The 66,788-nt window shown below is 39.4% G+C and overlaps 1 protein-coding gene and 1 non-coding gene across 3 annotated transcripts; both read left to right on the top strand.

The window, feature by feature from the left end:
• The first annotated feature begins 17,168 nt into the window (after positions 1–17,168).
• Positions 17,169–58,579, top strand: hmg20b.S (high mobility group 20B S homeolog). Of its 2 annotated transcripts, XM_041574054.1 has the most exons (10): positions 17,169–17,333; positions 23,729–23,783; positions 24,410–24,515; positions 26,000–26,203; positions 28,507–28,627; positions 31,036–31,088; positions 31,399–31,477; positions 37,672–37,887; positions 52,896–53,028; positions 57,097–58,579. In XM_041574054.1, the coding sequence occupies exons 2-10, from the start codon at positions 23,749–23,751 to the stop codon at positions 57,107–57,109; spliced, it is 960 nt and encodes a 319-aa protein (XP_041429988.1). In that variant the 5' UTR covers positions 17,169–17,333; positions 23,729–23,748; the 3' UTR covers positions 57,110–58,579.
• On the top strand, positions 44,351–44,455 carry LOC121399609. Its single transcript, XR_005965211.1, has one exon. It is a non-coding gene; the product is annotated as a U6 spliceosomal RNA (small nuclear RNA).
• Positions 58,580–66,788: the final 8,209 nt, after the last annotated feature.

Here is a 66,788-nt window from a genome sequence, read left to right as displayed (position 1 = left end):
TAAATTTGAAAAAGGGCCACAATTGGCCCCCGGGCCGCACTTTGGACATGCCTGTACAAAATGCTAACCATGAATTGTCACATGACAATGAAAACTAGGTAAACAGCAGATGGTAATATAAATAATAGATTACTTGTGCCATGTGGTGTGTTTAAGAGACGGTGGTCACTTAGAGATTTATGTTTGCCAAGAGATGTGTAGGGAAGATAGCTTTGGTTTTTTTACAGATCTGTGTTGACTTTTGTTGACTACAGGCACACAGTGCAGCTGTTATGGGGGAGAGAAAAGTAGTAAACAATACATGGGCTACACCAATCATGGGTGATTCTGGGTCTGCTGCGGTCTGAGGCAGTCAGAGTGGGTCAAAGGTGGGCAGCGTCATTAGTGCAGCAAGCTCTCTGCACTAGCGGAGCTGAATTTCCTGATTTAAAGTTACAAGGCGTCTTTTGGCCGCCCCTTGTAACTGGCCTCTCACTGCCACCTTAGGCAAGGTTCTCACTTTGCCTCATGGCAGGAGCGGCCCTGACACCAATGGCAACACCTGCATGACATAGGCAAGTTAATTGTTGATGCAGATGTCCTCATGTAAATGAAACTGAAGAAGATCTGCTCCTGTTCCTAATAGAAAAGGTGGTAATTTAAGGGCAAGGATTTTGTTTTTACTTGAATGTTAACTATACTAACAGTGCTACCATTACATTTAAAGGAACATTATACAATGAATAAATCGCCTTTCCTAAAAATCAGTACAAATGTTTTTTCTGTTAAATTCATTCTCTCTATTATTTTAATTTAAAATAAGCCCCCCAGTATTTTTCAAATTCTTTTGCACTGAAAATGCACTAATTGAAATGTTTTTCTTCCCTAAGCTGCAGCATTTGAAAACCTCATTATCAGAGGGCTTCTAAGGCTATGGACACGCATGTGTTTGCGGCGTAAATATGCTAGCAGTTTCTACCTAACGTAGCGTATGTACACTGTGCCGAAAACAATTCACATATCGGCACGTGTGTCCATAGCCTTAGTAAACAGATCTTTAAATTATCAGCTTCTCAGCAGAACCAGGAAGTGAAACTAGTTTAATTTTCTTTTGTAATGGCAAAAATAACAAAAACCCATAGATCTTTCTTAGCAAAAAGTGTTAAGCACAAGCCGTACTCATGCAGCTTGTGTTCAAAACAAGTGTATACTGTCCCTTAAATGGATGCTAGTTTTTACATTTTCTGTGTGTCTCCGATTGTTGAGAACCCAATAAAAACTTACTGTATTTGATTAGGGATTTAACAAATCCTCTATTTTGGGATTTGTCCGAATCCTAAATCCTTCATGAAGGATTCAGGTGAATCCCAAACTAAATGGCTAAGGAAGGTCTAAAGTGAACAAAATGCTACACACATGGAAAACATGTTGCAATTTACTTGTTTGTGTGACCAAAAGATGTGTTTTTAGGATTCGGTTTGGCCAGGCACTTGTTTTCAGACGAGTTTGAAATAGGCTCTGATTTGGCTGAACTGAATCTGGTATCTGGTTCATATATTTGATCCAGTGTTCTCTAACACTACACAGAATTTACTAAAGTGTAAATAAAAACAAAATGAATAAATAAAACATTTGTGTAATAATTACAATAATCTTATCTCATTGAAAGATACAACATTGCAGAAAGGGACACCTTTCATATCATTACTTAAATACACAGATTGGGATTTTAGGTTCTCCGTTAATAATACAGAAAAATGGTATCACCTTAAAATTGTAATTTAAATTATTACAGTTCTCAATATATTTCCTTGGGACAGATCACCCAACATTTTTTTTTGGGCTGCCTGGCTCCGCTTCAGTCTGCACCTTACACTCTGAACAATATTTACAGAAGCCTTTAGCAGTGCAGGCTGTATATGCAGAAGCACACACTCCTACCAACTAATGTATAAACTCTTCTATTGGCACATTGAGAAAGCAGTTAATTTTATTTTTGGCACTCTATCCCCTCCCCCCTCAATTTTTTTCTGCTATGGAGAGCATTGTACTAGAAAGGAAGAAGTAGGCATTTAAAAAGTACAAGTCTGCAAGGTCAGGAAAACTTTTTGCATAATATATTGTAAAGCAGCTATCAACTTTAAAGGAATTGTTCAGTATAAAAATAAAAACTGGGTAAATGGATAGGCTGTGCAAAAAAATGTTTTGAGAAAAGCTCAAAATATGGGAATTTTTGGAATTTGTTTTAGTATTGCAACAAGATACTGCTGATTGATGATTGGTGTGAGATGGATCAAAGATGGATCAAAGCATAATGCTGATCACCAGTGATGAGGTCTTCAGTTCAACATCTAAATTAATTTGGAATAATGACTCTATGCTGCGAATATTTTAATACAATATTCTTTAACAACACAGAATGAAGTTTTTCCTTCAATTTGCCAGATGTTCCCTTTGCTCCCTGTCCAACTTACATAGGCTTGCTGCACTTGTGAGCTCTGTGCGCAAGAAATAATAAATGCCAGCCGTCATTCTCCTCCTCTAGTTTTATTTATGACCATTTTCCCTTCTGTACTGCATTTACTGCTTATTTGCAGATTCTTGTATACTCTATAACAGAGCACTTCAGGTCTCCAGACTATTACTACCTCAACCTCCATGTGAACTAGTGTGTGCTTATTTGCACTATTCACAGTGTACTATGTATTTAATTTCCTTTTGGTTAAAAGGACATATTTTATTAATCTTTTATAAATGGTAAGTGTCAAGAACTCATTAAATATAATTTATATCTGCTGCTTATTGTTGTAAACACCACAAAAATGTATATTTAAAAATATGAAATGGAAATGAGTGTGCCATAAGAGAAACAATTTATACCCTATTTTAAAGTACATTTTAGTTTTTCTTTATGGTCCATCTGTATGAATATTAAGAAGGTTTTAACTATTGCCATGTTTACATTTTAAGTGGGAGCATCTATAATGCTTGCTTGGACAGAGGCTTTTCCTGTTGATGGTTACAAACACAAATTACCTCGGTTCGTTGTAATTATCATTTTATGGATAAGTTCAGTGCAGGCAAGCAATAAGCAACTTTCATTGAAATGTAAAATGCAAAAGAAATGTATTTTTGCCTTAAATACATTGAATAGCTATTTTATTTCTTCCTGCTGACACAAAAAGCATCCTGATACTGATAATTACAGCTTCCAAACTCCTTTGATTTTCTAGTGGTACCACTGTTCACTCGATACCAGGAAGTGAATCATTTGTTTTCAGGTATAGGTATGGTCTCCCTTATCTAGAAGCCTGATGTGCGAAACTTCCAAGTTATGGAAAGGTTCTGTCTCATTTTTCAATTTTTCTTTTTGCAATAATAATAAAATAGTACCTTGATAGTAAGTAAGGGCATACATTCATGTTGGTGGAAGAACAATCCTATTGCGATTACTTAACAGTTAAATGTATTGACTTCAGGTGGTGATTTAAATGGCAGAATAGGGTGTTGTGGCTACTGCAGTTAGTAATGGTATGCAGAATGTGCTTGGCAGTTACTGGCGTTGTTCATGCATTTTACATTGTATTTGCTGAGAACAAAAAAATGCATAAATTCCTCTGTATTCTGTAGAGACATTACAGTATACTGTCACAGGAAAACATATTTTTTTCAAAATGTATCAATTAATAGTGCTGAAATCCATTTTTCAAAAGAGTAAACAGATTTTGTTATATTCAATTTTGAAATCTCACATGGGGCTAGACATATTGTCAGTTTCCCAGCTGCCCCCAGTCATGTGACTTTGATAAACTTCAATCACTCTTTACTGCTGTACTGCAAGTTGGAGTGATATCACCCCCTCCATTCCCCCCCAGCAGAACAATGGGAAGGTAACCAGATAGCAGCTCCCTAACACAAGATAACAGCTCCCTGGTAGATATAAGAACAGCACTTAAAGGAACAGTAGTTACAAAAAATGTAAGTGTTTTAAAGTAATGAAAATATCATGTACTGTTGCCCTGCACTGGTAAAACTGATCTGTTTGCTTCTACACAGCATCTTATTTATATAAACAATAGTAGTGTTTCTTAAGCCAACACAGCAGTTTTACCAGTACAGGGCAACACTGCATTATATTTTCATTACTTTAAAGGAGAAGGAAAGCTACGGAGGCATTTTATTGCCAATAGATTAGCTGCAATAGTGCAAGCTAGAATGCTATATTTATTCTGTAGAATGTTTTACCATACCTGAGTAAAAAGCTCTAGAAACTCTCTGTTTGTTTAGAATAGGAGCTGCAGTATTAACATGGTGTGACATCACTTCCTGCCTGAGTCTCTCCCTGCTTTGGGCTCAGATTACAGTAGAGAAGGGAGGGGTGGGGGGAGAGGAGCAAACTGAGCATGCTCTTGCCCAGGGCAATGAGGTTTAAGCTGAAAACAGGAAGTCTGATACAGAAGCCCATGTGTACACAATAGAAGGAAAGAAATGCTGTGTTTCTTTTGACAGGGGACTCAGAGCAACATTACTTTGGGGGTTTACTGGTATATTTATATAGACCTTTCTGATAAGGCTTACTTAGTTTTAACCTTTCCTTCTCCTTTAAAACACTTTTATTTTTTGATGTTACTGTTCCTTTAATAGTAAAAGCCAAGTCCCACTGAGACTGACTCAGTTACATTAAGTAGGAGAAATAACAGCCTGCCAGAAAATAATTCCATCCTATAGTGCAGGCACACGTCACATGACTGGGGCAACTGGGAAACTGACAAAATGTCTAGCCCCATGTCTGATTAGAAAATTGAATATAAAAAAATCTGTTTGCTCTATTGAGAAATGAATTTCAGTGCAGAATTCTGCTGGAGCAACACTATTAACTGATGTGTTTTGGAAAAAAAGTTGTTTTTCCATGACAGTATCCCTTTAACTTTTGGGAATAAAGCTGGCCATACATCAACTGATAATAGCTGCTGACCTGTTTGTAGGTTATTGGCAAAAAAATCAGAGATCATATGTGCTAATTTCTTTGTGTTCTCTTGAGATCTTCACGCACCATTTTGGGGCTTTCTCAAATGCTCTCACATTTGTAATGCAGGATACAAGTATACTGTATAAATGTGTAGAGGTGCAAGCCCCTTCCACATTATTAAGTGACATCACATGATGCTTACAGGAACTGTTCAGTGTAAAAATATAAACTGGGTAAATAGATAGGCTGTGCAAAATAAAAAATGTTTCCAATATAGTTAGTTAGCCAAAAATGTATAAAGGCTGGAGTGACTGGATGTCTCACATAATAGCCAGAACACTACTTCCTGCTTTTCAGCTCTCTAACTCTGAGTTAGTCAGTGACTTTAAGGGGGGCCACATTGGACAGAACAGTTCATTGAGTTTGCAATTGATCCTCAGCATTCAGCTCAGATTCAAAAGCAACAGTTATGACCCATGTGCCCCCCCCCTCAAGTCACTGATTGGTTACTGATAACCCCCCAAGTATCATATTGGCACAAATGTATTGGCAAACCAGTTTCCTGCCCAACCCATATGTAACTGTAAATACCCTTAATTATGTGATTAAATAAGATGAATTCAATTTTTTTTATATATATTAATAAATTAGAGCAAATCTACTATTAGGCAGGCTTGAAGATCCATTTCGGTAATTGGCTTATTGATGCAGGCCTCCCTTGACAGGTCTCCATAGGCCCACATTATGATTCAATTTCGGTCTTGTCTAATTCTAATAAATAGTGTCTTCAAACAGTGTTTTCTTCAAAATCCATTTAATATTTGTCCTATACATTTTTGTAAAACTATACCCCCAGAATGAATGTTTAACCAACAGTTTATATTATATTAAGTGGCATATTAAAAAATCTTACCAAACTGGAATATATACAGTATAGTCCGTATATATTGCCTTGAGCCACAATTTTCTGTATGCTTACTCAGAGATCACCCAAACAGAAATCATTCAGCTCTAACTGTAACAGGAAGAAATGTTGAAATAGGCAGGACTTTGTCCATTTATAAGCCCTTGTTTTGTGTGCGCTGTGATCCCAGGAGTGGATTCTAAGTAGTAAGGATTACCCAACGGTACATACTACCAAAAAGTATAATTTTATGAAAATTGTTTATTTAGATGAAGCTGGGTTTTACATATGAGCCGCTGTATGCAATATATTTTTATACAGTATGTACCTACATTGTTTGGGGGGTACAACTCTCGTTTAAGAGAGCGCTTGTATTAAGTAATACTTGGCAGAGTGCCACTTACAGGCCACAGAGTGACGAAAGAAAGAAAAGTTTCACCCCAAAAATGACGCCCATAGACTCTAATGGGTGAAAAAAATTTTGCTTAAAATTTTTTAGCTGTTTCGTGAATTTTTGGCAAAACGGGTCTGATTTGCCCATCACTACACAGAGTGCTGTACATATAACACAGCAATAAGCCTGTTTTTTCCAGGATTGAGGGCAATTCCCTGCTGTATACCCACATAATCCAAATCTGCTTCCACCACCCCCTGCCAAATATCCAATTTACTAACCTCATCCACAGGTGCCATAAAACATCTTGGCACCATGTGCAAGAAGTACTCCACCAGCCTTTAAATGATCTCTACCATAAATATTCAGATTGGGAAAAAAGAATGTGCAAAAAATTCTAACTCATTGACATATGTGGTCCGCTACATACACGTTATTCCAGAATGTAATATATAAAATACTGTATCTCTGCACTGCGAAGTGCAACCAAAATCAGCTTGCTAGTTGTATGAATACACATTGATATGGTGTAAATCTGCTATTTACAGGGCATTTATATCTTTTAAAACTAATAATCAAACCTAGTGGCATGATATCCTAATCCTTTTATATAATAAAAAGTGATGTGCATGGAAAATCGCTTATATGAAGATTTCTGAGCAGTGTTAGTATTTGCTGGCAATCTTTAGATTCTACCAATTTCCAGAGGACCTGTTTCCTCTGGCATTTCCAGAGATGCCATAGACAGTCACTATTTATTGAGCCTGAAATGCCAGGACCCATTCTGAATCCCAATTGAGACCTGCGTACTGCAACATTATGGGGTCAGGCTAAACTGGGCTGACATACAAATGCAGACTCCAAAGACTCCATGTACCCTTTACCCATCAGCACTCCTACTGTAGACAGCCTTACCAATAAACCAGCCTAAAGTTTGTTTCTGAATAGCAGAAATTATCCAGGACTTCAAACTTGTCACCAGGGTTCACCATCTTGGAAAATGTCTGCAACACTAACATGCTTAGTGGTCTCGGAGCAGCTGCTGAGAAGCTAAATTTAGGGGTCATCGCAAATTATCAAGCAGAAAATGAGTTTTGTCTGTAATAGACGCTGATGCTACAGGGCTGATTATTAAATTCCGATGCTAATTGCACTCGTTTCTGTTCTGCCATGTAGTAATTATCTGTATTAATTACGAAATAAATATATATATATATATTTATATGTAGAAGCAGGATTATCACGTTTGGTTAGTAGTGATAATATGGTTGTTTATACCACAAAAAGAAGCATTTTATCCAATGTTTCGGTACCACATGGGGACCTTTTTCAAGGATAGATGTGATATATTATTACTTCTAATACAATTTTGGCTCACAGTGTTAGGTCCCATATATATTCTTTGCCCCATTTGAAAAAAGGTTGAGGAACAGATCCTTGTCTGTGTACCAAACAACTGATAATGCAACAGCCCAGCATTTGTGACAACTTTAGCTTACAAATTTCAGTTGAAGTAATAGTTGTTTAACTTAAAGGGGTTGTTCTCATTTAAGTTATCTTTTAGTATGATGTGGAGAGTGATGAATGTGAGTGGGCCTGAATAGAAAGATGAGTAATAAAAAGGAGCATTTGCTTTTTAGATGGAATCAGCAACGCCCATTTGAAAGCTACAATGAGTCAGGAGAAAATGGCAAATAACTATAAAACTATAAAAAATAAATAAGAAAAACAATTGAAAAGTTGCTTTGAACATTACCTTAAAGATGAACCACCCCTTTAAAGGAGAAGGAAAGGCTAAAAACTAAGTAAACCTTATCAGAAAGGTCTATATAAATACACCAATAAACCCTCAAAGTAATGCTGCTCTGTCAAAAGAAACAGCATTTCTTGCCTTCTATTTGTATACGTGGGCTTCTGTTTCAGACTTCCTGTTTTCAGCATAAACCTCCAGGGCTAGGGCTTGAGCATGCTCAGTTGGCTTCTCTCTCCCATTCCCCTTCCTGCTGTAATCTGAGCCCAGAGCTATGAGTGAGCAGACTGAGTGAGAAACTCAGGCAGGAAGTGATATCACACCAAGCTAATATGTCAGCTGCTATCCTAAAGAAACAGAGATATCTTCTAGAGCTGTTTACTCAGGTATGGTAAAACATTCTGCAGAATAAATATAGTGTTATAGCTTGCACTATTGTGTATCTATTGGCAATAAACTGCTTCAGCAGCTTTCCTTCTCCTTTAAACCCTTTACACAAAATCATAATATTTTTTGTGAGCAATTTTTTTTCAGTTATTTTTTCCCCCTTGCATTATTTTATTTATGTGTCAGGCCTCAAGGAAAATCTTTTTTGTTCTTTACAGAAGTCAAAGCTGAAATCATTGGAGGGAAAATAGAATTTATTGAAGCTTATGTAAGTCTCACATTTGCTGCCCTGGAAATACTGTATAACATTGTGACTTACTGTGTTAGTTTAAAAAATGTGTTTCTGTAAGTCTCCGACATCTTCTGTTGGCTGTAGTGCCATAAAGCTGAAAAGGACAGAACATGATTTTACTAATAATGTTGGTGAGTAGAAGACAGAGCTATATGTTTATCAGAACTCCCTGCCACATATTAACTTTCAGGTATGGATACCTCCGAGCATCTGAAAAATGTAAAGAGGGACAAAATGATCTGAAGTGCTATGCACTGCATTTGTTTTGACCCTGTCCATTTTGTCACAACATTCCCAACTACCATGTCCATTTTACAAAATTTAGTAAGTTATGAAAGTTTGAACACATTTCTGGACATTTTAGGGCCTTTTTTAATGTGTTATAACAGTTTGCCCATGAAGCTGGAATTGCCCTAAGCTGCTAGACTCCCAAGTAACTTGCTTATCTTAACAATACAATTGTATCTTTGGTTATCTTAAATTGTTACAAATGTATTAAAGTGCAGATGCTGAGTGTTCTGGGCTCAGTCAAAAAGCCTCTTAGTTTAATTAAGTTTCAGAAACTTATTATCTTTTTCTGGTGTCAGTGCAAGAGATCAAAATCAACAAATTTTTTGAGGGGCAAAGATGGAAAAAAAAGTACATTCACCTCAGAAAACCATATATTTTCGGACAGTAAACATTGCCCTGAATCCAACTTGGGTTTGCATGTCTTTCTACTCCAAAGCACCAAGCTGCAAACCTTTCCTATATTTGGCGATATTGGTGACATTTAGTAAAATCACCTCAAGTCTTCCAACTTGCAGCATCTTATCTCCCACATACTATTATGCACCAAGATAAAACACCCTTAATATGAACACATGGGGTCCAATGAACAGTTTGATACCCAATATACATAGGTTTATCGAAGTACATGGCATGTTCAGACCCTAAAATCTCCCTTGTGCATACTTATTTGATGACTTACATTTACACAAATTTAAAAACACTGCCAGTTTTATGTGGGAAAAAAGCTACAAAAATTATAGTGACCCCTGAAATCCATATACCGAAAATCCTTACAGAAACTTTCGCTTCAGAAATCGATCGGGCGATTCATTGCGCATTGCTCAATTTCTCCTCCCTGCCTTTCATATAGGAGATAGCCAGGGAGGAGAAATCGAGCGATGAACGATGGATCGTCGCCTTTTCTGAAGAGGCGCACAAGCGGAGTTTCGGTAAGTTATTTCTTAATAAAGACTTTGCGATTTGAAAGTTGAAAATTTGTCTTCATGTTTTTTTCGATGCATTGTAATGAATTTTTAAAAAAAAAAAAAAATTTGATGTAACTAGTCCTTTAACAACCACCCTCCACTAGTCCTTTAACAACCACCCTCCTGTAGCCAGTCATTAGGTACCAATACTAAGTATTAATGCCAGGAGTCTACTGAACAGTTTGAAGCCCGTTGTGTATACGTTTACCTAAGTATGTTGCATGTAGGGGTCCCAGAATAAAAACAGTGTATGCCAAACTGCAGACACGTGGTTGTGTCAGCCATTGATGATTGCTTCACACAATATATGATGGGTGAAAGTTAGAGTTCACTATTTGATAAATACACTTCTAAAAATTCCTGGAATGAATAAAAAGTGGTTGAGTTTTTCTTTGGTGAGTTCTAATTTTACACTTTGATAAATCTGCCCCTTAGGCTTCAAGTATTCAGAGACGATAAGCACAGTGCATTTGTCTTTGAAATACAGCAAATGTTAATGATATTTAAGCAGTGCAGCATTAATGAAGAACTAAAGAAACTTCAAAAAACATCAAAAAAATGTGAAAAAAAATCGTTAGTATACATCGAAAAATAAACACCAAGACAAATTAAACTTTAAAATTGCAAAGCCTTTATTAAAAAACAACTTACCGCAACTCAACTCCTGTTCAGAAAAGGCGACAGGGATACGGTCCATCCTGCGGCTCTCTATTTCTTCTCCCTGGCACTAACAGCATATGAAGCGAGGTATGCATATGCTGCATCAGGGACATATATTGTACAGATCACCCTGGCCTTCAAGTGCACTAGAATCTGGCCTCACAGCGTGGCACAGTGGCCCCTACCCACATCCCGTGGCCAGGGCCCAACAGAGTGTCATAATTGAAGGCGGAAGGCTTCAACCTACTATCAACCTTCTATCCCTGACCAGCAAGCAGAGCTCCACGGAGGGACACCTGGGTTGTGCATTTTGCGGAGGCTACGAGGAATCGTAGGAAGGCCAGATTCCAGTGCACTTGAAGGCCGGGGTGATCTGTACAATATAGCGGTCTGATGCAGCAGCTTCACATGCTGTCAGTAGATGTTAAGGAAATCTTACCTGGCATCCCAAGATGGCGGCGTTCCCCATGTGCTTCCTCCTGGTCGAAGTTCTGTGACATCACGCCAGCATCAGAAGACATGCCGGCGACCAATCCGATTGGCTGCCGGTGCCGAAGCATCAGCGTCAGAATGGACGTCAGCGTCAAAACGCCTGCGTGAGGACGCCAGCGTCATGACGTCACTGCATCCATTTTTGGCGCCAAAGGAGGCCTATAAAAGACGCTGAAGCACTGCAGACTGTGCCCTACTATAGGTTCTTCCTTGTGAGTTCCTGGATGCGCTTCCTGTGATTACTATTCTTGATCCTGTGTATTGACCCTTGCTTGTTTCCGTTTACTGAACCTTTGCTGCCTGAACCGACCATATTGCATGGACTTGACTACTCTTCTTCTAAACTCTTGCCTATACTTCGAACTATTGGACTGGTGCTTCCTCCTAGGTCCGCTACTCCTGGCTGAGCCTTCGGGCCCCTTATAGTAGAATATGAGAGATAGCCAGGGAGAAGAAATAGAGCGCCGCAGAATGGATCGCCGCCCTGTCGCCTTTTCTGAACAGGAGCAGAAGTGGAGTTTCGGTATGCTGTTTCTTAAAAAAGACTTTGCAATTTTAAAGTTTCATTTGTCTTGGTGTTTATTTTTTGATGTATACTAACAAATTTTTTTTTTTTGATGTTACTGGTCCTATAAATTCCCATATACCTGCCACATACATACATACAGTATATACATACATACATATACTTATTTGCCAATACCTGTTACCTAAACACATATGCCCATATATGTTACACAGATAGCAATAAAGCATATAAACCATATAAACCTTAGGGACCCATTTACTTAGCTCGAGTGAAGAAATAGAGGAAAAATTGTTTGAATTTTGAATGGTCGAATATGGCTACTTCGACCATCGAATGGGCTACTTCGACCTTCGACTACGACCTTTGAACGATTCAAACTAAAAATCGTTCGACTATTCGACCATTCGATAGTCGAAGTACTGTCTCTTTAAAAAATTCTTCGACCCCCTAGTTCGCCACCTAAAACCTACCAAGGCCAATGTTAGCCTATGGGGAAGGTCCCCATAGGCTTCCTAACAATTTTCTGATCGAAGGAATATCCTTCGATCAATGGATTAAAATCCTTCGAATTGTTCGATTCGAAGGATTTAATCGTTCGATCGAATGATTATTCCTTTGATCGTTCAATCGTAGGAATAGTGGTAAATCCTTCAACTTCGATATTCGAAGTCGAAGGATTTTACTTCGATGGTTGAATATCGAGGGTTAATTAACCCTCGATATTCTACCCTAGGTAAATGTGCCCCTTAGTGTTACACACAGCCGCTCCTCTGGTGAAATTGGATCCCTCATCAATGTATGGGCACGACACAGGCCTGGCTTTAAAATGGTCAGCAGCTCATCAAAATGGTCAGCAGCTCATGAAAAACGTTTGGAATTTTTCTGCATAGCTGCGAAGTTCACAGTATAATACCTGAAACTGTCCATTCTTTAACCACTGATTTGTGATGGGATGTAATCAATATTTTCTAGCAGCAGCTCTTTCTTGTCTTTCTTTCTGTAGCAAATAATAATAGAGGTATATAAGGAAAAAAATAAAACAGCCAAATCACTATTTGTTATTTTCCAAGAACCACAAGGACAAGACACTGAGAAAACATGCTGAGACAATACAAGACAATATTTCCGCTTTTTAACCCATGATGCATTGTGGTATGCCCCGCAGGCGGAGAGTACTGCAATGCACATTGCACTGAATTTTCAGAACTGAAAATCGCCTGGAATCTTCACTTGCAAAATGACGAAATGACTTGTCACCGTGATTCGCTTTTTTTAAAAATGTGGGCAACAAATCTTCCCAAGTGTCTCTACCCTAAAGGCCATTGTGATATTAGAAACACTAGTTACTAATATAGCACAGATGCTGCTGAGAAATGTATCAACTAATATAGAAAATTGTAACAGTTTAGAATCTGGATTAATTAAAATTTTGGAAAAACTGTCAAAAAGAAAAAATGGAAAGCAACTGATAAAATTTTTATTTTATTTCTGGTGAACAACTAGATGAAAACACATAAACTATAATCAACCCCCTTTAAGAGATGCATCGGGCCATAATATAGGGGTGACTTTTTAGAACGCATAATAAAGGTGTTCTGGATGTAAAGGCAAAACAATAAAATCCAATTTTTACTTTCTTTAATGAAAAAGAAATCTATCTCCAATCTACTTCAATTAAAAAATGTATACCGTTTTTATAAGAAACCTGATTGTATGCAGTGAAATTCCCCCTACTTGCTCTGTCTGCTGCGGATAGGAAACTTCAGATGATCCCTAACTGCTCTGCAGGGAAACTAATCATACTTTCAAAACGGCAAAGGGGAGGCCCCCCACCTTACTTCCCAGAACAGGAGCAGCTTTGTTTGTTTCCCTGTACAGCAGCCGGCGACCATGTAGAGATTTGTATCCATAGAACAGTGCAGTCTGCATATTCTGTTTATTAATCAGTCTTGCTGTATCGGCTTCTATGGCAGAAATTATTTGACTTGTGCTGTTTTGATAATTTATGAAGATCCTTAAGCTTAACCTCCCAACAGAAGCCCACGCCACACTGAGCATGTGCGTAGTTTTGGTCTTGCAAAGATGTTTAACAAAGTTACAAGATGGTGATGGTGGCCAATTTTGAAGCATAAATAATTTCTTTTATTAGGCTTCTGGTGCAGTAAATTTATGTTTATATTTAGTATACAAAATACAGCATTTATAACATTATTCTATTTTAGACTTTAGTTCCTCTTTAAGGGGTTCATTTTTTCCCAGCCTATAAAAGTAAGAGGTTATTTATTTTAATCATTTTATTGTTACAGGTTTACCAAAGTAATTGTGGACATTTGGCATTTCTTTTGGCAGCTGTTAGAATTGATACAATATTTGCCAAAAATGCAGCTGAGAAATGTATGCTATAATTGTATCAATTTAATGTAGCAAATTGTAAGGGTAGAACTCTGCGGCAAATTTACAGATTTTACGGATGCAATCAGCTTCTACGTGCGACATTTGTATTACTTACATTAGATTCGACGTATCCGATGTGACGCCTGTGATTAGTCTCATTGCGTCAGAACGGATGGTATCACTAGTAAAATTGCCTGTGGAGTTCTACCCTAACAGTTCAGAATGCTCCTGGATCACTGAGCTGCCAGACTGAAACATTAGAAGCAGGAACATTAAACTTACATTTTGGGAAAACGGTAAAACATAAAAGATGGAAAGCAATTGAAAAAAATCTTTGTTTATGGTGACCAATCTGAAAACAACTGAACTGAAAAAATGTTTGGAAGGTGAACAACCCCTTTAATTTCATCAAGTCTAAGGGCTCTTACTCATGAGCGCTTTTACCTGCCCTCCCCTGCGTTCTGTTTTTCGGCGTTCAGCCGCAGGGGAGCGCAGGAGTAGACGCATTTCATTATTTCAAATGGGGCTGTACTCACACAGGCGCGTGTAGGCGCCGAACGCAGGAAAAATGCAGCATGTTGCGTCTCAACCTGCGTTCGGCGCCTACATGCGCCTGTGTGAGTACAGCCCCATTTGAAATAATGAAATGCGTCTATTCCTGCGCTCCCCTGCGGCTGAACGCCGAAAAACGGAACGCAGGGGAGCGCAGGTAAAAACGCTCATGTGTAAGAGCCCTAAAGCAGCTTTCCTGAGTTTGATTAGTGGCAGCTGTTAGAATTGATACAATATTTGCTAATATTCCACAGATGCAGCTGAGAAATGTATCAACTAATTGTATCAATTAAATGTAGCAAATTGTAAGGGTAGAACTCCACGGACGATTTTACGGATGCAATCGGCTTCTACGTGCGACATTCGTATTACTTACACTAGATTCGTTGCATCTAACGTGATGCCTGCGATTAATCTCATCGCGTCGGAACGGAAGGTATCACAGGTAAAATCGAGTTCTACCCTAACAGTTCAGAATGCTCCTGGATCACTGAGCTGTCAGACTAAAACATTAGAGGCAGGAAAATTAAACTTTTTTTTTTTTTTTTTAATAGGTAACTTTTTATTATTATTTTCAAGTAAAAAGGGTAGGATAAGAAGAAAGAAGGGGGGGGGGGAGTACAGCAGAGTCCATTGATTCAGAACATTGTTTACATTATATAAACATCCAAAATAATGTTGTTCTCATCAGTGGCGTAACTAGATATTACTGGGCCCCACAGCAGATTATTTCTCAGGCCCCCAGGTTGACCAGTTTTACCAATATTTATTTAAATTGTATATCAATTAGGACCTCATGTCTCCCCTATCCCTTCTGGGCCCCCCTGCAGCTGCAGGGTCTGCTTCATATATAGTTACACCCCTGGTTCTCATCTCAAGGCAATGTTAACAGGTGCACATCAGTCCAAGGGTCCCAAATTTTGCCAAATTTATCAGGACAGCCTCGGACTTCATAAGTTATTTTAATCAAAGGGAGCATTCGATTAACATATTGTACCCATTAACCTTTTTTTGGGGGGGAGAGGAGCAATCCATTTCATGATTATTGTTTTCTTAGCATAGTAAAGAAGGGACCTGTAGCTAGAAAGTGTTGTAGATGGGAGTTCCCCATAGGGGGGAGTGCTGGGGATCTGATAGGGGGTCAGAACGGATGGTATCACTGGTAAAATCGCCTGTGGAGGTCTACCCTAACAGTTCAGAATGCTCTTGGATCACTGAGCTGCCAGACTGAAACATTACAAGCAGGAACATTAAACTTTAAACCTACATTTTGGAAAAACGGTAAAAAAGAAAAGATGGAAAGCAATTGAAAAAAGTCTTTGTTTATGGAGAACAATCTGAAAACAACTTAACCAAAAAAAGTGTTTGGAAGGTGAACAACCCCTTTTTCATCCAGTGTTCTCCAAAATAAGTCCATAAGTCTGTCCATAAACTGTTAAATCTGGCCCATGTTTACACAAGAAAAAAAAGCCTAAAAACTATTTTTTACCATATCCATTGGCTTGATCTAACTATTTAGTGAAATAGGGGAAATCCCTGCCACTTTAATTTTATCCAGTCTAAAGCAGCTCAGGGGGTCGCAAACTCTTTAACCCTTTTAAATTTATAAATTTAGTCGATACAATTGTTATCTTAAGCCCTGCTGAGCAGAATTCCTGAGTTTGATTAGTGGCGGCTGTAAAATAAAATGGTAGTCAGACAGATAAGCAGGAGAGCAGGGGGCTAGGCTAAAGCTCCCCATAGACGCTACGATTCTTCTTGCCGAACGACCGATTTTAGGGAAGCCCGACCAATCCTTCGAAATTATCGTGCAGTTAGTGGTATTCGAACGATCGTACATGTTGCGATTTTTTGGCCGACATCTGTCGGGAAATTGATCGGCCAGGTCAAAAAATCTTTGTCGGTCCCAGTGCAATCTATCTATGTTTGCAGGGCCAAGCAGGCAGCTCCCCTTTGTTTTCCTGGCAAATTGGTCTTTTTAGTTGATGGTAAATGCGTACGATCGTTCTGAGAAGATCGTGGTCTCACGATCAGGATCTGATCTTTTAAAAATCTCAACATCTATGGCCAGCTTTAGTGAACAGTTCCAAACCATTGAAAATCATGACAAGTCTGCATATTTTTTAATTGATGTATAATGCAAAGTTGCTTAAAATTATGTTTACTTTTCAAAAAGTTATGTTTGTGTGGAGTTCCCCTTTAAACCCCTGGCAACCCATGTATTATTCTAATACTATATGGGCCCCTGGCAACCAATGTTTTGTTTTTTTAATATTCTAGGGCCCCCTGACTACCAATGTTACGTTTTAATTTGTAAAAGTGGCCATGGCCACCAATGTGTGGGCCTTGGGACCAAAATTTTATTGTACAGGCCTCGATTTCTGACTGCAGCACCGGTGCGTGGGGAACAAGGGCGGGGCTCAGACATTTTCGTCATACAGCCCTGTGATTTCTGATGACCAAAAAGTACCATATAAGTATTAAAAATGGTGCCAGCCAGACTACCGCACGATACTAGCAGCTTATCCTTACGTGTCACTGCTATACTATATACATATTCCGCCACTCCCCAAAAAGGCTACGTATAGCGACATTACCTATGTGTGATGTGATGACACAGTCTCGCGAGATGAGATTTATGACGTCTGGAATTGCTGTCCGGACGGAGTCAAGGAGCTAGGCGTTAAAAGCACTGCGGGACTTTTAAATAGCGATTCGGGACTTCTTGCTGTATTAACAAAAGAGGGACTGACTCAGGAAAAGGACTGTTGGGCGGTATGCCGCTAGTGCTTCTATTTGTTGACAAACATATCTGCCTTGAGTGCTTAGTACGGTAGAGCTCTATTTGTTATGGATTCCTTGAGCAAACCTGAGCCGGTATATGAGCTGTATTGGGTGATTGTACAGAAGTACTCATGCGTTGGCTGAGGGCTGTGCAAACGAATCTATAGTACATAGAGTACAGATTGTGATATGGTTCTCCCATAAAAAATAGATTTACAGGATGATGTACAATTCCCTGGCTAGGGCTAAAACACCCTATTTTTTAAAGGGGTAGTTCACTGTTAGTTTTTCGTATGTTGTAGAATGACAGATTTTTGGCAGCTATTCAGTTAGTCTTCATTTTTTATTTCTTATAGTTTTTAATTATTTTTCTTAGCACTCTTTCCTGCTTTCAAAATGGGGTTGCTGACCCATGTAGCCAAAAACTATTGCTCTGCAAGGCTACCATTTTAGTGTTTTTGCTATTCCTTGTTGTTATATTCCAGTCTCTCATTCCAACCACAGCATGGTTGCTATGGTAATTTGAACCCTAGCAACCAGATACCTGCTTAAATTCTTAACTGAAGAGTTGCTAAACAAAAAGATAAACCATTTAAAACAGCAGTAAGTAAAAAGTAATAGCCAATTGCAAATTGTCTCTCTACACGTCCTACTAAAAGTTTATTTTAAGCTGAGCAGCCCCGTTAATTATTAAAATGTCCCTGGATGATCCAATTGTATTAGAACATGTGTCTGTTTGCATCGCTGTTTTAATTCATGTGACGCAATGCTGCAGTTAATAACTCTACGTCTCTTTCTGCCTCTGTTGGTATTGGTCAATACAGACTAATGTAACAGTGTAGCACATTATTTGCAAGTGGTTGCACTTATTCCATGATCGACATTTAATGCCTATAACTCCAAAGTTTCTTGTGTGTAGTTATGTTCTTACTGTAGATTTTGCAATATACTGTAGCATAAGAGGCCATTAAAATTATAGGCACTAGTTTAAAATCTTCTTTGTTCTATGATTATGCTTTCTACATATGTTTTGTGTTCTGTATGACTTTGATTATTATTATTAACATGTATTTATATAGCGCCAACATATTGCGTAGCACTGTAAAGTAAATGTGATTATACAACTAAATCACATGAATTATATACATAGAACATATGGAGTTACATACATCACAATCAATACCGGTACAAAAGGTGAGGAAGGCCCTATGCAAAAGAGCATACACTCTAAAGGGAAGGGAGTAATACACAAGGTGTGGGAGTGGGCAGGATCGAATTAAGTGGGTGAGAAGTGTGGTACTGTATGTGGTGTTGCATTTGGTAGTTAAGCAGAGTGAGGGTAGGCTTCTCGAAAGAAGTGCGTTTTAAGAGATTTCTTGAAAGCAGAAAGGTTGGGAGAAAGTCGGACAGACCCTGGGAGAGAGTTCCAGAGGAGGGGTGCAGCCCTTGCAAAGTCTTGAATGCGAGCATGTGAGGAGGTAATGAAAAAAGAGTTGAGTAGCAGGCCAGTAGAGGAGCGTAGTAAGCGGTTGGGTGACTTTATAGAGATGAGTTCAGAGATGTAGGGTGGGGCAGAGTTATGAAGTGCTTTGAACGTAAGGGTCATTAGTTTGAATTTGATTCTGAAAGGTAGTGGAAGCCAGTGCAGGGATTGACAGAATGGCATGGCAGAGGAGGAGCGATAGCTGAGGTGTATGAGCTTTGCAGCAGTGTTTATTATGGACTGGAGTGGTGACAGTCTCTGGAGGGGAAGGCCAATTAAAAGAGAGTTACAGTAGTCTAGGCGTGATATGACGAGAGAGTGAATAAGAATTTTGGCAGCATCTTGGGTGGTAAATGATCGTATTTTGGATATGTTCCTTAGATGGAAGTGACTGGATATGAGGAGTAAATGACAGGGCAGAATCTAGTATAACGCCACGGCACCGGGCCTGGGGAGAGGGGGTGATAGCGGAATTGTTAGCCATGATGGATATTTCCGGGATGTTACTGCTGTTAGTTGAAGGAAAGAGAACCATTTCAGTTTTAGAGAGGTTTAATTTAAGGTAGCGTTGTGACATCTAGGTAGAGATAGCAGACAGGCAGGAGGAGATGCGAGTTAGGAGTTCTGGGTTGAGATCAGTAGATGAGAGATAGATCTGAGTATCATCAGCAAAGAGGTGGTAGTGGAAACCATACGAGTTGATTAATTTGCCAAGGGAGGAAGTATAGAGGGAGAATAGTAATGGTCCCAGGACAGAGCCTTGGGGAACCCCAACAGAAAGAGGTAGGGGAGAAGATGCTACTCCGTTGTAGGAATGTAATTCTCCTACCGCACACCTGTAGTTCACCACTCCTGCAAGCTGGTGGTGCGTTCCTTCCGTTGACCCGGCCGGGTCCCTTAGCAACCAATGTGTAAAAGAAAACGGATCCGCACACACACCGATTAGTGCAGTCGGGGATTATCCCCTTTTATTCAGCCACCAAACATCCATTTTCTTTTACACTCCGTTGTAGGAGACACTGAAGGAACGATTGGGGATGTAAAAAGAGAACCAGGACAGGACTGTGTCACGAAGGCCAAGCGAATGAAGGGACTGGAGGAGGAGAGTGTGATCTACAGTGTCAAATGCAGCTGAGAGATCAAGCAGTATTAGTAGTGAGAAATGATTGTTGGCTTTAGAGGTTAAAAGGTCATTAGTTAGTCGATTCAGGGCAGTTTCAGTTGAGTGTTGTGGCTTAAAACCAGATTGTAGGGGGTCCAGCAGGATCAAGAGAGGGTTTTTTTCAGAATGGGTGACAAGAGCATTTTTTAGTTTTGAAGGAAACAGTCCAGTTGAGAGCGAAAGATTAAATAGGTGAGTTAAGGCTTTGATTAGACAACGATTGGTATTGCAGAGAAGTTTTGAGGGAATTGGATCAAGCGGGCAGGTGGTAAGGTGAGAAGAGGTATAACTTTTCACAAAGTTATACCATGAGTACAATTGTAGCAGAGAAATTTGTGATCTCCTAGTTTCCTGGCACCCCAAAAAACAATTTTTTGGGGTTTTGTAATTACATAACCGTAGCAGTAATATTTGGGCACATTCGTGAAATGATCTGCCACTTGCTCTATACTGCTGCTTGTGTGCTGAAGGTGTTAGTAATAGACACTTACTGGCACATAGTGATGTGCCACTCTCACATACTTCTTTAGTTTACAGTACTGGCACGTCAGTACGTCTATTGCACCTTCAGCCCTAAAAAATTATGTGAAGTGGCGCGTCACTATGTGCTGGTACGTGTCTATTGCTAACACCTTCAGCACACAAGCAGCAGTATAGACCAAGTGCCAGATCATTTCACTAATGTGCCCAAATATTACTGCTACGGCTACATGATTCCTGATCGCACTGTGCTGGCGGGCCGCATCATTATTAATTTCATGATGGAGGCTGAGGGCCATTGTAAATTTGAAAACAGGCTGCATTTGGCCCCCAGGCCTGACTTTGGACATGCCTGACATAGAGCATATGACCATGTGTATATATGTTTTGTGTGGTAGTAGTTTTCCTAACAACCTTAGTGGAAAATTGTCACCCATTTATATTTGTGGTTGTATTAGTGTTTTTTCACACTGAATATATACTGAATATATATAGATTCTGATATCAGAATATGCTGGAATGATTTTCCTGTGATATGCCAATAGTTTTCATCCCAGTGTGTCAATGTTATATCACCAGATCAGTTGCTTTAGTAGGAGTTATTGAGACTTGCTGCAGAGGTATGAGCAGCTCGCCTCAAAATCTGTATGAAAATCTTAGAAACCAACAGAACACACCTGTGTCAAAGCACCTCCCCTTTGGCTTGGTGCATAACATTTATTTATAAAATAAATCCTGCTGAAAAAAGCAGAATCCCAAACTGAATCCTGGATTTGTGTCAGGAGAGGTACCCTGACACAAGGGTGTTCTGTTTGTTTCTATTGATTGAAGATTTCACGTTACACACAAGGTGCACTCCTAGCATACCAAGTACTTGGGCTTGCCTGTAAGTTTTTAAAATCTGCATGTGTACAAGTTAACAAGTTAGATGGAGTGTAATGATACATGGCAGACATTTTACACAGCTTCATAAATAAGTTCCTACAGTACATCTGGTCCTGTCTAGAGAGAGAATTCTGTCTATATATTAGCTACAATCTGTAATACAAATTGAGCTGTTAATTTATTTGCACAATTCTAAAGGTTTACACATGTATATATCCAATTTCTGCCAGTATATTGCACATTTCAAATGTTTACATATGTTTACATTGATTTAGTGAGATTAAGAGAAATAATTAATATCCTGTTACTGAAGGCTGACATTTTCTGTTACCTGCCTCTAAGTCTAGTTTTGATTTCAGGGGATTATTAACTTGATTTACAGTTACTTCTAAACTGTGTGTTTATGCATATGAGCTACAATTTTAGTTGCCTCTGTGCAAAATATTATACAAACACAAATGCTAAATTGAGAAGTTATTTTTATTATTTATTATACATTTCATTATAAACATAAATATGTATGTAACATTTTAATTTGTGATATCACTATCCCTTTTCTCATACTTACCAACATTTTCGATCACTTTCTTTTTGGATAAATGCATTTTCATATTATACTGTAGGTATGAATCCTGTTATCCAGAATGCTTGGGACCTGGGGTATTGCGGATCAGGGGTCTTTCCATAATTTGGATTACCATAGTTTAATTCTACTGAAATGTATTTAAAGGAGAATTCAACTGTTTATCAAAAAAACCCTACCCCCACCCAAAGTAGACCTCCCCCTCCTCCCCCCCAGCCTAGCTACCCCCTGGGGAAATGCCCCTAACTTTATACTTACCCCTCGGCGCAGATTTAGGCATTGGAGTTCACCGCAGCCATCTTTCGGATCTTCGTGTCTTCTTCCGGTGCTTCGGCAATTTCCATCCATTTCGGCGCGTGTTGTCACAAACCGGTAAATTGCTCCAACTGTGCATGCGCTACTTTGCTGGTCTCCCACTCAGCTTACTGAAGACCCTGAAGATGGCTGCAGTGAACTCAGATGCCTGAATCTGCACCGAGGGGTAAGTATAAAGTTAGGGGCATTTCCCCTGGGGGGCAGCTAGGCTGGGGGGTAGGAGGGAGGGGGGTCTACGTTGGGGGGGTAGGTTTTTTTTGGAAAAAAGTTGAATTTTCCTTTGAATACATTTTTAGTAGAGTTAAGGTATGGTAATTCAAATTATGGATAAGTAAATATTTTTCAGTCTTAGTCAAACATAGATAACTATTCTAATATCCCCTGACATGTAAATATTTTCCTTGACTTACCGTATATACTCGCGTATAAGCCGAGTTTTTCAGCACCCAAAATGTGCTGAAAACTCAAACTCGGCTTATACGCGGGTCATACCTCTGCTCTTCCCTCTGTCCTTCCCTCTGTCACCTCTGCCCCAGCCGGACTGCCTGTGACTGCCTGTGTCGCCGCCCGGAGCAGGTCCAGGAGCTCCGGGCGGCGCGTCCTTCCCTGCCGGCGTTCGCTTTCAAAATGGCGGCGCCCATGGCCGCCACGTGGGTAGCGGCGCCGGCCGCTACCCACGTGGCGGCCATGGGCGCCGCCATTTTGAAAGCGAACGCCGGCAGGGAAGGACGCGCCGCCCGGAGCTCCTGGACCTGCTCCGGGCGGCGACACAGGCAGTCCGGCTGGGGCAGAGGTGACAGAGGGAAGAGCAGAGGTGACAGAGGGAAGGACAGAGGGAAGAGCAGAGGTGACAGAGGGAAGGACAGAGGGAAGAGCAGAGGTGACAGAGGGAAGGACAGAGGGAAGAGCAGCCAGGGTGGGGAGAGCGACAGATGGGGGGGGAAGTGGCAGAGGGAAGCAAACATGAAATAGGGGTGGCAGAGGGAAGCAAACATGAAATCCGGTCGGCGACACAGTCAGTCACAGACAGTAACAGGTACCTGCCCAGTGTCCCCCAATTGTTGCGGCTGGGTCACATTCACATTTTGAAATCTGACATGGGGCCCCTAGGCTTATACACGAGTCAATACATTTTTCCAGTTTTCTTAGGTAAATTAGGTACCTCGGCTTATACACGGGTCGGCTTATACACGAGTATATACGGTAAATAAAAAAAAATTATAGAATTTCATTAAACCTGCAAGTGGGACAAACCTGCTTTTGAAAAACTGTATTGTAGATTGAGTACTAACTAGACCTATTTTCTCTTCAGTACTATTGTTCTTACTGTGACTTCTGTTCATATAGATGTTGACCTAAGGGTTGATTTATCTCTGGTGAACTATTCATTAGAAGACCTCTTTCATCTAGTTTAGTTTGTTTTTTTTGATGCTAGCTTTTATCATATTTGTTCCTGTTTTTTTTTTCTTTCCCGACAGAAAAATAAAACTTACAGATCATGTCTCAACCGACGAAACATTTACATGGGATTTTGTGAGTACAGCAGATTGTTATAAACACACATCTTGTGCCAGATTTATTAAAAATAAAATTCAAATTCTCAAGAAATGTGTACTGTAGAATGGGGAAATTATTTGAAAATCTTATTGATGGATAAATATTTTTTGAAAAGTTTTTATAATTTTGGGAAAGGCTTTCGTGATAGTGCAGATTTTTACTAGGAAAAATTATTTGACCTTAAATCTTCCCTTTTTCTTTTCGCTTGTTATCCATATCTATAATATTCATAATCTAGAGCAGTGACCCCAACCAGTAGCCCGTGAGAAACATGTTGCTCACCAACCCCTTGGATGTTGCTCTCAGTGGCCTCAAAGCAGTTGCTTACTTTTTAATTCCTGGTTTTTAGGCAAGTTTTGGTTTCATAAAAACCAGTTGTACTGCCAAACAGGGCCTCTTGTAGGCTGCCAGTCCACATAGGGGCTTCCAAATAGCCAATCACAGCCCTTATTTGGCATCCCCAGGGACTTTTTTCATGCTTGTGTTGCTCCCCAACTCTTTTTGCATTTGAATGTGGCTCACAGGTAAAAAAGTTGGGGGCCCCTGATCTAGAGTACACTTCTGCTTATCACAGATGTTCATGAGATGTTTTTTAAATATAGGCACCCTGTAACAAAAGCTCAAGGTGGGAATTTTCTCGTGGCTGTAAAACAGGAAAAAGCAGAAGTCCAAAGAGCTGGTGATAAGAGCACTGGGGGTGAAGAAGAGGTTTGTTGCAAGTTATCTGGTTATATATTTTAGATCCTGTAAGATGGCTTTCTTTTTAACTACTGAATTCATTTAAATAAAGCGTTTTGATTCTGTCACCTAAACTATCACAGACATTTCCTTGTTTGGTTAACAGTACACACGGGACTGCAGGAGCTGTCACAGCAACACAGCACGGTCTCTTCAGAGCCCAGTGCAGTGAACTGACAGTGAAGCAGTAGGCAGGTTTGGCCTTCTATAACTGCAGTGACACTTTGATTGCTGCATGATCTGCCAGAAACATTTTGCTCTTGGTGCAACCTTTGTATGGTTACATTTTTTACAAGACATTAGATCCCCATTAACAAATGTGTGACCCTCTATAATGTCTTTCTGGAATGCACCCACTTTGTGGAGAAACTTCATAAGCTGCAGAGTGTCTAGCCATTGAAAAGCCACTGTGGGACATAACACACCTCATTTAAAGGGTAACTGGCACCCCACATAAAAAGCTGTATAACAAACGTCCTTTGCAAATTAAAGGGACAGTAACATCAAAAATGAAAGTGTTTGAAAGTAATAAAAATATAATGCAGTGGTGTGTTTGCTTCAGAAACACTACTTATAGTTTATATAAATAAGCTGCTGTGTAGCAATAGGGACAGCCATTCAAATGAGAAAAGGCTCAGGTTATACAGCAGATAAGCTCTGTAGAACATAATGTTATCTGTTATCCACTATTTAACCTGTGCCATACAGCCTTTTTTCAATTTTCAATATTGCTACACAGCAGCTTGTTTTATATAAACTATATAAACACATCAGTTTTACCAGTGCAGGGCAACACTACATTATTTTCATTACGTTAAAACACTTTCATTTTTTGGTGTTATTGTTACTTTAAACATTAATCCCCAAATCTTTTTTTTGTTTTTTTTTAGTTAAAACACCCATACCTGTTATAAGTGTATTAAATAATCTGGAGATAGGGCAGTCATTTATTTTCACTTTCAATTCTGCAATTCCTGCAGAATGTCACTGCTCCCCTCACATCCCCCTAACTCCTCACAGTCCATAATTGTGTAGCCTTTGAATTGGCATGGGCATTAGTTCCCCCAATTTGGTGCTAAACAAGATTTTAGGGCGATATAAAACTTGCATTAATAACAATGTACACAAAAATGGCAACTAACTGCTTCCTGTGATTGTGAATTCCAAGTCTGAAGGGGACAAAATGTAAATAATTTATATAGTGTTATTAATGTTTATTTCGTACAACTAACTTAAAAGTAAAGGATTTGGAACTCTTTCTTAGGGCGAAGGTTCCCTTAAAACATAGCCATGAACCACATGTACACTTTTTTGGATTTTTTGTCAGCCAATATTCACTAGGTGTAGAAACGTAATGTTTTGTGTATTGTATTAATTGGCTATCCTTTTGCTGTACCACTTTTCTGTGACAGACAAGAGTCTTGAGAATTTATTTTATTTGTTCATTACTGCAGCCTGTAAAGAAACGGGGATGGCCAAAAGGAAAAAAAAGAAAAAAGATCCTGCCCAATGGCCCCAAAGCTCCAGTGACAGGTTATGTTCGTTTTTTAAATGAGAGACGAGAGCAGATTCGAGCACAGCATCCAGATCTTCCTTTCCCTGAGATTACAAAGATGCTTGGAGCAGAGTGGAGCACACTGCCACCACATGAAAAGCAGGTATGTGTTTAGCAGAGAAATTCGAAAGCAGTTCTTGCCTTGTAAAGTCTGTAATGTTGGCCGAAATATTTTTCTTTAATGTGCATAGTTTTCATTTTTAAAAAAGTCCTTTGCTCAAAGTATAGTTGGTACTCAGACAGGGCAGTTTTAACCATTGCTTGTTTTCCCTGACAACAGTGTCAATCAAACACCACATCCCCCCCAGATATCATGCTCCCCACAGGCAACAGAATGCCTAAAATTATCTTTGAGTTGCTCCCTAACCACTTCTGCATTTTTACACAACAAAGTGTGGAGCTACACTAAGCTAATATCAGCACAAAAATGCATTCATCACAGTGATATGCACTCGGTGTAGCTCCACACAGGCTGATGCTGGGTCTCTCAATGGAGCAGACAGAAGCGTATTGCAGAAGATACGCTTTTCTCCATCTGCGTACCAAATGCAGGCAGAGGAAAGCAGAAGATACACATTGTGCACCCTTAGCCTAAAGAGTATGGCATACTAAAGGGATTTGTCACCTGCAGAAAATATGTGATACCAAAAATACCTTTTCATCTGTGTCACAGGTGATAAAACATATGAATCGCATAAATGCCAAGTAAGAGCAGAATAAGGCAATTTACAGCAATTACGAGATTTACAGTGATTACTCTGAAAATGCAATCACCAATACATAGGTACTTCAGATTTGTCACTTGCAGGCAGCACAGATTTCCTGCAAATGACAAAATCTTCCCCTGTGCTATCAGCCTAAATTGAATGGGAGGGGGGGTGGGAGTGCGACATAACCAGCTTTGCCCATTTACCAGTTGCTAAAATACAGGACAGTTTCTAGCCTACAATGTGCCCAAATCAGTGCAATGGAAACATGGAGCTCCTAGGGAGCTTTTAGGCTACTGGGGGGGTAAGCATGGTTTTGCACTGCATCATTAGAGAGAGACTGAAGTTAATCAGAGCACAAGGCAGAGGGCATTTGGAAAAGTAAGAAAATGTCACTTTAAATTTCAAAATAAGATATTGAAGGGGAACGCCGCCTTCCAAATAAAAATTTGATAAAGAGGCCCACATAACACAGAAACCCTTAATATAGTTAACTGTTTCTTCAAAAAGTATGAATACCTGACATTTTCTATGCTGAAATTCAGCTGTTTAACAGTTCTTCTCTTTTGGCATCATTTGAAATCCTGAGGGACTACATAACCCACAATGCATTGAACTGTGATGTTCCGTTGTGTGCAGGGAATTGTGGGGTTTGGAAGATGCAGGCTGAGGACAGATGGCTGCTGATACAAAGTAACAGTAGTCAGACAGATCATCAGGATAGCATGGACTAGGTTTAGGGAACTGTTCCAAACCATTCAAAATCATGACAAGTCTGCATATTTTTTAATTGATGTATATTGCAAAGTTGCTTGAAATTTACATCTCAAAAAGCTCAAGTTATATTTGTGTGGCGTTCCCCTATAAAAAAAAATAGTTTGCTATTAAGAAGCGGTGTTAACTAATGCATTTTTAAAAAAATGTGTTTTCCTGAAAGATTTCCTTTAAATAGAATAAGGAGCCCTACCCATCCACCCTGTGTTTTAAGCTTACAGTTAAGGATGATTTATTTAATACAGTATATACAGTTTACCACTATTTTGAATGGATCCTATGTGTCTCTTTGTACCTTCCCCTAGCTTTTACCTCTCACCCAATGTGTGCTCTCCTGAAGTTCACTTCCGGGTATCAAAAAAATTCCATTTGTGCAGAATATAGCCATACATTCATAAGAACTTCAGAACTCCCCAAGAAATTACCAGTGTTCTGCTCTGCCTTGTTCACCCAGCACTGCTCAGACAAACATAAATCACATAACTGAAATAAACTCTGCTACCCTCACCCCTCTGCCAAATGTACTGTAAATGCTGGCTAGGTTGGCATACTCTGAAAATTGTTACACTTGAAAGACTGCAGAAACTGACTTGCGATTTTAGTCAGACTCAGACCATAGAGTAGAGTGAGGATGTAGGCTCTCTGCACACAATTTGGTACCCAATCCCCTATTTGGTAATGATGTACACATACTGAAATGGGATTTACTTATAAAAACAACTGAAATAATTATGTTGCTATATTATAGCCCTAATGCTTTTCTTCTAAGGGCTTAGAAGAGATACTGAAGAGGAACAAACGTTGACAGACTATAATTAACTTGATCCTTAAGTGCTATTAACGTAAGATTTTGTTTTTGTTAACATAGATTATTATTTTTGGATTAAAAGAATCCTTCACTATATTTCTCCCTATTATTTTTCAGAGATACTTAGATGAGGCTGAGAGGGATAAGCAGCAGTATATGAAAGAGCTTCGAGAATACCAGCAATCAGAGTCATACAAGATGTGTGCAGAAAAGATCCAAGAGAAAAAAATTAAAAAAGGTAAGTAGATTTAAATCTGTTATACCACTTAATTATCTAGTATGTAATCCACTAGTTGGCCAGATGTTAAGCCAAAGGCACACCCAATGGCATATTCGCATTCCTCTACCTGCGTTTTGTACATAGGCTGAGGAAAGCTACTTCCTTTAGTGCCATTGACAAGCATGGTGTTGACCTATGTGGAGCTACATTGAGCACATATCGGCGTGAAAATGCATTCTTCTGTATTTCCGTGCTGATCTTTGCTCCATGTAGCTCCATGTAGACACCATGCCTGCCAATTAATAACCTGTGAGCCTGTGTACAAAATGGAGGTAAGAAAAGCAGATGATCTGCTGTGTGCCCATGCCCTTAAACTTTTTTTTCATGCAACACAGTTAACTCTCCAGACTATGAGAGCTGCTAATTAAAAAGCTAAATAATTAAAAAAACACAAACAAAAAATTAAAACCAAATTGTCTCAGAATATCAGTCTTTACATCATGCTAAAATTAACTCAAAATGTGAACTTCCATTTTAAAATAAGTAAATAATGAAAAAAAATAGATAATATAATTTTGGCATCTATACACATAATCTGCCTGCTTAATACATTCTTCAGATACAAAAAAGGGGGTTGTGGGTGCACTCCTAAGGCTAAATTATAATGTACAGTACAATGGAAGTGCTACTGACCTGGCCAATTAATCAATGCACATTCCCTGGTCCCGGCTAAGTAATTCAATAAATATGCAAGTGCATGTATTTTAAAATACAGTTTTTTTTGCTACAAAGTTATGATCATAAAATTGATAAACCACCATACCACCTTACGGTAAACCCCACACGGTGGTCTCTAACTTGTTTACCTCTGGTCATAGTATAAAAGGTCTTTTACCTCTCTGCTTAATAGCATTACTTGGAGTAAATGTCTCCTGTGCCTTGGTTTCAACCTGAATCCTCCCCCGCCACCTGCTTTTGCGGCTTTTAAGAGAGAGACTGCCCAAACCAACGGCCATTTTTAAAAAAAATGTGATAATGGAAAGAAAATGAAGACAAAGTAAAATTATATGTATAGGTGCACGCTTGTGTATGTATGTGAATGTAGATATGAGTATAGATGTGAACAAGAAATAAAAGGGAAAGTTAAATGAGGAGTGTGATAGGTGTAATATGTGTCAGTTAGTGCAAAACGGTAATCTAGTGACAGGTGCAGCAAATATGATAAGTGTCTTATGAACGTTGGTTTCAATCTGGGCTAGATCCTCCCCCCGCCACTAGCTTTTGCGGCTTTTAAGAGAGAGAGATTGCCCAAACCAAGACCCATTTTTTTTTAAAAAAAATATAGGACCACCATTAGTTTAATGGGGTGGGCAGGGTCGGACTGGGGGGCCCGGGGCCCACCGGGACTGCTGTCCAGGGGCCCCCCTCCGACCCTCCGACCCCCGCCCCCCTACTAAAACGTCGGTCCAGCAACAGGCGCATGCGCAAGAACGGCGTTCGGCGCGGACACTCGGCGCGCATCGCCCGAAAAAAAAAAAAATTTTGCCGATTGGAAATATCTATAAGGGTTCTGGCCCGGCGGGGGCCCACGAGGGTCGGGGCCCACCGGGTTTTTTCCCGGTATCCCGCCGGGCCAGTCCGACACTGGGGGTGGGTATGAGGGTGCTACAAACCACACGAAGCTCAGCCACAGCTTCTGGCTACATTTCAAATACAAAAAAGGGGGGTTGTGGGTGCACTCCTAAGGCTAAATTATAATATGTTTAAGTACAATGGAAGTGCTACTGACTTGGCTAATTAATCATCATTAATCTTTGGTGTGGTCAGTCTCTCTCTCTTTAAAGCCGCATAAGCAGGTGGCGGGGGAGGATTTAGCCCACAGGTTGAAACCAAGATTCAGAGACATTTACTCCAAGTAATGCTATTAAGCAGAGAGGTAAAAGACCTTTTATATTATGACCAGAGGTAATCAAGTTAAGGACCACCATGTGGGGTTTACCTTGACGTGGTATAGTGGCTTAACAATTTTATGATCATAACTTTGTAACAAAAAAACCCCTGTTTTTTTTAAAATACATGCACTTGCATATATATATTGAATTACTTAGACGGGACATGGGAATGTGCATTGATTAACTGGCCAGGTCAATAGCACTTCCATTGTACTTAAACATATTATAATTTAGCCTGAGGAGTGCACCCACAACCCCCCTTTTTTGTAATAGATTCTTCAGGACTGATTCCTCATGATGGTAAAATTTTACAGGGAAAAAAAGTAAACTTTTGATAGCTTTTAACTGAGTGACAGAGGAAGTAATATTCACATTTATCAGTTTTTTTTAAAGAAAATTGTTGGCTAGCATCAGATGATTATTTTAGAGGTGAGTTTGGGGATGCTTCAGTCAGCATGTTTTTTTAATCCACAGAAGAAACCAGCGTGGCAGCTGTCAGTACCTTGTTAAATGGACACACACAGAAAGTGGGTATAATAACAATTTTGTGTCTGTCTGCTTCATTTATTTTTTAGTTTTACATTCTTGGTTATTTTGTTAAGTTTCTCAAAAATGATATCGCCCAAGATTTCTGATACACGTTGCAGTAGAAACATACTTTCATATTTTTGTATGCATGTTTTCATCACCTTCACATTTTTATGTGGATTATTGTGTATACCAATAATTTGCATGAATATGTCTACCTATTGTTTCACATAGGTGATTTATGTTACATGATTTTTCACCTAAAATTATATTCTCATATAATATGTTGATTTTTGCCTCATGCCACAGACTGGTGATTCCCAGGCTGATGGATTTTCAACTTTTGATGTGACTATATTTACAGAAGAGTTTCTGGATCAGAACAAAGGTTTGTAGTCTTCTCAAAAAAAACATTCTTTCATTAACAAAAAAAAAATAAAAAAATACAAGATTAGGAGGATTTCTCCTTAGGCTATATGTCCCCTTAAGTCTTTTCTGTAAATGCATTCTTGACTGCAACATCTTTCTGTGCCTTTATAGTAGCATGGCAAATGTGGAACAATATTTTAATTTAAATACCAATGGGAAAATGCAATAAAAGTTGCTAAGAGAAAAACTATTTGCACAAATAAGAATAAAAATTCACATTTTGCAATGTAATATTCTTCCTCAAACTATTATTGAATTGTGAATTTTAATTGCGTATTGCGCACTTTTAAGGAATGCTTGAAGGTGTCGTAATCTTTTGGCGCAAACAACTTTTCAGTGAGAACTTTTATTATATTCACTGCTCCGTGGCGCAAACTATAAAAATTGGAAGAGGTCACTAAAGAGGTTGCTATATTAAATTCGAAGAAAGGTGAATTTGTTTACGCAAAAGCATAATTTTATGCATTGTGTATATTTTTTCCTTTACCGACTTTTATTACATTACCCCATATGTGGCTGATGTAATACCAATCGTCTGTTTTGAGCCATTTGATGTATGATATGGTAGCTTATTAATTAAGTGTTTTCTTTCAGCTGTGTGTGTTTTTTCCACAATCATGTTTTTCCAAAATATACAAAGCTTTACAGGTTTTGGTTGTTGAGCACCAAATTTCCAACATGTTACTTGTATAGCTCTGGACAGCTGACAGCAGCAATTATTTTGACATTTGATGCCATTTTTAAAAAAATGTATTTGCATATCATTAAAGGATTGATTATTCAGCCTAATGTTTTGTGGAGGGTTCAGTATTCGGGCAAATGTGATAATTATGGGATCAGTGCAGCCCTAGTGTTTATTTCTGTTTTAAAATTAATTTGGCATGTACAGCATCCCAAACCTAGGTGGAATGAATATTTAATTTCTCACACAGATTTTTATCGGACGTAGACAGGAGGTCAGGTGGGTTGAATTTTATGGGGAACAATTTGCTAACAGATGACTGAAATACACTTTTTTTCTTTTATTAGTAACCTTATTATAATCTAAGGGGGCAAAATGTTTGCCCACATAGAGGCTTTGAATCCACTCCAACAATGCCATTTCATTCAATGTACAAATGTAATTGGTGTTAAAGGGGATGGAAAGCCTAGGCAGGTATTGTGGCATGGCAGTGAACTAACAGGGTCAAGAAAATAAGTGATCTGTATTACTACATAATTTTAATATTTAAAGTAGAATATGCAACATTGTTTTCGCTGGAATTGTCAAATTTTTCATCTTTTTAACTAATACAAAAAGTCTTAAGTATTTAATTGAGGTTTAATTAGTGGTGCTTGCGAAGCAAAGCATCACTACTGTTATCTTGCAAACTTATTTTTTAGTGGTGCTTGCGAAGCAAAGCATCACTACTGTTATCTTGCAAACTTATTTTTATTCTTCTTCCGTATGAAAGTTTGGCGCGTAACTAGTCCCGCACCGTTTGTCCTAGACCCATGAATGAGGTGTCAAATCGTGCGGCTTAATCGGGAATGGGGTGGTATGACTTTTCTAAGGGGTGGGTGGTTAATTGCCCCTTGCGGGGGCAATTAACCACCCCGAAAAGTCCCATAGATTAACATTGAGGCCAACTTTTGACGGATTCTAGCGCAGAGAGGGAATCTTGTAGAAACGTTAAATTTACCACATTTGAAGAGGTTTGCGACCTGTGTCAGATGATACCCCACACGAGGGTATAAGTTTTACCCCCGGGGCAGGAGAGGTCCCCAAATTTGCCCCATTGACTTATAATGGGGAATTTATCGAATAATTAGTTTGTCGCAGACCCATGAATGAGGTGTCAAACCGTTCAGCTTATTCGGGAATGGGGTGTTGTGACTTTTCTGTCCTATTTTGGGGACCCAAAAAAGTGAGCGGAGCCGCAAACAACCAATCAGATTTTCCCTATTGACTTCAATGAGAAAATGTAAACAGCTGTAATTCTCACAGTAATAAAGCCAGAGCTCCCAAACTTGGCACCGTGGGTCACTGGGTGACTGCAGCCAAAATTTACAAAAAGTGGGCGGAGTCTACAACAGCCAATCAAATTTCAGCCATTCAATTAAATAGGAAATTTTAAACTGCTGCCGCTCTTAGACGGTTAATGGCAGCCTCCTCAAAGTTGGCACAGTTGGTCACTGGGGGACTGGGATTAAAATTAAGAAAAGTGGGTGGAGCCAAAACCAACCAATCAGATTTCTTTGATTGGTTTTAATGGGAAAAATTAAGAAGGCTGCCATTCTCTCAGTATTGATGTCAGGGACCTTGAATATCACAAATGTGGTCGCTGGGGGTTTCCACTTCAAGTTTAGAAAAAGTGGGCGGAGCCACCAACAACCAATCAAATTTCATTCATTGATTTTCAATAGAAAAAAATAGAAATGCTGCCATTTTTACACATTAAATGACAGCATTCCCAAACTTTGGTATGTTAGTCACTGAGTGACTGTGGTTCACAATTAGGAAAAAAAGGGGCGGGGCAACAACAGCCAATCAGATTTGGGCCTGAGTTTTGCCACGGCAAGCACCACTCACATTTTCTTCAGGAAATGTACCTCTCTAGTTCTTCCTGTAATCCACAGCCATTTCTCTGCTTCCATGAAATTGTTTTAATGAGGTATTATGTATAATACAGTTTTGGCTGTATACTGCCTTCTTCTTTGTGGTTATATCTGTGGTGGGCAAACTATACTAATTATATTACCTGATCAAGACCAGATCATAATTAAATGATATTTTCAAAGAGGTCAGCAGACCTCTTGAGCAGTCTGGTGGCCATAATTGTCTCTTTGATGGCCATGTACAGTTTATGGGCTTCCTTTTGTACATTGCTTGATGCTTTCCCTCCTTTACTTTAGTTGTTTGTTTGAATGATGTAAAGGCTGTTGTCCTCCATAGAATATACATCTGTCTACTGTGTCTCTGCTGAGTTAAGGAGGCTTTTAGAGCATATGGAATTACAGAAAAAGGGGAGAATTACCTAATAGTATAATTGTGAATCCAGGATCTGAAATAATATGCAAGCTGCTAAAAATGTTTTAAATATGAATATAGCATGCATAGAAAACCCATTCTAAAATGTGAACACTGCCTTTTAAAGGAGAACTAAACCCAAAATAATGAATATGGCTAGAAATGGCACATGTTATATATTTAACTTATTGAACCAGCATAAAGGTTGAGCGTCTCTATAATAATAATGATCGAGACCTTCAAAATTGTCATTTTGGATTCTGTTACGAGTGTCTGCAACACTCATGTCATTTGAGCAGCTGTTGAGAAGCTAAGCTTAGGGGTTGTTGCAAATCATGAGGTCGATAATGAGGTTTGCTGGCCATGTAAACTGATGCTACAGGTGCTGATTGTTAATTCTGATGCTAATTTTGCTGGTTTCTGAGCTGCCATTAATAATAATTATTTACTAATCTATTCTTGTGACATTTATATTATATTTTCAGTATATTATATATTCAGTATATTGTGTGTTGGCCCCTAAGCTCGGTAACTGACAGCAGCACAGATCATGTGCAGTGAATCAGCAGAAAAGAAGATGGTGAGCCAATGTTCCCTCCAATTCCTTCTTGGCTTTGTGCGGGAAAAAAATATTTTGTTTGCACATTTCAAACTAGTGTGCGCATCTTTAAAAACTGTGTGCACATGTCAGAATAAATCCAAAATGTTGTGTTTTCAGACAAAATTCAAAATCACCTCTCTATGTTACCAGGTCCTAGCCATTTATATAAAAATTCATTAGAGGGGTTCTGTTTGGGGGCAGCACAGTCAGTAATCCCAAAGCATTGGAAATCAGTTGAGCCACCAACTATTGAGGAATGGATCATAGAAATGGGTCAAATAAGACGGATGGAAGAGTTGGTTTCTTTTCTTCATGATAAGCAAACAGCTTACGTTTCCACATGGGCACCTTAGGTGACACTATTGGAATCTGACTTTGTACAAAACCGGATGGGAGCATTCACATAACACTTACCTCAGTAAACGGCATTACACCAGATATTTACTCTTTTCCTTTGAAGTCGTCAGAGCAGTTGAGCATTTCTTTTTTTTTTTTCCAGTTACCCTCCCTTCCCTTCCTCTATACCAGGGGTAGGCAACCCGTGGCTCTTCATCCTGCTTGCTGTGGCTCTGTCTTGCGGCTTTGCCTGTCACGTCGTCTATACAGCCCTTGCACCTGCTGGCAGCTCAAGAAGCTGCCAGCAGGTGCGAAGGTTGTATAGACATCCCAGGTAAGACCGAGCCGCAGCAAGATGATTCATCATGGTCCTTAACGTGGTCGCACACTCAAGACAAGAGAGAAGCCTCCAGAGTCCAGCTGCAGCAGGTGCGAGGGCTATAGACTTGGACGTGATGCATATTTTAATGACGTCTATAGCCCTCGCCTTTAAACAGATGAGAAAGCTAGCATTTAACAGGGCTGTTTAGTGTTTAATTTATTTCAAAGTAGGCCTACACATTGCACTTTTGTTGTTGTAACAGTTAAAATGAAAAAAAAAAGGTTAAAACTTTTTTTTTTTTGCGACTCCATACTATTTTTCTTTAGTGGAAGAGGGGGCAAAATGGCTCTTTTGATAGTAAAGGTTGCTGACCCCTGCTCTATACCCTTTGTTCTTGGGTTATAAAGATATAGTCATTGTTTAGTTTACCTATATAGGATACAAGTCTGTGACAAACATTTAAAGGGATACTGTCATGGGGAAAAAATTTTTTTTACAAAATGAATCGGTTAATAGTGCTGCTCCAGCAGAATTCTGCATTGAAATCCATTTCTCAAAAGAGCAAACAGATTTTATTATATTCAATTTTGAAATCTGACATGGGGCTAGACATATTGTCAATTTCCCAGCTGCCCCAAATCATGTGACTTGTGCTCTGATAAACTTTTATCACTCTTTACCGCTGTACTGCAATTTGGAGTGAAATCACCCCTCCCTTTTCCCCCCCAGCAGCCAAACAAAAGAACAATGGGAAAGTAACCAGATAGCGGCTCCCTAACACAAGATAACAGCTGCCTGGTAGATCTAAGAACAACACTCAATAGTAAAAACCCATGTCTCACCGAGACACATTGTTACATTGAGAAGGAAAAACAGCAGCTTGCCAGAAAGCATTTCTCTCCTAAAGTGCAGGCACAAGTCACATGACCAGGGGCAGCTGGGAAATTGATAAAATGTCTAGCCCCATGTCAGATTTCAAAATTGAATATAAAAAAATCTGTTTGCTCTTTTGAGAAATGGATTTCAGTGCAGAATTCTGCTGGAGTAGCACTATTAACTGATGCGTTTTGAAAAAAACATGTTTTCCGATGACAGGATCCCTTTAAATAAAACTTCTTTCTGATGCACCCGAGCTACATGGATGTATCCATAGCGTACAAGTTTTGAGCGCCATAGCAAGCACACTATCCTTTCAGTACCCGCTATATAACTGTAACTGTATATTATATTTTCTAGCTGTCATGTCAGTGTGTTATCAACAATATGTGCGACCACATGTACATGCTGTGAATGTTCTGAACTGGCGCCTGTGAGCGTAAATATGCATTTCTAATTATTGTAAAATGGAAAATAAAGAATATACAAAAAAAATTCAAAATCATAATGTAAACAATTCAACCCTACTTCTTAGTTAAACTTTAGTTTTGCTTTAAAAAATTGCCACCCTGCCTTGGTCCCCTCATATTCTGTAAAGTGGAGTGATTCACTGGTTTTGTGTCTTCCTCTAAAAAGCAAAAAAGAAGCAGCAGCCCCAGATTTCTAATGTGGCTGCCCCTAGGCAAGAGTCCTCGCACCCGCCCTCCTCGAGCACGCCCCACGAAGCACTGAGGATTACTCATGCAGGAAAGTTACACAGTTGTGTGTCCCCAGTACTCCTGAAAAAATTAGAATGTGCCTGATCGGCATGCCGTCCCTAAAATCTTACCACCCTACGCCCAGGCATTTGTTGCATTGCCACAAAACTGGGCCTGAGCAGCCGTTTTTTTCCTTTTACCCAAAACTGTGAAGTGCTTACACATAGATATGGTCCTCTTTGACATAAACATGGTTTCCTATGCAGAGAGAACAACTCATCATTTTTATTATATTCCACTTTTTCCGTAGTCCGTGAAGCCGAGCTAAGAAGACTGCGTAAGATGAATATGGAGTTTGAGGAGCAGAATGCTATCTTACAGCGACACACAGAAAGCATGAATTGTGCCAAGGAGAGGCTAGAACAAGAACTTGCACAGGAGGAAAGACAAACAATGGTTCTTCAACAGCAGCTTCAAACTATACGCCAGATTTTATTGTCTAGCTTTTCTTCCTTGCCAATTCCAGGTTAGTCATTATGGAACCATCTCAAAATATGTATTTTGGGAGGTGCCTATATATATATATATATATATATATATATATATATATATATATATATATATATATATATATATATATATATATATATATATATATATATATATATAATATAAAGTATGTTGTATAAAAGCAGTCACTTTTGTGTTATTGGCTGCTGTACTCTCAAAAATGCAGCAATGTTAACAAAACTAAGTGCCATGCTCAGGATATAGTGTGCTTAGGATGACATTTGTTTTCTTAGAAATGTGCTACTGATGTGTCAGCCAAAATGAGAATAGATGAGAAGTTTTCAAAATATAATAAATGTATTTTTAACAACAATTTTCCAAACACAATTGTCATATCTTGGATGATACGTGAAGAGGTAGTAAGGTAAGATGATATCATTCAATAGAAAGGCAAAACCTACTATGGCAGTGCCTACTATGTAAGCCTCATTTAGTCATAATTGTGTTTAAACAACACCCTTATCTACCCTATCCACATACAAATGCTGGCAGATAGTGGCAAAAAAGCATATGTAACTACAAACCAGTGGTCTCCAGCTATGCCACTTTGGAACATCAACTTGCTGAGACAATTTCTCCAGATCCCAGACGTGAGCATTTGGACCACTAAAGGCATTACAGAAATCCGTCATATCCTTCATGGTAGCACCCTCAAAACCTTTGACCAGCTTAAAAACGACTACAACCTACCCTACCACTACCTATTTCGGTATCTACAATTGAAGCATACCTTCTCAGCACAATTTCCAGACCACACTATACAACTCTGAGAAACGCGGATAGAGAAACTCCTTAAAGTAGAGGGACTATGCTGTCTAACCTCCAACCTCTACACTGGAATAATGGACTTGATACCGGACCTGCTTGAAGGAGCCAAGTCCCAATGGGCTCAGGACCTTGGTGAGATTGACCAGGACACATGGTCTGAAATACTTAGCCAAGTAAAAGAGATCTCAATACCTGCCAAGGATCGGCTCATACAAATAAAATTCATCAACCGCATACATTACATCCCAGAAAGGCTGGCAAAAATGTTCCCAAATACGCTGGACACCTGCTTCAGAGGGTGTCAGGAGAAAGGTACCTTTTTTCATATGTTCTGGTAATGTATTCGAATACAAGTATACTGGAAGGATATCTGGAACTTGGGCATTCCACATCTCGCCACACCAAGATTAAGCCTCCTGGGAATCACAGAGGAACTACCCCTCAATACACATTACAGATTATTGTTACTTCAACTATTTTTTGCCAAGAAACTTATTTTACTCCACTGGAAAGCCACACAAGCCCCCTTGACTAGGGAATGGAAGCAGCTTGTCAACAGCAACTTACCTCTCATTAAAGCTGTATATGTTTCCAGGAACTGCCCAAACAAATTTGAAGCTGGGCAAAGTGGCTTGATTTAGACAATTATAAATTGCACAGAGCTGACCACTATGTTTTTAATATGTTTTCTTTTGCTGTAATGTGAAATGTTGGGAGGGCCAGGATTAGCTGGAGCAGGGCAGATTGTTAAAAGATGTAACACTATGATAACTGTTAAAGTGGACCTGTCACCCAGACACACAAATCTGTATAATAAAAGTCCCTTTAAAATTAAACATGAAGTCCAATTTCTATTTTTAATTAAAGCATTCATAGCTGCTGTAAGTTCATTTAAAAATCTCAGCTGTCAATCAAATATTGTCTGCCCCTCCTCTATCCTTCCTAGATGTCACTGCTCTCCACACATTCCCCCTTCTCTTCACTGTTTAATTGTGTAGCCAGGGCATGGGGATGGACATCTGGTCCCCCATTCTGGTGCACATATAAGATTCTGAGATAATGAAAGGCTTGTTTTAATAACAGTGTCCACAAAATGGCTCGTACCTGCTTGCTATAATTATGAATTCCCAGACTGAAGGAAACAAGATTCAAATAATTCATATTGTGTAATTAAAGTTCATTTTGCTGGACTAATGTGATAAAATAGGATTCTGAATAATTTTTTGGGTGACGGGTCCCCTTTAATTGTACATCTGACAACCCTCTTCAACCCCTTTTTTCTGACACTGACTATAACCCAAATAATAATCCTGAACAAATGGAAGCGACAAATTGCAATTCTAAATGTTGTTTTATTTTGTTGTTTATTTTAAACCAAAACAAATAAATAGAACTTGACAAAAAACAACACCCTTATCTGTCAAATGAAAAATAAAAGTAACATAATAAAATAAATTCCAATATATCCGGTTTGAACAAAACTTAAAAGGAGAGAAAAATAAAGGAGAAAAGAAATAGTAGCAATAATCAGTTGGTCATCTGTCTCCAGAATCACCAGGTTGGGAATATATTTGCCAGGGACGCCATATCTTAATAAATTGTAGCAGTCCAACATCACTAACCTGATTGCAATGTTTTTGGTCAAAATTCTATTTCTGCATGACAAATAATTTACCCGTAGGTGTAGTAGAGTAATAAAAATCCAACAGACCCAAGAATCGTGACATGCATGCTGCTGATTCTATATAACTGAAAAATGAATTGGGGCTTGTTGAAAATAATAATTTCAGTGTTCATTCTGTGGAAAAAACAGGTGTCCATTACGGCCCCTATTTCAGCAAGGAAGGCTGAAAATGTTGTGCATGCTGGTTATTGTGCATTTCTCTCTGAAAATCTGAGTCTAGGGGCCCTGGACAGTTTGTTAGACAACCCCCAAACACTGAATTCAAGCCACAGTACATTGTTGAAGCATGATGGCTTAAGCATAGTATGTTTCTCATACTATGATGTTGTGCCTAATTATCACATACCAGGGATCATAGATCAGTTTCAATACATCAAAATACTTGAAAAGGTAATGTTGCCTTATGCTGAAAATGCCCTTGAAATGAGTGTTTCGACAAGACAACGAACCCAAACACACCAGTAAATGAGCAACATCTTGGTTCCAGACCAACAACATTGACCTTATGAAGTGGCCAGTCCAATCACTGGACCTTAATCCAATAGAAAACTTGTGGGGTGACCTCAAAAATGCTGTTTCTGGAGAAACCTGGGGGCATGACCGTCTGCACAAGAGCTAGGACACATCTCCATAGGGTTCCCAGGGCAAGTAAAAAAATCTGGCCCATCTAGGCATAAAAAAGCATCCTCTACATGAATCTCCTACCCCAGCTGCCAGAACAAGCCACCCACTGCTCCACAAAGTAAAAATTACCTCTCTAGCACCAAGGGGGCTGGAGAAACAAGTGAGGCCTGCTCACTCACGGAAACCGGGGCTCGCGTAGGCGTAGGAACTGAGATTGCTGGCCTGACCGGAACCACGGTGCAAGACAAGAGCTGCCACAACAAACTCCCCGGACTGCCGGCGAGATACCTCCTGCCTAACAAAAACGAATTGAACAGAAGGGCTAAATGCATTATTCCTTAAAATACAATCCTTTTTTTAGGCTGAACTACAGCAAACAGTAATAGACCTGACAAAAGAAATCACTTCTATAGGCACAAGGGTCAATGACCTAGAAGCTGACCATGACACCTTAATATTAGAACAAAGTACCTTAAAGTCAAATGTCCGTCTTGCATCACATGATAGAATCTATGGAATCACATATTGAGGACTTGGAAAATTGTTCTTGATGCAACAACATACATATCCGCAAGATTCCAGAATCATATACAGATACTCGGGAAATCCTCACCATTATATTCTCCAAACTTTTACCGGAATACAACCTGTACGTCCAACCTTGGACGGTCACATCCTAAATTGATACTTGATTATGTGATATTTTTGTTATACTAACCCGTGTTAATAGTAGAGTTGAGCTCCTGGTTCGACAAGATTTTATGCCTGTTGAGGCCGTACGTCCGACTAGGGATGATCATAATCTTCTGATGTTATTGCTTGAATTTCTATGATACTTTTGTCCTAACGAGTGTAATTAAAAGTGCTAACCTGCTGGCTTCACAGATCTTCTACCTCAAAGCCAATTATCGGAATTCAGAACAGACAGAAAATTTTATTGATTTTATGCATAATAGGCGTAGAGCCGACACAAGGTGCTTTGTCCGCATTGCTTTAGATAATCTTACACAGGTACAATGAAAGAGTTGACCATAATCTCCCATAACGTAAAAGGATTAAACTCTCCTACTAAGAGATCCATAGCAGCCAAATACTACCGCAATCTTAAAGCAGACATCATAGCAATCCAGGAAACGCACCTTGCAGAAGGTTCTCCATTTCCATATTTCCATAAGCAATACTCCCAAGTTTATTATACTACCTTTCAGTCTAAACGCAGAGGAGTTGCTTTTTATATAAAATCTACCTTAGGGTTCCATGTGACTAAAACTGTTAAAAACCCTAATAGCCAATATATCATATTACAAGGTAAACAGTATTCTTTGGTCAATGTCTATGCTCCCTCTGACAAAAGACCTTCTTTCAATCCTTATTTATTCAGATAAGTAAACTAGCTCAAGCACAGTTATAATAATGGGTGACTTCAACATGGTAATATTTACTATTCTGGACAAAACCCCATTTCTCAGAATGTATACCCACAAACCCCCAACAACTCTCACAAAACCCCTTAAATCATTAGCCCTAGTAGATGCCTGGCGCTCATTAAACCCTACCACAAGAAACTATACCTTTTTCTCTTGCCTAGATTGGGGGACACAGGCACCATGGGGATAAAGATCCTGCAGCTGGAGAGCAGACACTAAACAGTTAAATGACTCCTCCTCCTGCTCTGGGCTTTATCCCCTGCCTACTTCCTGTTCTCCTCAGTTTTATTTTAGTGTCCTCAGAAGGAGGACTGACACTAGTGGCTCTGGAGCAAGTGGTTAGGATACTTTCCAAAAACCATGCCACACAGGTGCCAAGGTTCTCTTTCTAGAGCCCCTCCAGCCTAATGGTTATTTTTAATGCCCACTGCCTTCCCGCTCTACGGAGGTCTGCAGGCTAAGCTCCACTGATCCCTGGGGGTTCCGGTTCCCGCTCCACGGAGGCTGCACCGACCCATTATCACAGGGATCCACCTCGGGCACTTCAGGCTGGCATCAAGGGTAAGTAGTACACCCTCCATCAAAGGTAAGTAGTACACCCTCCAACTCACCCCAAATGGCTTCCTCAGGCAGTGGGGCCGAGGATCAGTTGGTGACCTTACTGCCCCTGCCTGCCTGCCAGCCAGCCACCCCACCCGCCTGCCTTACTGGCCATCCGCTGCCCCCTACCACTTCTTTTCCCACCATATTCACCTTACTTTTGCTTCTTTCCGTCTCCTCGTGGCTTCCCTTGTCGAGAACTGATCTCGGCCGCCATCTTGGATTTCGCGGCCGCCATCTTGGATCACGCGGGATTTCGCGGCCGCCATCTTGGATCACGCTGCACTTCGCGGCCGCCATCTTGGATCACGCGGGATTTTGTGGCCGCCATCTTGGATCGATGAGGTTGTAGCTGGCCATTCTTACAACCGCTTCTCTATCCGGTGCCATCTTCCTCCCCTGTCCCTTTTTTCACGGAATAAAGTGTACATCCTAAGACCTGTATGCCTCTTCTGACCTTGTCTAGGCATATTAGGTGGATACTAAAATTCTTCCCTTCCATAGCAAACCATTCCTGCCTAACACTAGTCAGTATTCCCTCCCTTCTGGAGAGGGGATTCCAAGATTAGGGCAGGTACAGTGGAACATCACCCTGTTACGATGAATCATGGAGATACTAAAGCAAATAAAAAATAAAAAAAAAAGATTAAATAAATAATTATGCTGATCACTATTATCTTGGTCTGCACATTATTGTCCTATTTTGCCTGTCTTATGGCAACTCTGGTTTCCAAATACTTCCACTGACCCTGTTGAGGCCCACCCTTCCCCTGCGAGCAGCCCTTCGGCTATGGCTCTACTGTCCAGCTCTGTATCAGCTACGGCAAAACAATTGAGCTCGGACTCCGAATGGTACACGCCTTATCTCTCCTACTACAGAGTTTGGCATGGTTACCGGAGATTATGGATAGAGTCGTGGAATATCTATCTACTTCCCAAGGTGATCCTCCCCTATGGTCAAAACACCATTCCCACTCCTCTCCAGATTCCATGGACAGCATGGAAGAATATTAAGGGAGAGAAGGGCGACTTATCAAGGGAGGACTCTGATCCAGACACTCCCTACCCTAAAGGGAGGTCGATGGACCCATACGGGCAGTCGTAGCATTAGTCCTTAGCATTCAGGACAACCCATCCACTGCGGTTCATGGTAATCAACCGCTTCACATGGTTGACAATTCAAATTCCAAAGGAAATCCTCTTAGGTTTTCCAGCCTAGGACCAGTTGGCAAAAATTGCCAAATCTCAATGGACGACACAGACCATAGGGTCCAGCTTTTCAGAGACTGTATAGACCTTGGTCTGCCCCTCCAGCAATGCTCGCTTCGGCAGCACGTATACAAAAATTGGAATAATGCAGAGATAAATGGCATGGCCTCTGCGCAAGGATGACACGCAATTGTGAAGTCTTCCATAAGGTGGACCCCCCTGGAATTACATTTTCCCGAACACCACCATCCTGGTGGCTAATGCGTCTGCCTTCTGAAATTCCCTTGATAATTAAAGGGCTTCTGCAAGGCTATATTCACTGACCCAGTTACAGCCATCTTCATTACACCTGTATGGTTGGAGCTAGATGCCAAACTTACTGGGTCAGATGTTTCACCACCAACCAACGTCTCTCAAAGGGCCGATGTGGTCACATATATAGATATATCGTGACACCGCCCTAGACACCGCTAAAATTATTGTGCTGACGCTTCTGGCACTCAGTTGTTACATGGTTAAGACCTGGTCAACTAACTTCTAGGATTCTGGGTCAGTCTGCGCCTTCCCAGGAAAACCACTTCTGAGCAAAGTTAGACCAGACTAGCGCTTAAGTGATGGGTTGCAAAAGCACTCTTCTACCAAATCAAACCTCTGTACCCATCGCTTCCACGTAGACAACCTTTTTCGTCCTTCTCGCCAAAGTCATGGCTCTTGAGCACAGATGGTAAACCCACAGCCGGCAGTTGGACCCTAATACTCCTTCTCACAGAGTTCTTCCTGGTCTTCGACCAAGAACACTACTAGACTTGTCCAGGACAAATAACTACACCGCTGAAGGTGTACTCTCCTCTGAGGTCATTCCTTAGGAGGCTGACTAAAGCACTTGGGAGGACTGAAAACATACTATTCAGAACCCCTGGGTCCTTCAACCCATACCTCAGGAATATCTAGTATAAATTAAACCTTCAAGAGCACACGGCTCTGTCGATAACCTGGTCCAAAAGGTTGTGGGTTCATTTCCCACCTCTGCTAGAAACTCGGTTCCAGAGCAGCTCTTGTCTGCTTTGCTTAAGGTTCCCCGTTTCCAAGAGGGTATACTGACTTACTCCAGTCTCTTCATTGCCCCAGAAGGGACGGTTCCTATTGCCCAGTGCTGGACCTAAGGATGCCCACAAGTGCCACTTCAAAAAGGGGGAATCCATTCAGTCCCTAGAGGGGGGGGTTTTATCTTGGAGATAGTTGACAGCAGAGGTGCCAGCCTCCATATTCCAATCCACAACCACAGGTGTTTTCTACCCTTCTGCATTGCAGTGAAGCATGGCAGTTCATGGCACTCCCCTTCAGACTGTCCTCTGCGCTTAGCGTATCACCAAGTCAAGACCGCGGGGTTGTCAAAGCCAAAGTAACACAGACTCTGCTTGGAAAACCTACCAGTCATGGCCATGGAATGTCAGACCGACGGTTACACAACATACAGATCAGAAGAAGATCTAGAAGAAGTCCAGGCACTTCGGATCTCACCTCAATTCAACAGTCCATGGTACTGCAGACCCTGAGGAGCTGAATACTCAATACCAGTAACCTGCCCTCCCCCAACTCACAAAACGGAATACCTATGTCTAATCACGGACTGCTCAGTGGGGGACCTCCCATTCATAGACCAAGGTATCGACTCTCCATAGTCTTATCCCCACACTCAAGAAGGGGGTGCCCAGTCCCCCTGCGTGCTACAATGGGCACCATGGGAACAATGGTCTCATCGTTGCCACAGTTTTCATAGGTGCAACTGCACACAAGACCTCTTCAGCAGTTTATGGTCCATTCAAGAGACAGAACCCTCATGACCTGGATAGAACATGCCAATCCCTGTCCAACTCAGGGCATCTCTACTGCAGTGGATTCAGCCTCAGAGATGGCTCTCTGGGAAGGCCTTCCCAGTTCAACAGTGGGTGGTCACGGCCATAGATGCAAGTATCCACAGTGAGGGAGACGCCATTTGGCTCCAACACAGTACAGGGTTAATGGAACAGGACAGAACAGTCTCTTCAGATCATTATCTTGAAACTCAGCTCCTTCTTCCTCTTAATAAAGCACTGGACGGACCTCCTAAAAGGTCAACCTGCTAGGATGCAATTTGAGATTGTGCTGGCGGTTGCATATGTAAATCTTGGAGTGGGCTGAGAGGACCATACCCACCAGCCCCACAGTATACATCCCAGAGGGAACATCAGGATAGTGAACTTCCTCAGCAATGAGATATGGATCGCTGCGAGGGGAGCCTCCATACAGTGGTCGCACGATTGTAGAACAATGGGTAATACCCTAAGTGGTTCTAATGGTGACCAGGTATCTACCCAGCATATTGCACAAGTCAGGGATCCTCTTGCAGTGGACGCTCTCATAGCTCCTTGGCCATACAAACTTACCCACGTGTTTTCCCTGCTCATCCAGCTTCCAAGAGTCTTCAAATGGATGAAGGAACCGACTAACACCGTCTGGGGGGCACAATTTTTGCCACAAAGGGCATGGTTCACAGAGCTCAGCCTGTTGGCTGACGCACCTTCCACTTCCAGTTCGAGTCGTTCAAGGTCCAATCATCCACCCAAAATTCACCTCGGTTGGCTTAACAACGTGGCCCATGAAGCCCTTATCCTGACTACCTCAGGTGGTCCCCAGTCTATCATGCCAGCTACGCCAAGAGCTCAAAAGCTGATATCAGCAGGGATTTACCACCAGAGACGAAAATCGTTATCACTGGCGTGTACACATTGACAGGGAACTCTACAATTTTGTATCAGATAGCCATCCTTCAAACATCAGGACCTCTACAGGGTGCCATACGACTGGCTCTGCCATACAAACAGCCAAGGGGACCTTAACTAGTCCTGTAATAGCTCCTAGAGGACCCCTTGACCCCCTAGATTCCATCCCTTGGTGATCTTGACAGAAAAAGGGTCCATCTGGCGGGTTTTCCTCCTTCAGAAGGGTTTCGGAACTGATGGCTCGTCTTCCAAGGCCAACACATCATCTTCATGCTGATAATGCGGTACTGCGACCAATCAGGAAGCTCTTCCAAACTGGCTTCAGATTCCATTGAATCAGTATTTTTTGGTTCCTTCCATCTGTCTGAAACCCAAGACCAGCCAACACATCATCTTCATGCTGATAACGTGGTACTGCGACCATTCAGGAAATTCTTCCAAGCTGGCTTCCAATTCCATTGAATCAGTATCTTTTGGTTCCCTCCATCTCTTCGGAACCCAAGACCTTTTAAGAGAAAGAACTGAACAATCTGGATGTAGTCTACACACTGGATTACTCCAGTGAGAAGCACAACTTTTGATGAGCTCTCTTCTTCTCCCTAATGGCCACAAGAGGGGCCTGAGGGTCTCCATGTTGGTAAATGCCAAATGGATTAGATTTTCCAGCCTATGCGATTACAGGTAAGACAGCACCGTTTCGAGTTCGGCTCATGCCACACGTGAAGTCAGTACTTCATCAAGCGTCAGGAAAGACTATACCTTCAAAGGTGACAGAATTCTCACACAGCCCTCAGCCGAGGCTAGTTTTGGGAGAAAAGTGTGTCAGGATGTGGTTTTCTGAATACAAATAAGGTAGATGTCCCACCCTCATGGGTAGCTTTGGGACGTCCCCATGGTGCCTGTGTCCCCCAATCTAGGCAAGAGAAAGAGGGATTTTTGTACTTACCGTTAAATCCTTTTCTCTTCGCCTACATTGGGGGACACAGGCCTTCCCTCCCTGGTTATATGATTCTATTCTATGCTATGTAACACGTACCTGTTCACTACCGTTGTTCAACTATGCACTCTGGGGTGAGACTCCTCCTCTCATTAGGGTTCCTTATACATACTTGTCCTTCCTTCTTCGGTGTCAAAACTGAGGAGAACAGGAAGTAGGCAGGGGATAAAGCCCAGAGCAGGAGGAGGAGTCATTTAACTGTTTAGTGTCTGCTCTCCAGCTGCAGGATCTTTATCCCCATGGTGCCTGTGTCCCCCAATGTAGGCGAAGAGAAAAGGATTTAACGGTAAGTACAAAAATCCCTCTTTCTCCTACCCACACAGTCTATTCCCGTATAGATTATATTTTCACTACAATCCAAATGCTTTCACTGATCATGGATGCGACCATACATCCTATCACATGGTCAGATCACACTACCATAGCAATAACTGTGAAATACCAACCGAATTTAGGCCCCAGAACTAATTGGCATCTAAATGAAGCTCTGCTATCTATCCCAAATATCAGCGAGCATATTGCTAACAATCTAGCTAATCTAAAGAATTTTTTCGTCATTAACCTTGACCCAGCATTTTCAATGAGCATTATATGGGCTGCACATAAGGTAACCATGAAAGGTGCTTTCATAAAACTAGGATCTATACATAAAATAATTTGCCAACAAAAAACAACCGACCTTACTGCAGAGCTTAACCGACTGGAAAACTTTAAACAAAACCCAAACCCATTCCTCCCTAAAAGACTGCAAGCCACTCAATCAGTTCTCACTAAACACCTGATAGAAGATGCTTGCTGGAAAACTGAATAATTACTCACAATTACCCCCCATCACAGCAATTTGAATCAGTCAGGGTCAGTTATCCTCCCTTCCCTAAGACATCTTCAAACATGTTATGATTTTTACAGCAAACTATATGGGACCTCACAAGAAAAGACTAGACATCAAGTAGATTAAGAGGGTTTCCTATCCACCTTAAATCTTCCATCCAAAGAACTTACGAAAACTCAAAATATATTAATGGGCCAATCGTAGCTGTGGCAAGAATTAATTTATCGAAACTGGTTACAAGCGACCATAGACGCCCATGGTATAGTGGAAAAAAATCAATCTGATACAAAACTTGTTATATCTAACAGCTTTATTGAAAGATAAAGTAGGCAAACATGTTGAAATCTGGACTCCTTGGAGCACATACAAAAGATCATGAGAGAAATTACATCAGATGTAATATAACCGTACTGGCAAGAAATATACAATACTACAATTTGTTGTTTTCCCATACTAACATTCCCCTCCCCTTAATGGTTAATATGCTAAAATATTGAATGCTTTGTAATTGCAAACCCTTTTGAGATTATAAAAATGCTGTTTCTGAGGCACAACTGTAAATCAGTTTTAGTAATTCCCTCAATTGGTTTGTTTAGTTGAGCTTCCCATGGATTTTTAGAGTGTGTAACGGCCAAAATACTATCATGGCTTTTCTTAGATACCAGAACTAATAGAGCAATGGGCCATTCTAAGAAAAATATCATCCCAAACCTCCACTCCCAAAGTTAGACCTAGTTCTCCTTCCCAGGACTTAATATATTTGAGATTTTTAGGTAAGATAGCATTGGTCCACTTCTTATAAAAAATAGAAATGAGTTTTCTTAGATTGAGGATACTTCATACAATGTAGCTGTAGATTGCAGCAGATGAGAGCAACTGGATATAGTGTATAATTTGTAAATACCGAGTGTGAGGGAGATCATATTTTTCAGATAGTTTGGATACGGGTTTAATTTTGTCATTGTAAATAAAGTGACAATCTGTATTAATAAAGTGACATTCGTCAGTCCCCATTCGGCCCACCATTGAAAAGATATTAGTGTGAGACCCTGGGGAAAGGTTGGGTTTTTAAATATGCTTATAGCTGGAGTGTGATCTGATATGAGACCTAACATTTTTTTTTTTTTTTTTTACAACCCTAAGTGAATGCGTTATAAATTGATTCGGAGGGGATAGCCATAATAAATGATATAAACAAATATTAGGAATAGTGCTTTGTTCCATAATGACCCATTGTAAAGTGTCTGGAGGGGAAGTGGAATTTGATTACCTGTCTTAGACATGCAGCTTGGAAGTATTTAGTAAACTCAGAAATTCCCAGGCCACCTTTAGTTTTATGTCTGATAGCAATATTGTGAGCCATTCGAGGAGGCTTACTATTCCAAATAAATCGCAAGCACATTTTCTGTAGAAACTGAAGAACTTCTTTTGGTGGATCTAAGGGTAATTCATCTGTAAAAACTTAGCTAATGGGAATAGGTTAATATTAAGGTATCTAAACAGAAAACCAAAACTTTTGCTAAAAGTTAATTAAAGGGGACTTGTCACCCAAAGAAATAATTCCAAATTTGAATCTATTGTGCTTATTAAGCAAAATAAACTTTCCTTACACTATATAAATTTACTTAGATTTAGATCTTGCTTTCAGTCAGCCTTGGAATTCACCACCACCACAAGCAGACAGCAGCCAATTTGTGGACACCGTTCTTAAGAAAAGCATTGTAACACCTCAAAATCTTGTTTATGCACCAGAATAGGGGACCTGATGCCCATTCCTTTGCACAATTATAGACTATGAACAGGGAGAGGTAATGTGGGGAGTTCAGCAACATTTAGGAAATGAAGAATGGAAAGTGAAAGTAATTGCCTGCCCCTCCTCTATGCCTAAGGCATAGCTATACATTTATAACAAGTATAGTGGTTTTAATGAAAAAAAGAATTTGGGTTTCTAATTTGGAAAGGACTTTTACTAAACCGCTTTTTATGTATGGGTGACAGGTCCACTTTAAGTATTGTGATTGGCCTAAAATTTCCACACTGAGTCATACATTTACCATGTTTGGGTAAAGCTTCTGGTGACAAATGCTGCCCTTGTGAAAGGTTAGTAAATACTGTATGTATGTGGCTGTGGGGCTAGGATGTCTTTAAACTTCTTATAATAAGAAGCCATCAGGGCACAGAACTTTGCCTGATTTTCATTCCTTAATGGCATCCAAAAAGCGAGAATCCACCAATGTAGGGAGAAATTTTGTTTGATTTGTGTGTAATTTCTTATAAAAATGCATGAATTCAGAGATAATAGTACATGGTGCGGTGAGAACATTAACAGTTCTAATCCTAGTTAGAAATGTATTATTCAATTTCCTTGCCAGTAAGGCATCAGCAAGGTCTGGTTTATTGTTGGGACTATATAGAGATGCCAAAGTTATTTCTTGATCTTTAAGCAGTCCTGTTCCGATGATATACTGACCTTCGGTGTCTGATTTCTAAGAGCAGGCTAAAATTTAGATTTTTATGCAACAAAAAAATAGCAACTCCGCATGTATTGGTATCTGCTCTGCTCAAATACATTGTGGGGTAAAGGTAGTGCAGTTGTTTAGGAAATGAGAACTGAGTAGGAACAAAATGTCAGCATGATAGGAGTTATAGTTATTGAACACTACATAATATTTAGTGGGAATAATAAGGCCTTTCACGTTGTGTGTAAGAATTGTCAAAGGTATGGTTCAGCCATAGGGGCAAATTCACTAAAGGGTGAATTTTCACCATCGACGGCTTCACCACACTCCACGCCACTTTGCCAGGCACAAATTCGTTACCACTGTGCTAATTCACTAATATGGGAAGTTGCGTCTCGGCAGACGAACACTGGCGAATTTTCTCTAGTATTACTTTGTCTGGGCGAGCTTTTCATATCGTTCATTTCTAGTGATGCTTTGCTAGCACTCTTGCGCTTAGGTTAATTTGAATAGCGCGGGTACCTAAAAGTCGTATGGACGTCTTTAATAGTAATGTTAGTGCAAATGCTTGAAGTGGCCACTTTTTCAAACACATGTCCAATGAGCCATAATAAAGACAGAGGAGATCCTCTAATGCCGTAGACATTAGCCTACCCTTGAGGGGCATTCCCCTCAAATTAGTTTGTACTTTTGAAGGCAATCCTGCTTTGAAAAAAGAAAAGTCGCTAGCGTTTTTTTACAACTTTAATGCATTTCCGAAATACAGGATATGATGTCACTGACATAAGACTGAGGAAGATGTAGCTTCGTTTTATCAGTTAACCTGGTCTGAGGTGGCGAAGTAAACTCTGGCGAAAAAGGTAACGTTCCGTAAAATTCGCTATAGCGAAGTTGCCCAGCAATAGCGGACATTATGGGTGATCAATTCCATTGCAATAGGCTTAAGCTATCGTCGCCATTGAATGGTGGTAGGAAAGAGGTCTGTGTATAGTTGATACGTGAAGCCCTTGCTCACTAAAGTATTTGAAGATCTAGCAGTGGCCATAATGTCTTCTTTCATGGAGAAAAAATGGACACGTGCAATAATGTCCTTGCGAGGGCCTCCTTTGGCCCTATCTAGTTCCATTTTATCACCTTGAACACTGTCAACAGAGTATTGGGGAGGTGTAAGTATGTTTATCGGGGTACCTGATTGAGGCACATCCTGTGAGTCCTCGGATGGAGAGTCCAGGCTGGCATTAGGAGTCAACGAAGGCCGCGACGCAGGGGAACATGTAGCACTCTGTGCCATCTTGGATTCCGGGTCTGAAATCTCAGAATTTGCAGAGTAATTTTTTACTGTGCTTTGAGTAGGTTTCTTTGTAGCAGAATTGTGCTTTGGCTGCTAGAACCAGTTATAGCAGAATTGTGCTGCTGCTAGAACCAGTTAGGCAGAATATATAACCATGATTTCCCAGCAGATCCAGAGCCAACAGAGTTCAAGCTCAATTGTATCCGAGAATTTTCTCCAGCTTTTAATTAAGAAAGGCAACAATAATTTGCAATGCAAAGATAACCTTTTAATACTGAAAATGAACCTAATGTTTTACTTTTTTTTTTTAGGTACAGGGGAGACACCAACGTTAGGAAATCTTGATGTGTACATGGCCAAACTTCATAATCTGATAGAGGTTAACCCAACTCAACATGAAAAACTGGTTATCAAGATAAAAGAGGTTTTGGCCAGGATAAACAGGTATACTTTTGTTGGGCTAAATGCAAATATGAGTGAGTTAGCAGTGGGTATGTTTTGGTTTTTTTACGGGAAGTGTGATTCTGTGGCTACTAAAGCAAATAAAATAATGTCTTGCATAAAAAGGGCATAAACTCAAAGGATGAAAACAGAATTTTGCCTCTTTGTAGGTCCTTGGTAAAGCCTCATCTGGAGTATGCAGTGTAGTTTTGGGCTGGAAAGAGTGCAGAGAAGTTTAACTAAACTGGTTAGAGGAATTGAAGACTAAAATTATGAGGGTAGACTCAAGACTGGGGTTGTTTTCTCTGGAAAAAAGATGTTTGCTAGGGGACATGATTACATTTTATAAATAAATTGGAGGACATTATAGACAAATAGCAAGGGACCTTTTACCCATAAAGAGTATCACAGCACCAGAGGCCACCTCTTCAGACTAGAGGAAAAGAACTTTCATATGAAGCAGCGTAGGTGGTTCTTTACAGTGAGGTTGTGGAATACACTGCCGGGTGATGTTGTGATGGCTGATTCTGTTAATGTTTTTAAGAGGGGTTTGGATGTTTTCTTGGACAAGCATAATCTCCAAGGCTATTGCGATACTAAAATCTATAGTTGGTACAGATGTGGGTATATATAATTTATGTGAGTGTACAGAGGGGTCAGTTTGTGTATATATGTATGGATGCTGAGTTTCATTTGGAGGGGTTGAACTTGATGGATTTTGGTCTTTTTTCAACACAATTTAACTATGTAACTGTGTAACAGTCTTTATCGATCAAAGAATTACTGCTGTGGCCAGGTTCCCTCAAATTAACTGGAACTCTGGCAGGCAGCAATTATAAGAGTTTATAAGTTTGCTGTGACCTAGGGCTGTTAAATTTTACATTTGTTTGATATACTCTACACTGTTATGGAGGTTCCACAGATTTCCACCAACCTAATCTTAAATGCAACCTGTCCATGTCTATGGCTGCTTATCACTCTTCTTAACATACCCATACTACTGGTGCAAAAAATAGTTGCATAGCTCAATGGAACCTGGTTTGTAAGTAGAAAAAAATTGTCGAGATTGTAACTACAAAAATAAATAGTTGGTATTTCCTCTAACACTAGTTACAGTTGTCAGGCATTGCCTGAAAAAGGCATTACCATAACCTGTTTTCACAAAGGCTAGAATGTTTCTTAATTATTAAACTATTATGTCCCCTTTATTTTCTCCTGTTATAGCACAGTTTTTTTTTATTTAAATTCAGCTTAAAGGAACAGTTCAGTGTGAAAATAAAAACTTTGTAAATAGAAAGGCTGTGCAAAATAAAAAATGTTTCTAATATAGTTAGCCAAAGATGTAATGTATAAAGGCTGGGGTGACTGGATGTGTAACATAATAGTCAGAACACTACTTCTTGCTTTTCAGCTCTATAACTGGTACATATCTGGTCCGTGAGTTTGCAATTGCTCCTCAGCATTCAACTCAAAGCAACAGGTATGACCCATGTGCCCCCCCCCCTCAAGTCACTGATTGGTTACTGCCTGGTAACCAGTCAGTGTAAACCAAGAGAGCTGAAAATCAGGAAGTAGTGTTCTGGCTATTATGTTAGGCATCCAGTCACTCCAGCCTTTATACATTACATTTTTATCTAACTATATTAGATATTTTATATAGATATTAGATATATTTTTTAATTTGCACCGCATATCTATTTACCCAGTTTTTATTTTTACACTGAACAATTCCTTTAAACAATTTAAAAACATACAATTAAATACTAGTCGCAAGTTTCAGCATGTACAAATATATACAATTTGTCTAATTAACTTTTCTAAGTGGTAAAGACAGCTGTTAAAACAAGAGGAACATTTTTTTTTCCTTTTTTTACAGTCAGCACTGAAATTCAAAAGCCCAGGGAAAGCATTTCCTACAATATAAATAGCTTATTGAATGATTTATTGGTGAAGTTAGAAGCCTCTATTGCAAGAAATAGCATACTGTTGATTCCTAAATTTTGCATATACCTACCTTCCTTGAGATGTTCAAACTCAATTTTTCTTTTAAAACTTCAGCCTTATCATGTTACCTACATTGCCTGTGTTTAATCAAATATAGTACCTACTTTATTTCTACATATGGGCACTTCAAAGCATTTTATTTACCATATCTGCTTTCCTGTGGGAAAAAAGCATACACTATTTTTTAAGATTTTTATTTTATTGTAATTAGAGCCTGTTTCCTAAATAATGCAGTGTCTATGTGGTCCCAAAACATTTACATTTGAGAGTGCATCATGGTGTATGCAAACTTATGACCCACAGGAAATGGGATACATATTGTAAATTAAAGATGAAATAAATCTCTAAGATTTTTTATATAATATTATACTAAAAGACAATTTAAAGACACAGAGCAACATATAACAATATACATATAATAAATTGTGTTGGTTACTTTTATCCTGATTGTAAGTTCCTATATCTGGTGCTATGCCCTCCAGTTACTTCCTGCTGTGGTAGTGTTCCTGCAAAAAAAATTGCAGTGTGTTGGTTGCCTCCTAGATAACTGGCTTGGTATCACTATCTACAGTAGAAATAGAAAAATAGGGGCCACATTTTGCTTTCTACTCCAAATACTTTCTGACATAAAACTATTACTAATTGCAAATTTTTATTTTCTTTCCAGTTTTAATGGGAAAATATATCCCTTTTTGTGTTCATGTTAAAAAAAAAGTGTATACAAAAAAAAAACAGGAGCGCCAAAAAAAACACCACAAAACTCACCAAATTTTTTCTTGAATGCAAGCTTATTCAAGAAAAAACACGACAAACTATTCTCATCTGCGCTCTTTCTCAGGGGAAACTGCATGACAGCAAGAATCACATTGCTGTTCTATTTGTTTAATGACTAATGTTTTAATGAATTGGGGGAAAAACTAAATAATATTGTCAGAGACTGTTCCCACTGGCTTCTATTAAAACTCGCAAGTAATGGTGGGCGAATCTGACCAGTTTTGCTTCACCAAAAATTTGCAAATCGTCAAACATGTTGGCAAACAGATTGAATCAACAGGCTGTTTTTCATGCAACAATTTTTAAACTGCGCAATTATAGTCTATGGGCATTTTTCTCTGTAAAATATTTCACTCATTCCTACTCGCCAATTTGCCAAGCTTTTTTGGCCAATTTTTTCAGTCTTTTTCTAAAGAAATTCCAACTATTGATGGTGTCAGAAAATACTCATGTATTTTTTACGTCAGCATTTTTTCTCCACATTTTTCTTGAATCATGAAAAAAAATGCTATCTCGATTTTTGATAAATCAGCCCCATAGTGTCTCACCTGCCAGAAATATATGCATCTATACTTTTTATTTTTTTAAATCTTAGCAACTGTCTGCCCCTGACTGGGAATGGAAGTTCTTTATGCTTTTCTGTCCACCCTGCCTCTTTTAAGTTCCCATCTGATCCAAATGTTTTCCCCCCAGCAGGATGGGGGGGTATATTTTTTTTCTTAAAGGATCAGTAACACCAAAAAATGAAAGTGGCTTAAAAGAATGACAGTATAATATACTGTTGCCCCGAACTGGTAAAACAGGTGTGTTTGCTTCAGAAATACTACTGTATTTCATTTAAACAAGCTGCTGTAGAGTAATGGGGCAGCCATTCAAGAACAGGATACACTGTAGATAACCAATAACTTCTGAAGAATCCCACTGTTTACTACAGAGCTTATCTGTTATCTGATGTGTATAATGTGCCTTTTCTCCCTTTTCAGCTTTAAATGGCTGCCCCCATGGCAAAACAGCAGCTTTTTTACAAAAACCATTGTAGAGTTTCTAAAGCAAACACATCAGTTTTACCAGTGCAGCACAACAGTACCTTATATTTTCATTAATTTAAAACATTTTCATTTTTTGTTGTTACTGTTACTTTGCTGTATGTATCTAGGCTTTGTAGCTACAGTTATGCTTTCACTTTCTACCTATTGTCTTTCATTTATGTTTGTCCTTGTTATTATATGCATTTCTCATGATACTAGTGTGGGCAGTTCATATATGCTTGATTGTGATGTTTGTGTCTTTTAGTGACCACCTTTGATATGGAAAGTGGCCGAAGCAGAGAAAACCTCTCTCAGGTCTTCAAGATTCTATAAAAACAGGACAGGAAGGTGTCTGACTGTGTGTAATGGGGAACAGTGACTGGGATATAGGAAATAAATGGGAAAAAAAATGTGAAGGAACATAAGAGTAGCAACAGAATGAGTAGCAGACTTTATGCTCAAAATATTGGCCATGCCTTTTCAGTTATACAATTCCTTACTATTTATACAAAAAAATTAATTTGCCCTATATATACATAGCAGCTCTGTCTGTCTACTCACACAATAAATATTTTAGCTTAATTTGTTGGTCTAGAATTGGGTTACTGCGTTAAATCTGTTATCAAGCAGATAAAATACTTAAGTACAAATATACATATTTTCAATAATCAAGCTTTAAAATAAGATTTCAAATGTTATTAAAAAACAAAAATATCAGAAAAGAAATATAAAAAAGAGAGAAACACCTCACATTGTACAAAACTGACAACTGTGCAAGTCAACATGTGCACTACTATATTTAATGCAATTTTCTAGATATTTTGAGAATCAAATATGACAATAAAAGCAGGATCCATAATATGTAATTAAACAAATACCTGCACAATTTATTATTTGTTCATTGGTTGTTTAACCCAGTTTTCATAATAAGCCATAATGTAATTGTAATTAGAATTCAGAACTGCACTTTCCTTTCTTTTGGCAGATTAATGGACAGTTTAAGGTGAATTCTAGTTTGAAAGTTGTTTATTTATATATGGAAAAGGTAACATAGATCTTGAAGAAATGCTCTGTCTAAGTAAATATAAAATGGTATAAAATGAAACATTACAAATAACTGGAATGTACTGTCAACTATCAACGTGTCAATAAAGGCTCTTAACACTATGATTAATTTTGCTCCATTTTGTCCTTATATGTACTATGTCTGACCTATCCAGAAAGTAGATCATGAAATGTAGAGATAATGAGATTTAGTTAAACACAGAGAATTACAGATAAATTAGGCCAGGCCAATTTATATAAAACAATATAAGACATTGCAGAATATCTCACTGATTTCTCTGGAACATTTGTGTTGTTCTGGCTTAAAATAGTTTGTTCATACAATAAATATTTTGTTCTGGTTTCAACAATGAATCAAACTCTGTATGCTTCATGGAAGAGTTATGTGGCTTAGAGCCGGTTGAATACTACAAATAAATGTGGGTACTAATTTAAAGAAGTATCTTGAATATACGTTGTGTTGAGCATGGGATCCATTCTTTTTTGTCTTCTTTTCTGTTTCTTATTTTCTTTCTTCCTTTTTATTATTTTTTTTGTTGTCTGGTTCTACAATGGTGCACAAAGCAACGCTGCATTTTGAATTGTAATATATACAATGTGTGATCACAAACGTTATAATTGTGAAAATGTAACTGATTGTTATGTGAACCGGAAGAAAAATAAAAATGTTTTGAGTAAAACAACTTTCTATGCTTTATTTAGAAATTGAAATCTGAACCACCATATTTGAGTCACAGAGCATGTTTCAACTTGAGGTGAGCCCTAATTCCTCATCCAAGAAAAACTGTTCTGCTGCATTAAATGACATGCACAATACAGAAGAGTACAGAAAACCTATAAAAACAGGTCAAACTGTTACAGGTATGGGATCAATTATCTGGAAACCGCTTATCCAGAAAGCTCAGAATTCGTCAGTCACAGACTCAATTTTATCCAAATAATCCAATAATCCAAATTTTTAAAAATGATTCCATGTTTCTCTGTAATAATAACAGTATATTGTACTAGAGTCAAACCAAGATATAATTAATCCTTAATGGAAGCAAAACCAGCCTATTGGGTTTATTTAATGTTTACACAATTTTCCAGATTCTCAAGTAGACAAGATATGAATATCCAAATTACTGGAAACCTGTTTATCCGGAAAACCTCAGGTCCCAAGCATTCTAGTTAACAGGCCCCATACCTGTTGTGTTGTTTAATAAATAAATGAAAGACTGGATATCATTGGAGTGCACATGGTGACATTAGACACAATTCAAGCTGACCCAGAGGAAGAAAAATTAAAGCACTAACCCATTAAACTAAAGTGGACATCAAAATTAATTTTGCGATTGGTCTAATTTATTGTAAAGCATTGTATAATATGCAAAAAATACCAGATTCTTGATATTCTATGATTTGCTAAGAGACCAACCATTTCTTGGAACTATCTTCAGGTGTGGATTCTGGCAAGGAAGGGCATGCATACTGGCTGTAGATTACACCTGTTGTCACCTAATCATAGGAGGTGCCTGAATACTAATTCAATTAAAGGGAAACTTGTTGCTGATAAAAATATTCATCCATGGATGGTTAATACTGGAAAAATGGTGTAAAATCCAGTGAAATGTATTATACATAATATGTAGTTGGGACACAAAATGAGGGAAAACTTTAAATCGGAAGATGTAAAATTGGGGGTTCACTGTGTTTTCAGAGCCACACCAATAACAAGGCCATTGCTTTAACAATGAATATTATTTACTGTATAAGATGTATTGGGTAACTATACTTATTTAACTTATTTAAATGCATTGCATTTTTAAAATTGTAAAAGTTTTGAATTCCATATACAGTGGTGTGAAAAACTATTTGCCCCCTTCCTGATTTCTTATTCTTTTGCATGTTTGTCACACAAAATGTTTCTGATCATCAATAACATTTAACTATTAGTCAAAGATAACACAAGTAAACACAAAATGCAGTTTTTAAATGAGGGTTTTTATTATTTAGGGAGAAAAGAAATCCAAACCTGTGTGAAAAAGTAATTGCCCCCTGAACCTAATAACTGGTTGGGCCACCCTTAGTAGCAATAACTGCAATCAAGCGTTTGCGATAACTTGCAACGAGTCTTTTACAGCGCTCTGGAGGAATTTTGGCCCACTCATCTTTGCAGAATTGTTGTAATTCAGCTTTATTTGAGGGTTTTCTAGCATGAACCGCCTTTTTAAGGTCATGCCACAACATCTCAATAGGATTCAGGTCAGGACTTTGACTAGGCCACTCCAAAGTCTTTATTTTGTTTTTCTTCAGCCATTCAGAGGTGGATTTGCTGGTGTGTTTTGGGTCATTGTCCTGCTGCAGCACCCAAGATCGCTTCAGCTTGAGTTGACGAACAGATGGCCGGACATTCTCCTTCAGGATTTTTTGGTAGACAGTAGAATTCATGGTTCCATCTATCACAGCAAGGTCCTGAAGCAGCAAAACAACCCCAGACCATCACACTACCACCACCATATTTTACTGTTGGTATGATGTTCTTTTTCTGAAATGCTGTGTTACTTTTACGCCAGATGTAACGGGACGCACACCTTCCAAAAAGTTCAGCTTTTGTCTCGTCGGTCCACAAGGTATTTTCCCAAAAGTCTTGGCAATCATTGAGATGTTTTTTAGCAAAATTGAGACGAGCCTTAATGTTCTTTTTGCTTAAAAGTGGTTTGCGCCTTGGAAATCTGCCATGCAGGCCGTTTTTGCCCAGTCTCTTTCTTATGGTGGAGTCGTGAACACTGACCTTAATTGAGGCAAGTGAGGCCTGCAGTTCTTTAGATGTTGTCCTGGGGTCTTTTGTGGCCTCTCGATGAGTTGTCTCTGCGCTCTTGGGGTAATTTTGGTCGGCCGGCCACTCCTGGGAAGGTTCACCACTGTTCCATGTTTTTGCCATTTGTGGATAATGGCTCTCACTGTGGTTCGCTGGAGTCCCAAAGCTTTAGAAATGGCTTTATAACCTTTGAAATTGAACTCCGGTGTGATAAACCACAGTTGTTATTTTTTAACAAGGGGGGCAATCACTTTTTCACACAGGCCCATGTAGATTTGGAGTTTTTTTTCTCCCTTAAAGGGGTTGTTCACCTTTGTAAAAAATTGACAAATCTAACAGTTCACATGAATAGAAAAAACTTTTCCATAGAAATAGTTAACAGAAAAAGTACAGTTCAAGAGATATTCACCTCAGAAGTGTCCCTGTACTAATCCTTCAGTTCCACACAGACTCTGTGCTGGGAGGGGGTCACTGACCCCCAAAAACACTACAGTGTTCACTTCCTCTTCCTTATATGACATCACACATTGTACTGGCAGCTAACTTAACTCCTATTGGCTATGTCTGCTGTCAATCTGCCACTGCTTCCTGTGCTGGGCTGTGCTGGGGAATTTGAGCAGCATTCAGGTACTGAAGAGAAACTGTTACAAGTTTGTGAGCGGAAGGGGGAGTGTGGGCTGTGTACTGCAGAGACTTCAACTGTGCAGATGGGGGGATCAAGGTGCTTCGGACCTGGAGTTTTCTGGATAATGGATCTTTCCATAATTTGAATCTTCATACCTTAAGTCTACTAGAAAATCATGTAAACATTAAATAAACCTAATAGGCTGGTTTTGCTTCCAATAAGGATTAATTATATCTTAGTTGGGATCAAGTACAAGGTACAGGTATGGCATCTGTTATACAGAATGCTTGCGACCTGGGGTCTTCCGGATAGCAGATCTTTCTGTAATTTGGATCTTAGTACTAGAAAATGGTGTAAACACTAAATAAAGCCAATAGGCTGGTTTTGCTTCCAATAAGGATTAATTATATCTTAGTTGGGATCAAGTACAAGCTACTGTTTTATTATTACACAGGAAAAAGAAATATCATTTTTAAAAATTTGAATTATTGGATTATAATGGCTACTATGGGAGATGACACTTGTACTTTCCAGAAATATATTATCATTTTTGGGGGGGGGGGGTCCATGTATTATTTTGTGTATTTACCTCATAAAAAAGGTAAAATATTTTTCTGGTATAGATCCCTATATCATGAAAAATATAACTTTTTCATTTTTTGGTATTTAGAGCTCTAAATCTTGTTCCAGAAGTGGAACACTTAAAAAAGGTATCGTTTTCCTAGGTAAATTACCGCCCCCCCCCGGGAGAGCGCACAAAATGTTCAATAAACGTACCTGCCCTCATCACTGCTCTGCCTGTCACTTAGGGCTGCCACCTCACCCTTTTAAAACCAAACACATATGAAATCCACAGCCTGCATGGCTAATTAGCAATTCATTTAGATGCATGATACATGGCTGCACAGAAATCAGTTCAGTCTGCAGCATCTAAATAAGTTGAGAACTAGCCATGCAGCCTGTGGATTTCATATGTGTTTGGTTTTAAAAGGGTGAGGTGGCAACCCTACTGTCCCTGCTAGATGTGTAAGTTACATACGTTTCTAAGCAAGTCAGTGCTGGTTTTGTTGCAATTTTGTAAATAACTGACATTGGGGGTCATTTATCAACACTGGGCAAATTTGCCCATGGGCAGTAACCCATGGCAACCAATCAGATTGCTGCATTCATTGTTCTACTTGCAGTTGGCTTCAAAAAGCTAATCACTGATTGGTTGCTATAGGTAACTGCCCATGGGCAAATTTGCCCAGTGTTGATAAATGAGCCCCATTATGCTTAATGCCAAAGGTTGCCAAACAATGTTACTCCTTCCTTTTCTGCAGTATTTGTCTGCATGGCTGTGTGATTGTTTGTTACAAAGCAGGTTTGTTTATATGCTGCGTCTGTTAACCTCTGCCATTACAATTGAATAATCAACCAATTACCATTCAAATTATGTGACTGGTTACAGTTCACAAGCACCCAATAAATTACTAGGAGGAGGGCAGTATCAACATCCAATAGGAAACAAGTAAGGGCAAATCCTGGGCATGATGATGTCATCATATAGGAAGTTCTTGGTGTGTCAGGTTCAAAAAAGGCCACTCCCATCACTTCAGAAAACTGGTCAGAGAGACAGGAGAAGGACTGAGTTAATAGGTATAGAAATTAGCTTTTACAATGGCAATTTTACTTTTTGTTATGGAAAATGGTTTTTCTAACACATTGAGAGCATTGTTAGTGGTTTCATAAGATTTGTACATTGAAGGTGAACAACCCCTTTAATAACGTAAACCTTCATTTAAAAACTGCATTTTGTGTTCAATTATGTTATCTTTGACTAATAGTTAACGGTTTTTGATGAGCAGAAACATTTAAGTGTGACAAACATGCAAAAGAATAAGAAATCAGGAAGGGGGCAAATAGTTTTTCACACCACTGTATTCTATATACTAATGTAATGCTCTGGGCCATTTGTTTTAATGATTCATTATGCATGAATCACCAGTAATAAAGACATAAAGGAAAATGTGACGGATATGGCCCTTCCAAATTGAGGTTGTTTATCTATGAATGGGGCATCTATTTAACTGGTATCAGTTGCTGAAATGTGAAATAAGAGCCAAGGGAACACATTTCTCAAGGATGTATCGTTGTACAGAAAGCCACATTTACTGGCAATCTAACATAGTAACATAGTTAGGTTGAAAAAAGACACAGGTCCATCAACTTTTTAAATCTATGTACAGTTTAGGCCCATAAATCTTTGGACAGAGACAACTTTTTTCTAATTTTGGTTCTGTACATTATCACAATGAATTTTAAATGAAACAACTCAGATGCAGTTGAACTGCAGACTTTCAGCTTTAATTCAGTGGGTTGAACAAAAAGATTACCTAACAATGCGAGGAACTAAAGCCTTTTTTTAACACAATCACTTCATTTCAGGGGCTCAAAAGCAATTGGACAAATTAAAAAAATGAAAATAAAATGTTCATTTATAATACTTGGTTGAAAACCCTTTGCTGGCAATGACAGCCTGAAGTCTTGAACTCACGGACCTCACCAGATTCTGGGTTTCCTCCTTTTTATTGCTCTGCCAGGCCTTTACTGCAGCGACTTTCAGTTGCTGTGTGTTTGTGGGTCTTTCTGTCCGAAGTGAAATGCATGCTCAATTGGGTTCAGATCAGGTGACTGACTGGGTCATTCAAGAACATTCCACTTCTTTGCTTTAATAAACTCCTGGGTTGCTTTGGCTGTATGTTTTGGGTCATTGCCCATCTGAAACGCCTCCCAATCAATTTGACTGCATTTAGCTGGATTTTAGCAGACCGTATTCTCAGAATTCATTTGGCTGCTTCTGTCCTGTGTCACATCATGGATAAAGACTAGTGTCCCAGTGCCACTGGCAGCCATGCACGCCCAAGCTATCACATTGCCTCCACCATGTTTTATAGATGATGTGTTATGCTTTGGATTATGAGCTGTTCCACGCCTTCTCCATACTTTTTTCATTCTGGTAGAGGTTGATCTTGGCTTCATTTGTCCAAAGAATGTTTTTTCAAGAACTGTGCTGGCTTTTTTAGATGTTTTTTTTAGAAAAGGCCACTCTAGCCTTTCTATTCTTGATGCTTATGAGTTGCTTGCACCTTGCAATGCACCCTCTGCATTTACTTTCATGCAGTCTTCTATTTATGGTAGACTTGGATATCGATACACCTACCTCGTGGAGAGTTGTTCACTTGTTGGCTGTTGTGATGGGGTTTCTCTTCACCATGGAAATTATTCTGCAATCATCCACCACTGTTGTCTTCAGTGGACGTCCAGGTCTTTTTGCGTTGCTGAGTTCACCAGTGCTTTTTTTTATTTCTCAGGATGTTCCAAACTGGAGATTGTGCCACTCCTAATATTGTAGCAATTTCTTGGATGGGTTTTTCTGTTTTTGCAGCTTAAGGATGGCTTGTTTCACCCACATGGAGAGCTCCTTTGACTGCATTCTGTTCATAGCAAAATCTTCCACATACAAGCACCCCCCCCCAATCAACTTCAGGATTTTTATCTGCTTCATTGATAATGACATAACAAAGGAATTGCCCACACCTGCCCATGAAATAGCCTTTGAGTCAATTGTCCAATTTCTTTTGAGCCCATGAAATGACGTGATTGTGTTAAAAAAAGGCATTAGTTCCTTGCTTTTTTATGCAATCTTTTTGTTAAACCCACTGAATTAAAGCTAAAAGTCTGCAGTTCAACTGCATTTGAGTTGTTTCATTTAAAATGTATTGTGGTAATGTACAGAACCAAAATTAGAAAAAAGTTCTCTGTCCAAAGATTTATGGACCTAACTGTATAACCTGCCTGCTTTTTGATCCAGAGGAAGGCAAAACATCCCATTTGAAGCCTCTCCAATTTGCCTCAGAAGGGGAAATAATTCTTCCCTGACTCCAAAATGGCAACCGGACTAGTCCCTTGCACTATGAGCTATCTTCCATAACCCTATATTCCCTCACTTACTAAAAAGACATCCAACCCCTTCTTAAAGCTATCTAATGTATCAGCCAGTACAAATGATTCAGGGAGAGAATTCCACATCTTCACAGCTCTCACTGTAAAAAAACCCCAAAAAAATAAAAACCCTTCAGAATATTTAGCCGGCGCCTCCTTTCTTCTAATCGGAATGGGTGATCTTGTGTCAGCTGGAAAGACCTACTGGTAAATAAGGCATTAAAGAGATTATTATATGCTCCCGTATATAGTTATCTATATCATATCACCTCTTAAGCTCCTCTTCTCCAGCGTGAACAAACCCAATTTGGCCAGTCTTTCTTCATAGCTAAGATTTTCCATACCTTTTACCAGCTTAGTTGCCCTTCTCTGTAATAATGTCCTGTTTAAGTACTGGAGACCAAAACTGTACAGCATACTCTAGGAGCCTTACCAGTTCTCTGTACAGTGGAAGAATAACACCTCCTTCCACGGATCTATGCCCCTTTTAATACAGCTCAAGACCTTATCGGTATTTGCCCTTGCATTGCTTGCTAGAGCCAAGTTTATCATCTACAAGGACTCCAAGGTCCTTTCCATAATGGATTTGCCTAGTGCAGTCCCATTAAGATTATAATTGGCTTGCATATTTTTACATCCCAGGTGCATGACTTTACATTTATCAACATTGAATCTCATCTGCCACTTAGCTGCCCAGAACTGGAAGGCAAGGCTCACTCCTAGATTGCCAGTTTGTCAAGATCCTGTTGCAAGGATGCTGCATCCTGGGGTGGTTCACCTTTAAGGTAACTTTTATTATGTTATAGAACGGCCAATTCTAAGCAACTTTCAATTGGTTTTCATAATGTTTTCTTCTGACTCCCTTCTAAAAAACAAATGCTCTGTAAGGCTACAAATGTATTGTTACTTTTTATTACTGATCCTTCTATTTAGGCCCTCTCTTATTCATATTCCAGTCTCTTATTCAAATCAATGCATGGTTGCTAGGGTAATTTGGACCCTAGTTACCAGATTGCTGAATAAAAAGATAAATAACTCAAAAACCTTCAATAATAAAAAATGAAAACCAATTGCAAATTGTCTCAGAATATCACTCTCTACATCATACTAAAAGTTATCTCAAAGGTGAACAACCCCTTTAAATAAGTGGGCCCAATACCGAACCCTGAGGACCCCACTAAGAACCTTACTCCAAGTAGACTGTACCAATAACAACCACCCTCTGTACCCAAGCCTGTAGCCAATTTCCTATCCATGTGCAAACGACTTAATTAAGCCCAACAGACCTTAGTTTAGAAGGTAGATGTTTGTGGGGCACAGTATCAAACACTGGCAAAATTCAAATAGATTACATCTACTGCTCCCCCGAAATGTAATGTTGATAAATGTAAAGTCATGCACCTGGGGTGTAAAAATATCCAAGCCACTTATACCTAGGGTTGCCACCTTTTTGGTATTTTTTCCCAGAAATGGTGGCAACCCT

The sequence above is a fragment of the Xenopus laevis genome, chromosome 1S (genome assembly GCF_017654675.1).
Source record: "Xenopus laevis strain J_2021 chromosome 1S, Xenopus_laevis_v10.1, whole genome shotgun sequence".
Classification (NCBI taxonomy): Eukaryota; Metazoa; Chordata; class Amphibia; order Anura; family Pipidae; genus Xenopus; species Xenopus laevis.
Note: the sequence above shows the minus strand (reverse complement) of the source record. Positions and strands in the feature narration are given on the sequence as shown.

What these genes read in the sequence shown, in the direction of transcription:
- hmg20b.S (XM_041574054.1), top strand. Translation starts at nt 23,749, where the DNA reads ATGTCTCAACCGACGAAACATTTACATGGGATTTT. An exon ending in GCACTGGGGGTGAAGAAGAG is followed by an intron (nt 24,516 to 25,999) that starts GTTTGTTGCAAG and finishes TCATTACTGCAG; the next exon opens with CCTGTAAAGAAACGGGGATG. An exon ending in TGCCACCACATGAAAAGCAG is followed by an intron (nt 26,204 to 28,506) that starts GTATGTGTTTAG and finishes ATTATTTTTCAG; the next exon opens with AGATACTTAGATGAGGCTGA.